This window comes from Triturus cristatus, chromosome 10 (assembly GCF_964204655.1).
Source record: "Triturus cristatus chromosome 10, aTriCri1.1, whole genome shotgun sequence".
Lineage (NCBI taxonomy): Eukaryota > Metazoa > Chordata > Amphibia > Caudata > Salamandridae > Triturus > Triturus cristatus.
This window is the reverse complement of record NC_140593.1, coordinates 41,204,646-41,276,734: the sequence shown is the minus strand read 5'-3', so window position 1 is coordinate 41,276,734 and position 72,089 is coordinate 41,204,646. Positions and strand designations below refer to the sequence as shown.

At 47.1% G+C, this 72,089-nt stretch overlaps 2 protein-coding genes across 18 annotated transcripts; one reads left to right on the top strand and one right to left on the bottom strand.

Annotated features, from left to right (window-relative positions):
- Positions 1-15,798: 15,798 nt before the first annotated feature.
- On the bottom strand, positions 15,799-38,220 carry CMC4 (C-X9-C motif containing 4). 17 transcript variants are annotated; one of them, XM_085630347.1, is made up of 7 exons: positions 37,864-38,218; positions 30,120-30,195; positions 29,694-29,767; positions 29,090-29,173; positions 28,703-28,857; positions 27,362-27,429; positions 15,799-16,355 (listed from the first exon to the last, which is right to left on the bottom strand). In XM_085630347.1, the coding sequence occupies exons 6-7, from the start codon at positions 27,417-27,419 to the stop codon at positions 16,183-16,185; spliced, it is 231 nt and encodes a 76-aa protein (XP_085486473.1). In that variant the 5' UTR covers positions 27,420-27,429; positions 28,703-28,857; positions 29,090-29,173; positions 29,694-29,767; positions 30,120-30,195; positions 37,864-38,218; the 3' UTR covers positions 15,799-16,182. The 17 variants fall into 17 exon arrangements, with proteins under 17 accessions (XP_085486473.1, XP_085486470.1, XP_085486472.1 ...); XM_085630344.1 differs by lacking the exon at positions 37,864-38,218 and adding an exon at positions 34,967-35,095; XM_085630346.1 differs by lacking the exon at positions 37,864-38,218 and adding an exon at positions 34,967-35,095 and having other exon boundaries at positions 29,694-29,747.
- On the top strand, positions 35,068-52,498 carry LOC146788784 (cytochrome c, somatic). The gene is made up of 3 exons (XM_085630343.1): positions 35,068-35,222; positions 41,971-42,147; positions 52,077-52,498. Exons 2-3 carry the CDS (start codon positions 41,979-41,981, stop codon positions 52,223-52,225), a joined length of 318 nt encoding a protein of 105 aa, XP_085486469.1. The 5' UTR covers positions 35,068-35,222; positions 41,971-41,978; the 3' UTR covers positions 52,226-52,498.
- Positions 52,499-72,089: the final 19,591 nt, after the last annotated feature.

Sequence of the window (72,089 nt, the reverse complement as noted above, 5' to 3'; positions counted from 1 at the left end):
GTGATCTCTCGAATTACCTGACCACAGGTCGTTATATTGCTTTCTAACAAGTGGTGTTTAACACTCTAACACCGGATCTTTGACCAAAATGTCATTTCTAGACAATCTTGGGCGGTTAGCTGTCCTGTATTCCTTCCATTCTTGTCTTCTTCTGCCGTTGCTGTGCCTGCATAACCTCTCGGGTGATTAGCGTGCTATACAAATCATACTAAAATACCTGGGACCGTTAGCTATTAGATAAGGGGACAGCAGTGGTACCCATGAGGTATACAAGGAGGGTTTCCTCTACAGGGTGCCAAGGGACCCCATACCAGGGCATCCAGGAGACTGGGGATCCCTCAGCAGTACAGAGTTTCCCCTTAACCTGGCCCATGACATCCCCTTAGATGGGCACCCGGGGCAGACCAAGACCTGGGAGAGGGTGGTCAACCACTTCTATTGGCCGCAGATGCCTGAGGTCAAGGAGTTTTGTCACTCCTGTCTCAGCTGCCAAGCCAGTGGCAAGGCAGGGAGCAAACCAAAGGCTCCCCTGATACCACTACCTGTGGAGCGGACTCCCTCTAAGGTGGTGGGATTGGAAATGCTGGTACCCTAGTGTTGAATCTCTCCTGGGTTTCCACAGGAGCGATAGGAAGGGAGTGAAGCAAGGTCCCAACTTTCACCCACCACCAAGATCGCCCAACATAAGTCAAAGCTAATCAAAGTGGAATGAGTGAAAGGGAGATGTGAAGAGAAAAACACAGGTCCCACTGAGTCAGAGCAGGATGGTACAAGGTGCCCAGATATTCTCTATATGTCTCCTGTATGTAAAGAAGAGAACTGCGGAAACAGTGTCTGTCCCCATATATACCATACAACTGTTCTAATATGAATACGCATCTAGATAAATACCTGTATAAATCCTCTCTCCCGTTTTGATTTTTTTTCGGTGAGTGACTGTATACACGGGAGTGATATACAATCTATGAAAAGAAAGGGAGAGGATAGGTTGAGGAGGAAGACAGGATCTATAGAACCATTGCTCCTATGTACAAGCATGTGTTATATGCACACCTAAAAGCTTTCCTGTAGCAAGTGGCTATTAAGGACCAATTGCAGACTAGAGCTGCAGCAAATGTAAAATATCCAAAGGCTGGAGAGAATACTTTTATACAATGTCCTCTTGTATTTTTAATTCTAGTAAAAATTGTCAAAACCAAAAAATAACACAAAAATGTGTAGAGACTTTTTGTAATTCTAGTACATGTCTTAGCATGGCAGAAACATTGAACTGACGTTTCTTTCTTTTATCGAGTCTTTCAGAATGTGTATCACTGTTGCAAAAGCGGGATCTTTACAAACAAGAAGAGCATGTCGGATAGTATATGCACATATATAGTTGAAATCAATGGCACAGAACACTTTACTGTCATTGTTCTTTGAAGCCTTTTGATCCTTTAAATGTTTTTCCTTGTCATTTTATATGCAGGAATACTTTGTAAATGGAGCTGGAGCAGGTCCCAGGCAGTGGAGGACGCTGAGCAAACCAAAAAGGAAGCAGACGAGCAGAAACACAGCCGTAGGTGTCGGACGCAATGTGGATGTGCCCCCAAAGATGAGTGACCTTACAGCAGAAGATTGCAGATGCGACGACTAGAACGCCAAGCGGTCTTCTGCTTAGGAAGGAATGCTTTATGCCAGATGTGTTCCGCCCCCTGCCGCATCCACGGCCAGGAGCACGTCAGGCATGTCACCTAGACCCCCAAAAGCCTCAGTGACTATATTAATCTTGGTGGTAGTGCACCATGCCACCAGATACCCTGAAGCTATTTCCCGTTTGCGTTGCCCAACGTTTAATTCAAAGCAAAACGAAAAACAAATGAGGCAGAATTTTAAACCCTAGTGTGCTGCCTATTTCCCTGGTGCCCGCCCCCATGTTAGCCAGGCAGGGGGAACTTGCTCACGGGCCGCATAACACCAAACAGGCAGAATTTTAACAAACTCGCAGGTTCTACAGCGCCCTCTTTTACATTTCTTGTTCGCGTTGCCCAACGTTTAATTCAAAGCAAAACGAAACACAAATGAGGCAGAATTTTAAACCCAAGCATGCTGCCTCTTTGCCCGGTGCCCACCCCCACGTTAGCCAGGCAGGGGGCCCTTAATAATGCACGAAAAAGGCAGGGAGTGACTAGAGGCACTGGGTTTAAAGCCATTCAAAATAAACAGAGCACAGCAGACATGCTTCTATATAGCGCTTCACACTACACTCCTGCCACCTCTAAGCATTGCAAAAACCGGTGTCCCATTTCCCCCGTTTTTAAGATACTCGAATGCTGCCTATTTCCCCGGTGCCCACCCCACGTTAGCCAGCCAGGGGGAACTTGCTCACGGGCCGCATAACACCAAACAGACAGAATTTTAAACCCAAGCATTTCAAGCCTCGTTGATCGTAATCGGGTGCGGCCGCATGCAGACAAACTGCAGACCTCAACATCTCGTCTCCCTCACGTTAGCCAGGTGGCGGGCCCTTGCTCACGGGCCGCATTAAGCAATACGTGCCACCTCTTTTCCCGGTGCCCACCCCCACGTTTACCCAGTACAACACTTACAACATTTACCTTGGATGGTTCAACTAAGCCTTGGAACACTGGCGGGCGTCGTCGGGTCGTCGTCTCGTCGTCGTGGTTGCCTGAAGTGTGATGAGGTGTATGGGGCCAGACAAACTCCGGGCAGTATTTTTAATGGGACCTGGCCACACCCACCAACCTTGCCAACCAATGTGTCTCCCCAAATTTAATGGGGGTGACGCACGTTGAGAGCTGCTTCCTTCTCAGGCAGTTTGGTCTGCAATGCTTTGGCTCCATCAAGTGGCCAAGTGGTGCAACAACAATGAAAATCAGCGACACTCGGTTTAAACCGGGTCAGCTGATTTTCATCCGGTAGGATACTGTCGGTCAGAGTCGGTTTAAACCGAATTCTGGACAGCCTACTCATATCATTTGTGCGTTGAGGGTGCCCAAGACTGTGACAGGAAAAACATTGCTTCTTGCGAACCTCCTGGCATTTGGCAACGTCTCCTAAAAGTCTCCACGCCATGAGGGACAACTGCTCTTGTATCACTAGTGGATGAGGTTGGCCCAGAGGGTCCAAGAGTATCTCTGGGAATTAGATCAGACGTATTGGAGGAGCACACCTCAAGGTTAACGCCATTGGGAACCATGCTTGTGCCTACCAACACGGGGAGATCAATATCAATTCCACCTTCTGTCTGCGGACCTCTGCCAATACGCTCTGGATCATGGCGAACGGGGGAAAGGCATAAAGCGTACCCGTCATCCATGTTTGAAGGAATGCGTCCGAGGTGATTGCTTGAGGATCCGGATGCCAACTGTAAAATTGTCGAAGTTGGGTGTTTAGTCTGGACGTAAATAGGTCTATCAAGCATGGACCCCACTTTTTCCAATAGTTGGAATATTCTGGGATGTAATCTCCAATCGCTGGAGTCGCATAGGAACCGTGAGTTCAAGTCTGCCACCACATAGGAGCTGCCCGGAATGTACTCCGCCGTCACTGAAATGTGGTGTAGCAGATAATAATGCCAGAAATCCTTGGCTATTTCCACCAACATTCGAGACCTCGTGCCACCCAGACGATTGAATACAACAACTCGCCTTGTGTGGAGACAGTGTGCATATCGCAAAAGAACCCGCTAGCAGTTCTAGGCCATTTATGTGTAGTTTCAATTCCTCTGGAGACCATCTGCCCTCGTCTACACTGAACCGCACTGGGCTCCCCAACCCCATCGACTGGTGTCGGATTCTATCACTACCTCCGGGACTGACGCAAATGAGGCCCTGCCATTCCATGCGTCCATGTGATCCAACCACCAGGATATTTCTGTCCTGGCCTCAGTGGATAGCGGAATTTGTTCCGCGTAGTTCAACCCTTTGCGCAAGAGCTAGATCTTCAGCCTCTGAAGCTCTCTGTAGTGGAGGGGACCCGGAAAAATCACTTGAATTGATGAGGCTAAAAGTCCTACTAACGACGCCATAGTCCTCAAGGATATAGGGGCATATCAGCAACATATCAGCAACAACCGGCGATAATTATCACTAAGCGCACTTAGCGCTAGGATAATTATTGCCGGATCATGTGGATTTTTATCACTGAGATAGCGTGCTATTAGCAATGCTTATCTCAAAAGCGATAAAAATCCTAGCGCTAACTGCCTAACGTGAGATTATCGCTGGAAACCCAGTGATAATCTCACATAGTGTGGCGTTAGCTTACTGATAGGACCTCACAAACTTAGCCATGATATCCACCTGCCATAGGATATCATGGCTAAGTCAGTCCTGAAGCAGGCGTAAGGAAAGTAGTGATAACAGGGGTTATCGCTACTTTTCTTGTCGCTATGCTTCATAGCGTGGGGCTTGATGATAGGAGAAATGTCGCTTAGCGACATTTCTCCTGTCATGTCAGGTCAGGGACACCCACTTTACATCTCATTAGAGATGCAAAGCTGGCCGGTAAGAATACGTGCGCTAATGCAAGGTTTCACGCGATAGCGTGACCTTGCTAATTAGGCGATAAAATTATCGCCGCTTTTCGGCTGAAAACGGCCGCTAAAGCGGTGATAATTTTCTATCGCCGCCTTGGAAATATGCCCCATAGTCAGAGAGACAAGTGCTCTTTCTTGATTGAGAGTCTCTTTTTCAATAGCAGTAACAACTGCGCTATTATCGAATTCACCTGAAATCCCCAAAACTCCATCGATTGGGCTGGAGTCAGGATGGATTTGTCTGCATTGATGACGAAACCCAAGTCTTGTATGAGTTGGGTCGTCCAGGCTAGATGAAGTAGTACTGTATCCGCACTCTGTGCCATAATCAGTATGTTGTATAGATAAATGATAAGTCGGACCTCTGTCTCCCTCCGGTATTGGACCACTGGCTTGAGGAGTTAGGTGAAACACGGGGCGGAAGAAAGTCCGGATGGCGTGATGGAAAATTCCATCCATCGGGTTCCCTATTGGAATTGTAAGAACCTCCGAAGTGGAGGGAATATGGGGACTGCCAGGTAAGCATCTTTTAGATCGAGACGCACCATCCAATCCTTCTCCAAGAGAAGATCCTTCAGTAAGTGTATGCCCTTCATTTTGAAGTGGCGATACACTACCCAAGAACTGAATTCCTTGAGGTTCAAAACTGGTCTGAAACCCTGATCTTTCTTTGGAACCAAAAATATTGTGATGGTGAAACCATTAGGATAGGGAGTTGTCTTACCACTGCCCCTTTTCTCATCAGAGAAGTCACTTCTTCATCTATGAAAGACCTCTCTATTCTGGAACAATGTAGAAAATGAGGTCTGTATATCTGCTCAGGGGAGGAATAAAACTCTATCTGAAAATCCTGTACTGTCTGAAGTACCCAAGGGTCATTTGTCAAACTCTCCCACTTGTGAAGAAACAAAGCAATTCGGCCTGCCACCATTATGTCCCCAGTTTAACCAGATTTACCTGAATAGGAGGCGTCTCCGGCATTGTTCTGCCCTCTATAAACTCCTTGGTTTTTCTTGCCTCTGCACCCGCGGTTACGGGTAGGGTACACATTTGAGCGGTGGACTCCACCACGTCCTCGCTGATCAAAGCCTCTAGAGGTCTGGCTCAAACCTCGGCTGGTCGCTCGACCCCTGAAGCGTCCGGCCCTGGTAAAAAGGCCAGTGTGGAACACCTTTTTAATGTTAGCCTGGACCTTGTCCAGGGCGAAAAGGTTGTCACGTATTTTCCCATTTCTTTTACAAATTTGTCTCCGAACAACAGTCCATTCGCCAAGTTTCCTGACTCAGTAGTGGCCATGTCGGATAGTTGTGGGTCTATTCTCATCAGAAAGGATCTTCTTCTTACCGTCGAAAGGGCGCAATGTGCATTGCCCAAGAAACATAATGCTCTCTGTACCCATTCCAATATTTCAATAGGGTCAAGGGGATATTGGAGTCCTTAGCTCTAACAGCCGAATCAAGAATCTTTGTGAGGGGTCCGGATATGTCTAAAAGCTTATCTTTACAGCCTCTCCATGCCCTATCTAAACCCTTCTTGGGGTCTTTGACAAATATCTTCATGAAGGTAGCCTTATTGGGATCTAGTTCTGGGGTGACCGCTACTTTTCCTAAAAGAAAGGGTCTACATTCTGATTTGAGAGTAGTGCGCACTTCGCGCTCAAAACCCTGTCTGAGGTTTTCATGAACGTAGTGCGCCAACTCTTCGCACGGCACCCATTCCATTGACCTTGGGTGGAGGATGTTCTTAGGATCAAATAATAGGTTCTTATAAGGGGTTTTAGAGCTCACGTTGTGAGATTTGTATTTACGCTTTGTTGCTCTACTAGGCAATTCAGTGTCCTGATCGAAATCAGATGTGTCCGGTGCAGCCGGAGCAGACCCCTCTGCCTCCTCTAGGTGTAAGAGTGATGAATTACCAGAAAGCCCAGAAGGGAGGGAGCCCCCATAGCCGTGGTCTTTAATGAAAGTAGATGCCACTTGGGATAAGAGTTCTGCCGAGGGGTGGCAGGAGGGTTCACCCAAAGAGGAGTTAAGAGCATGTCTCCCATAACTCTTTAGGGGTTTTGTGAAGGGTTGCAAAGCTTTCATTAACGCTCTGTTCACAGTTCCCTGTACATGGGTATCCAGGGCTTCTACCAAGTGCTCCTCCATTTAGTGCTCATAAGGCACCCCTTAAACTCAGCGTAGTCATCATAATCTGCCCATTGATCAACCTCCTCGGCGTAGTACGCCATCGTGCTAATGGAGGTGTGGAGGAGGTTCAGGGGGGAAAGAACCCAGGGGTGATAGGCTTCTGATAACTGAACTTTAGCTTACTTACACAAAATGTGCCTGCTCTAAATTGTTTTCCTTAATTAGAGTGTGGAGGGAGCCAGCCCATGCACTTCCCCTGAGGCAGAGCCTGAAATACGCTTATTCGCCCCAACGGGCGTTCAATAAGAATGAGGATTGAGGCAGAGGATCCACGCGTATGCGGAGAGCCGATCGGAAGATAAGAACCCTGTGGCAACTGAAAGAGGAATGCCTCCTCGAGTGCAGCAAAGAAAGAGGGCGAGCGATGGCTTCCACGGGGGGGTAATGTGATTGGTGCATATATGGGGGAGCAGTCATCCCGGGGTTATGCTGTTTAAAGTTTCAATTGGCGGCTGTATTTTGCTTCAGTAAAGAAAGAGAAGCATAATCAGAAGCCTCCGTGGACTGACAGAATTGCTCACCGGCAGTGACATGCGCAAAGCCCTCACTCATGGCCACGCCCCCTCTCATGACCACGCCCCCTCTGAAGCACTTTCATGGCTGAGGAGGTAATGGATACAGGGTACCGTCCCCTCCCCAGGCTCCGCCCATCTTAGATCCCTCCTCTCACAAATTTTGGAGGTTGGCAGGTCTGCAGTTAGTGACTGACAGCTCTGTGGTTTAGTGTTGAACAAGGAAAACTAAAAAGACTAATGCAATGATGTAGCTAAAGTATCGGACATTTCCAGAATGTCAGTTCACACTGATGTTTTAAAATCTTTTTTCAGCAAGGTTCTTTAAAAAGTGTTATCATTTTAGAATGTTTTCCTACTGAAAGAGTGAGCTGTGAATCCATTTATGTGGATGGCGGTCCCTCTAGTGGCCTGTACTTGAAGTTGTTGAAGTAATGCACGTTTCCTTTACATCTTGTTACTCTTTGAAAGGTGACTTTATAAGTAGACTTATTAAGTATACCACAAACTCCAGCGGAGCTGTTCGCTGAGGTTGTACGAGGCAGGGCACTGTCCCAGGAGTCATAGCCTATCAGGCACTCCCTCCACCCGTTCAAAGGCTCATGGTGCATTAACCTTACAAAACTTCAAGTTAACGACTACAAAGACCCATTGAGGCTTCATAACTACATGCAGTAATTTTTCCGGCAGTATTTTTCTTACACCTTACGTTTATGACTATATAACACATCACTGTGAGCATGGGAAGGGATCCTTAAGGTTCGAAACATGTCGGCAGATATAGGAGGCATAGTTCATTGAGGCATACACACCTCCTCCCCCACCTTTTATTGATACCAGCTCTAAGGTATATTAAAGTTTTTAGACCATCGAGCCAGGTATTTTTTAATTCACTCTCCCATCCACTCCTGACCCTTCCTCTCACACCCCTACACAACACATAGTTGTCTCACAACAACAGTGCTCCCACGCAAACGTAGGTCGCAGCACGCCCCGTCCCATAGAGGGGCGGGAAGACCCCTATGATGAAGCATGACACCAAGGGCCCTTTTGGTGTGTGAGGGGTATTTAAACAACTAGTGTGTACTTTCCACCACTGTGGGGATACATACTTAATCTGGGAAGGACCTGACGTACATACACACCTGTGGGTGGATCACTATATGTTTATAGACTTATTAAGTATAGTCAGAACCACTGGAATTATCCGATTCAGTGGCTGCAATTCTTTTGCATAGTTACGGATCTGCCACATAATTCATCACCTACTGAAAAGTCTGCAGATTTAAACAAAAAAATGTTTGTTTCTACCTCAAACGGATCAAAAGTTACTAAAAACGTGACGACGTGGATTCGCGTGCAGTGTAAGGCTCTTTGCGAAAGTTAACTGGTCATCTTTCAATTACTTTTTTCTGTATTTGGTTCTTAAACGGGTACTAATGAGGTGAAATCTTTACCCAGACATTATTACCATGTGAAAAAACAACAAACTAATGAATACTATCAAAAAATGTGCTGCATTGGGCCACATAATTTGCCTTTTCATACCGCATCATTTAGTCAACCCTCCCTCATAATTCCAGTGGCCCTGAGTATGGCTGAAAATGCGACTGCTGACATAACTGCCAGTTGCTGTCCTGTTTTACTTACTGACCCCTTGGATCCGTTAGTAAAAATATATATATATATTTTAGAGCAAAAGCACAACCACAAAAAACACAGAGGAAGGCAGGGTGATGGGAACAGCACTCCAGGGGAGATAGCAACATAGGAGGTGGGGGAAAGAAGGACATGATGGTGAAGAAGGCAAATAATAAAATGGAGGCCAACCAAGAGCTTGTGAAGATCTGGTGTGACCAGAAGTCATTTAGGGTTGAGTACCAACCAGGACAGTTGGTGTGGATTTTGGAGCCCATAGCACCCAGGGTACTGCAGCACTAGTGGGCTGGGCCATACCCTATTATAAAGAAAAAGGGGGTAAGTCACCCACCTGGTGGACTTGGGTACCCACAGGAACCTACACGGTGTCATTCATGTGAGCAAACTCAACTTGCATCATGACAGCGCAGCCCTCACCAGGTAGATGGTAACAGATGGTGGGGAGGAAGAAGAGAGTGATCCTCCCCCTAACCTCTTATCGTCTAATGCCCAAGATGGAAGCGGAGGAGTGAGGAAGAGAATCCCAGCCCGCCATTTGCAGGCCTGAAGAGCAGTTTTAGCTGCTGGCCCCACTTTTGACATTTAAAGCAATGGCAAAGCAAGACTTCTCCCAGGTATATGTGGAAGTCACCCCCATAGCAGGCCTGTATGGGTGACAAATCCTAAGGCAGGGACAACATATTTCACAGGCAGAACATGTAATTTTACACGTTCTGCTAGCAAGAACGCAGAACATACGTTTTTATTGTGGAATAGCTTGGTCACCCCACTGACGAGTGCAGAGTTACACACTGGCCTGCTTTGCTGTGCTAATTCTGGAACGGTGCGACCACAGTGAGTCATCCAAGGTACCAAACAACTCATTACATTAAACCTGACTTGATTCTCAGTTTGAAATTAATGTAACAAGCTGCGGTGAGCAACTTTAGCAAAGTTGACACTTTGTTCTCTCTGGTTGCACACATGGGCCTGTCGCAGAGACAGCTTTCTGGCCTCCTGTGGAGATGTGCTAACGACTCTCAGGAAAGGATGCAATAGGGGCCTGCTCAGGAAGGAGGTGTTACCTCCCTTTTGCAATAAGCCACACAGGTGTTGCTCCAAATGGTGAGCTTCAAAAGAGATGTCGACTTTAAAGGGCAAATGGGTAAAACTTGAGAGCAGGGCTGCTCCACTGTTCAGACAGACAGGCTTGCACTAGGGACAGGAAAGGGGAAACCAGTTGTCAAACTGATTTTCCAGGGGTGTGTAGCCTTCTTCATAACCACACCTTTAGGTTGGCTAAGGAGCTCCACACTCCAGGTGAGGGGACCTGCTATACTGGAAGTGGCCAGAATGGTGCATACTGGGGTGCCCATAAGCCACACTTCACACGAAGTGGTCATCAAGTGGGAGGGAACCTCGTAGTTCATTGGCTACCAACCACATCCTTCCTTGAGGGCATTTTCTGACCTTAAGTAGGGAACCACGAACTCAGATCTTAACTGAGCTGGAAGAAGGACTACCCTGCTGCACTGTGGAACCAGAAAAGATAGGCTGCACCGGCATGGACAGCACCGGCTGAACATGGTGGCTAGCACAAGAAAGGGACTGTGCCTGCTGTGTCTGGCTTGAGAAGAAGTTATCTCCCGAGCCTAGCCAAAGCTAAGAGATTCCAAAGGTCAGTGAGCTGGGTTCCTATTCCCAGCACAGGGACACAGCGGCAAGTTGATAGGCCACAATCTTCAAGCCACAATGGAGTACCAGAGACTAAGACCCGAAGCACAAAGTTGCAACCGAGTTCGCTGAGCTCCGGAGAGCCATCGAAGTGCAGCTGGTATCCCCAGAGCACGAGTTATCAACCCAAGAAGGATTCACCTGTACCCGCGATACTGGGCGACCAGTAGTTCCATGGGGACTGGACTGCAATGAGAGGACTTTGAGGGACATTGACCCTGCTACCAAGACCGGCTCACCCCCTTTGTGGACAGAGAAGTGCTTGCAGCAAGACCCCTGTCGACCGCGTCCTTTCTACTGCATCCTTTGAACATTTTCAGCATCCTTCATCATTACATCAGGACCACTTTGATAGGTAGGAAAGCCTTGCAAAGGATAAAAGTGCCTGGATCTGACTAAAGACCTCTTCACCTGTTGTGGTAACTGTCTCGGAGTACCTTGCTGGTCCCCCTGACTGGCTCCCCACTGGAGTTGGTTGCCTAAAGTGACTCCAAGTGACTGCATTACACCTAGTCCAAACTTTAGTCCAAAAATGTTTAGTGAAAAAGTTTCTGAGTGTCAAATTTGTTGAATTTGCCAATCCTTGTTCGGGGTTGAGCGAAATGCTTTGATCTACTATATCTTGTAGTTTCTATATCTCCGGAACCCTCTGGTGAATCTTTTTTGTTGTGGTGTCTAAAAATACATAAAAACAGAAGTCTATTTTGATAAACTGGTGTTGGATTTCTTTGGTGTCTTGTTGAATTCTTCTTCAATTGATTTGGTGCTGTTGAAATGCTTTACACTTGCTCCTCTATGTGAGCCTTGCTGCTCGAAGCCTCAGCTACACAGGAATGAGCGGAAGGCTTGACCCATATCATATAATGCACACCATTTCCTTGCACTTGAAAATCGAGAAAAGTCTGCAAGTAGCAGGGCTTTGGCTCCAGAATTCCACAGCTACGAGTGCATGTTTTTGATTGAGGATTTTTGGACAGTTATTAGTGTGAGATGCTGTATTTGTAGTCGGTGTCCCAGGAAGGTCAGTGTAGACAAACCTGCCTAAACCTGCTAGTGCCTTGGCAGGATCTCAATGATGTAATTCTTCTGGTCTTCTCAAAGCCCTGAAAAGGACTCCACATATCAGCTCCTGTTGCAAAATATGCCTTCACAGAACTCTGCATCATTTTCAAAGGGACGGGATGGTCTCTTTGGAAAGCCTCCCAGACATAGGAGGCAGGAACCCCAAGTATTATGTTCTGAGAAGAAGACATGCTCTGCCTTGTTCACCAAAGCAAAACACAGGCATACTTGTGTGCACGCAAGAAATTACCACCATAGACATACATTCAAACCTATTTTTATTTGTAAAGAGATGAGTCGAGAGGTGTTGTCCTTGATTAGTACTGTTCTTTATTTGAATTTCATTATGTAGACAAGGGAAAATATTACTATACACGTGGGACGCCAAACTGCACGCTTCGATTTCCTTGTACCGAACACGGTGAAAGATTACATAGCATTCTAAAAACAGTAAGAAACTGGAAAATACCATAGCAAAACAAAAATCGTGTTACGTGATAACATACCACAAAGAATCGATAAATGAGGACTATGCCCATACAACGGATAATTCCTTTTGGGAGTAGTTATGTCAAAGATAGACGCTAATCATACTCTGTTTAGATGCCCTGAAGAAGCTTGTAACTGGGCGAAACGTGTTGGCTAAGCAGTCTTTTTCCCTTGTCTACATAATGAAACTCAAATAAAGAATAGTACTATTCAAGGACAACACCTCTCGACTCATCTCTTTACAAATACAATTAGTGTTGGACTTGGCTCTTCTGGCAAGTTCACCCCTAAAACTTTTTGCATTTATCCTAGCCTTTTCCTAAGTTGTATTAGTTGTTTTAGGCCTCTAGGCGCTTTTACACTGTGTCCCAGTGGGAAGTGCGTGTGCTCTGTGTATGTTTTAGTGAGACTGACCTGCCCTCCCATAGGAATGCATGGGGGATCTGAGTGACCGTGTTAAGTCCTGATGTGAGAGGAGTGCAGGGTCGAGTTTGGTATGTGCGAACTCGTGAGATTGAATGCTGCGCGATGATGTGTGCGGCGTTACTGTGTCTAGTGTAGAAGTGCCACTTCTAGAAGCTGGCATGTCTGTGTAATAAATGTGAAGGGACTGTCTGGCTTGTGATTGGCTGGTGTGCCTGGCTCCAGGAGTCAGGATGGGTCTGCCCCGGTGGTGAATGGAAAGATCTGCATGTTGATGGCAGGGAGGAGTACACCTGGGACCTGAATAGGGCTGGGCTTTCCCGCCACAATGCTGGCTCCACCCCCTGGGGTGCGTCTGATGTCCCTGGCCTGTTCTGTGAATAGGGAGAGGGGCTGAGCAAAACAAAGTGCTCAGGAACCAGTTGCATCTGGTTCGCCCCTTCCCTGCACCTTTGGAGACAAAGGAGTCTGTGTATAAAAGAGGGGCTGTGACCCCATGAAAATGTTCTTGTTCTTGTGTTCTGACTTGAATCTACCAGGGGCGTGCTGCTGCTGGGGCCCAGTGGAAGGCTTGCCTCCCTGGGCCCTGCCCAGCCCCTGGATGCCCTGGATGCTGGAGGACTTCTTTTGGACCCTCCTGCCTGGCCTGAGGATGGTTGGGAGACTGTCATTGCCCCTTACTTCCTAAAGGACTTGTTCTGTTTACTCCTGGACTTTTGCATTCTCCTAGCGCCTGGTGAGCGCTTTGTTTCACTCTCTGCTGGGCGCTGTGTTTCCTCCTGGCAGCGCTGGGCTGCGATCTCCTTGGAGGGAATCCCCAGCATAGGGATTCCCCTGCATCGTGTCCTTTTGCGGGTGCCCACCCTGCATGGCCGCCTATTGTTGTATTTTAATCGCGAGAGCCCACCCCGCTTATTTTTAGCTTTTGGTGTGCAGGTGCCCACCCTGCATCTTCGTTTTACTGGTTGGATGCGGGTGCCCACCCCGCGTTGTCCGCTCTAGCGGGTGCCCACCCCGCTTTATATCGTTTTCACCGGAGGGAGCCTACCCCTCATCTTTGCCAGTCAAAATTGCCGCCACTGCCCAGCCGCGGCCGCCCGGAAGTCAGGCAAGTCCGCCTGTGACGTGGGCGGGGCCTGCGGCTGGGACGGAAGCGGCGTGAGAGTTGCCGGGCTCCCATGAGCTAGGGGGATCCCCGGAAGAGGAATCAGCCCGGAGCCTCGAGGGCTCCACATCCAAAGTCCCGGTCCCGAGACGGGGGACCGGGTGAAGCATGGCCCGGGTAAGGAGCGGTGCAGCGGATCACCAGCGGGGCTCTCAGGAGCAAGAGAGCCCCGCCCGCTGCCACCGCCGAGAGAGGACTGCTGCCGGCACCAACGAAGAACCCAGGTGAGTGGGGCTCGCAGTGGATGGTGCCTGGCAGAGGCACCCGGTCAGAGCGGCCCCGGTTGTGCAGCAGGCCGCTCCAACATGGCAATACTTGTTTTAAAGGTCCCGAGGTCCCGCGCCGCCCCTGTTGGGCATTCCTCTCCAGCTGCCCCACTTTGCAGGGGTCAGCTCCAATGACGGGCATAATTGTTTCTAGAGCCCCAGATGGCTCCAACGACCGGCATAATTGTTTCTAGAGCCCGAGATGGCTCCAACGATGGGCATAATTGTTTCTAGAGCCCCAGATGGCTCCAACGTTTGGGGGAATGTTATCTTTAGAGCCGGCATGGCTCGCACAAATGCACATTTCATTTATTTAAAACGTCAGTGCGCGCCCCAGTGCTCAGGGCCAGTCCTTCTTTTTCTGTATGGGCGCATATTGATTTCCAGAGCCCGTGCGCTCCAGGGGGACATGTTTGTTTTCTGAGCCAAATGGCTCCAACGTGGGGCACATTGGTTTCCTCATATTTGACTTCCACAGCTGCGCAGCACTTAGTGCCAGCTGCAGCGTTTAGGCCCTGTTCTTGTCCCCAGCTGCCCAGCAAGTAGTGGGCAGCTGCTACGTTTAGGTTCTGGTGCAATCGGACCCTAATGTGATTGAAGTACTATTGTGGTTTAATGCTTTGGGTGTTAGGAAATGTACCGTGTGTAGTATGTTTTGCGCACCCTGTGTTAATGCTTATGGTGTTAGGAAATGTACCGTGTGTAGTATGTTTTGCGCACCCTGCGTTTTATACCTCTAGATATGATTTCTGCATAGGAGGTTGTTTTACCTGTTTAGGTTTATGTTAGGGAGATTATACTTCCCTGTGTGATGTCCGCCCCTAGTGTAATTATACTTAGGAGGTAGGGTCTAATGCGCTAGACTTGTGAGAAATTGCATAATGTGTTTATGCCCCTGTGATGTATACAGGATAGGTTTTATACCTGATTCTATTGTGATAATGCTGAGGTCATTATTGCGCCAGTAGTTACTGGTTGTGCTTTACAGTTATAATTTGTGTTACAGTTGGTATATGTTCTACATTTACAATTGGTGATTTGTGCTAATTCTGACAGTGGTCCATGTGGCCCTGTCTTGTGTAAATAGTCCCCTGTAAAATTCTGCCCAGTGCCAGTTGGCACAGTGTAAATTATGTGATTATCATCTAATGTGTTTATTGTAATACAAAGGCTATTTTTTATATATAACCTTGTGTGGAGTTTCCTTTGTGGTGGGCCTAGGGTGTTGTTGCTGTGTACGCACGCAAACGCTTGAGACATTGCCTCCGGGATAAGCCTGACTGCTCGAGCCAAGCTACCAAGGGGGTGAGCATGGGTTATCTTTGGCGTGTAACTCCCCAGCCCTGACTTAGAGTGGTGGTCTCTGCCTGGCTTTGGCTCAAGCCTTAGCCAACCAGAGATCCAATTTCTAACATGTAGCATTTGGTAAATATTGTTTTGTCTTAGGGTTGCCTCTCAATTGTGCGTTTTAAAAACTTTATATAATTTATGGTTCAAATTGGTGGGGAACCATTTTTGACGTGGGCAACACCTGATCAGTGCATTGTAGACCAAGTTAACACACTTGGCTTGTGAGATAAACGGGCCCCGTAGCTACCATTATATTTGCATTAATTCAAACCTAATTAATGCAAATAACCTTTGGTAGGAATGGAAGTGCTTGTTTCAAGAAGCTGTGTTTGTCTTTCCTTATGACCTGCAGCTGACTGGGCTAGAGTACACTGCATTGCAGTAGATAGAGAACAAGATGCATAACTCCATAAAAGACCTGAGAAAGCAAAACAGAAACACAATGTTTAATTTTACACAGTGCATCAGAGATGCTTGTGTTATAATCCCCCATGCTGTTTCATAGGCTCAGTGCACAGCCCATCTGCAGGAGAGGCACAGCAATCAGTCCTTGGCCCTACTAGACACAAGTGTGGGAAGGGGGTCTCTGGTGGTTCCTGCAGAAGTCCCCTCGTTCCACAACCAATGTTTAGGTGTTGACACCTCCCTGGACGGGTGACATCTAGTCCAGCATTGTTGGTTACTTCTAAGGAGTAAACATTGTCCAGGTTTACCGTTTGGTTCTTAGAATCACCCATGACAAGCAATGCTTGTTCAGTTATTTGCCTCTTCTTTGATAGGCGATCTCTGGTGCACACATACAGTTGGCTTCTTAGCACCTCCCAGGAGAAGTGACGTCTGGCACAGGCTTCCTGGCTGCTCTTTTTGCTTCCGCCTCTTTTTGAAATCCAGAGCAGCAGATGGACCGCCCGGGTGGGTAGAGAGCACAACACCGCAGCATCTCCTGGATAACTGCTTCACACTTGCTCTCTACATACTTGTTGGCTAAAGTTTGGAGAAAAGCAAAAATAAATAAAACTTGATAAAAGGAGAAAGCTACTGCATTCCTTCAGTAAAATACAGTTCCACCACTCTGACCAGACATATGATGTAACAAGTAATGAACCAATTACTAGGCACTGACAGAAGTTACCAGCTTACCCATCAGTCACAGAGCACACACATAGCAGTTCTCAACATACTATAACCACTTTCTGAGGCATGTGGTACAATCTGCAGCTGTAGAAGAACCACACACACAGCTGGCAGATCGTTATATTACTGCTACTTGCATAGCACACGGTGTGCCGCTAGTGGAGCCTTGTAGCGCTGTTTGCGGAAATCTTCCATGCATTCTGAGGCTTCCATTGCAAACTAGGGTCCGAGCCGTCCTTACATTATATGTATTGGGTGTTGCATTTTGCCTTGATTTTGGGCTCAGAGAGGCATGGCCATAGGACTGTACTAAACAATTAGCCATCTCCAGTGGGCAGAGTCATGTTGAATGAGCTGTAGCTGTGGCCTATTTCTGCTATGGTACATGTGTGTTGTGGTCAGTCTAATGTGTTCTTTGTGCTTGTGATACAGTTACCTAAGTAGTTCAGACAGCTAGTTTTCTTTTTTTTCCCCCCACTTGTTTGGAGGGCACAGAAATTGCAATTTGCTACCTAGTCACTCATTTTTTTTACTGATGCTTTCGTGCATCATTTGTGGTTTAAAACTAACTAGACAGTGTGGCCATCAACACACTTTGAATAATCAATTAAAAAGGCAAAATGGCCACTGTATCATCTTGACATATGTCTGTGCATACCTACTACAGCAACATTTTGCCACTTTTTGGCAATGCTAGTCAGCCTCAGCATAGCCAAGAGGTCAGCTAACACTTTTGAATGGTGAAATCTATTGGCTTATTTTTACATTGGAGCACATGAAATGAAGGATGTATATGGATGTCAGTACTTAGGTGCAAACTTGACCTTAACATGGCAAGTTTATTGGCTTTTCTATTTTTGTAGACCAGACATGTTAACCCCACTTGCCAGCTCAGACATCTTGCAAAATAAACAAAACATGGCCCAACATTGCAAGGTTTCAGGCGACCACCTTGGACTCAGGCTATACCAGAGTCACAGAGAAAACCCACCAGAAACGAGGCCTCGTCGCTCTTCCACACAGTGCTACAATGCAAACATTAGCGCAGAGTGACCGCCTGAGTACATAGTTCTGATCTACTGAAAGTACAAGAATGAAAAAATGTAATGGCATAAAAAGTGAGTAGCAAGTTAACCTGCAGTAACAAATACAGAAGGGTAAAAGGCTGCTGAAAGTTGAATGAAATATGCTATCAAAATACTGCCCTCTGTGATTTTTAGTGCAATGACAACCTAACACATCTAAACATGCAGAGCAAGAGATTACTAGGTGAATCTGACTAACTTTTATTTTTATCTTAACCTAGTATACCTAATGTAAGCAAACCCAACGAGGACATTTTTACATATATGCCAAGAAATGACGCAGTAATTTTCACTTAAAATTGTTGACAGAAAACCACTAGACTCAGTAAATAGGTAGCGACAGATTCAAATCTCTTGGGGAAAGGATGTGGCCTAACGGGCTAGTACGGTCGATCTCAAATCTGGAGAACAGGGTTCGAGTCTCTGCAATGACGCCAAACATCCTGTGATTCTGGGCAAATCACAAAAATTGAAGTTTCCTTGTATAACGTCACTGGTTCTCATGTAACGCGCTCTGATACCTGTTACCTTTGGGTCAAATTCGCTCTACATAAAACTCTGGGGGGAAAAACAGATAGCACCCTCCCGAACAGCAGCTACGAAGCTGCCTTATCTTTCCTGTGTTACATGTATACAGTAAACCATACGTACATGTGAGATATAGAACATGTGTTAGTAAATCATATGGATCTGGCTTTAATGTGCATACACCAACACATTAAAGTCAGACCTATTGTCTCTGCCAATTCTTGTTGATATTTGTATGTGGTCTATGCTGACGGCAAATGTTAGGAGCACTACAATAGCCAAATATCTGAATATCCATGCTATGATGGATGCATGATAGTGTCACAACGTACCTTTTCGGGTCGAGGGGGAGGAGGAGAGCGAGGATACCTTTCCCCCTTAGTCTCTCCTTTACTCTGTTTCCAGCCTCCCATAGACTCGACCGTGGATGAAATAGACAATGTCTTTCCTCAACTCGCCTTCCTGGAATCCGGGCCGTCCCACGTGACAGGGTCACATGGACCTATCAGAAGCTCTGACGACCCAGCGAGAGACTTCATATCTGGCCTCCAGTAAGTAAGTAAGTAAGTAAGTAAAAGTTTATTGTTTCTGATTAATTAAAACCATTACAATAGTTCATATTAAATACACATTTCATCAATTAAAAAAGTTAAGAAAATGCAATAATTATCAAATAAGAGTTTAAGAAAAGTCCATAATTCCTTATTTTTCTGAGCCACCATCGTCTGGATTTGGATTGTTGAGTTTCATAAATTTTACCAACAATCCATTCAGTTGCGGGAGTCTTGGGTCAAAGCTTGCGATGACTGCTTGTCTCCGTGTACGTATACTATGTTCGTTAAAGGTGGTTTTCGGGAGAGCTACTCTTTCCTCTTTTAGCTTCTTGCAGGAGCATAGCAAATGTTCAATGTCTTCTTTCCCTGCGCCTCACAGCCTACATATAGTCCCGCAGTTCCTTCTCAGCCATGGTTGTATGTGGGGTATGGCTGGTAAAATCCCTAGCCTGTGTTTTAAAATGACTTATTTTGATTTCCTGCAATACCCCAGTCCGAAGTAAGCCTGTAACCCAGGTGATTTGTAGGTGCTCAAAATCATCCATGCGTGGCGCCTATGGGCAAAGGTAGCTTTGTCCTCTATAAAGGAAAGTCTCTTTATGCTCTTGTTGACTACTCGCTTGAATTGTGCATGCGGTAGAGAGATTTCCCATAGTTCTTTTAAACCTGTGATAGCTAGTGACTCCTCTAAATATTTTTTTGCAGGTGCGGTGAAGCTGCTACGCAGATCATTCCAAAGCTGGTGGTTCAGTGTGTTTTCAGGTGAATACTTTATTTTGTACCAGCACTTGATATATGATCCTCGCCTTGCGAGCAGTTGTTTTTTTAGTCCAAGTTCTAACCGGATCTGAGCCTGTGAGGTATATGATGGTAAGTTTAAAAGGACTCTATACGCTTTTGAAATAGTAATGCCCAGCAATTTTGCGTCTGTGCCTCTTAAAGCTTCACTGCCATAAGTAATTGATGACTGAATTTTAACTTGAGCAACACGCAGCAATGGCAGAAGGGTAGGCTCGGTCAGTTTAGTTTTAAGTTGTCTAAGTGTTGTTGCAATCAGCATACCTTTCCTCTGGGTGGCCTCAAGGTGGTATGAAAAATGGCCTCCCCTGTCAACTATGACGCCAAGATATTTATATTCAGAGCAGTTCGCGATTGCCCTTGTTCCAAGGAACCAAGAGTGGGACTTTTTTTTCCCGATTATTGTCAGTATTTTGGTTTTATCAATGTTGACTTCGAGCAGGTTATCCTCAGCATATCCATGCAGTGTCTTGATGAGATGTTGTAGTCTTACTTTGGTGTGACTGATCAGGACCACGTCATCTGCATAGGATATGCTGGACAGGGTTCGACCCCCCAGGCGAGGGGCGTGTGCATTACAGGCTTCTAGAGCTGGTGGCAAGTCAGCTGTGTATAAGTTGAAAAGGGTCGGTGCTAAAACACAACCCTGCTTGAGGCCTTTTGTTGTTGATATACACCTCGAGAGGTGGGTGCCATTCCCGAGCTTCACTTGGACCCACGTGTTGGAGTGCAGTTCAATCAGGAGGTTTAGAAGAGGTGCAGGGATCCCCCAAAGAGCTAGTTTCCTCCAAAGATTTGCTCGATTGACATTATCAAAAGCCGCTTTGAAGTCCACAAAGCAAAGGTGAAGAGTTTGTTTAGTCTGTTTTGCTTTATCAATAAGTAGTGATATTGCTAAGAGGTTTGTTGTGGTTCTGGCGTCTCTGCAAAATCCTGTTTGGCTTGGCGGAATTATATTGTTCTTGGTAGCCCATTCGCATAGCTGTATCAATAGAAGCCCTGCAAAGTATTTCGCCTCGATATCCAGTACGGCAATCAGGCGGTAATTTTTCGGTAGGGTTCCATCCCCTGCTTTGTATATTGGTGAAATGATAGAACCCTTCCATGAAGCTGGAAGGCACCCAGACAGACTGGCCGAGGTAAAAAGGGGGGTCAGGGATTCTGACCAGTATTCCGGGTCGTTTTTAAAAAGAGCTGGTGGAATTCCGTTTGGCCCTGGCGCTCCATCTTTCCTCCCTTTAGAAATGAGTTCCCTGATCGTTGCAGCGCTGATTTCTATTACCGCGTCTTCATATGGTGTTGTTGTTTGCAACGAATTGGCCGCCTGGACATCCTGAAGCCTGTCCGTTCCCACAACCCGCTGGTTGAAGTGAGTATCTAGAAAGAATTCCCAGGAGTTGTCTGTTACGTGTGATATTAGACCTCCATGTTTAGGATTTAGAAATTTATTCAGAGTGGACCAGAATCGGGCACTGTTGTTTCCTTTAGTATCGTGGTGAAGTTTGGCCCAAAAATCGTCTCCAGTAGAATACGTCATCTCCGGTACGGAGGAGCACTCCAGGACGCAAGACAGGAAGAGTGTGGAGCTCCAGGACGTGACATAGCCTGAGATCGGTAACAGGAGGATACCAAGAAACGCGGACCCGGCAAGGAAGATCCCAGAGAGGGATGTCCAACTGCGGGGTCATCCTGAAACACCAAGAAGGGAGCAAGACCCGTTCCAGCAACACGAGAAATCCAGCCGAGTTCCCGGAGGAGCGTGGCTTCTGAAGGTACGTGACCACTTCAGCGGGCTGTTTATTAAAGAGTCGCAAAAACACTAGGACGTCTGAAGTAGAGAGGGGAGGAGGTTAACGAGGTTTTTCCTAAACCGCAGTAGCCTGCAAGCAAGCGACACTGGTGGCAACCCTCTCACTCCCTAGACCCTTCAAAGCTCATACAGGTGGGTGGCTGTCCTAAAAGGCTTTCTCTTTCTTTCCCCCCGAGGACCTATCCACCTTGACGTGGACCGAAAGTACCCAAGTACCAACCTCAGAGGACCCAAGACCCAGAAATAGAGACAGTTTGCGGTGGATAAAGGAACAATAACGATTTCTGTTTTGGCTTTATACCTCTCCTTTTCATCCTTGTTGTCCTTCTAGTGCCACACGTGGTGGAGAATGCGGGCAACTGCTCTATAGGGAAACATTATGGAGACCTTAATCCAGCAGTTGATCAGAGGACAGGAGAAATTAGAATGGGCGCTAGAAAGGCATATGACATCCGGCCAAGAGGACCGGGACCTGTTTAGAGACACTATACCCCAGCAAGTAGAGTGTCTCCACAAAGTTGCTGAAGACCAGCTCCGGGTGGCTTCACGTACATCAACATGACAAGGAAACCAGACAAGTTACCCCAATATAGTAATACAGAGGTATGCTCCAGGAGACGACCCAGACACCTTCCTATTTAACTTTGAGAGGGCAGCAAAGGCCTCGGGCGGCAGAGCAGAAAAGGCCATTCTTTTTGGCTTCCCTGTTAACCGGGGAAGCCCAAGCTGCCTATCAATTTGCCATCCCTTCAGGAAATACCCCTTACAAAGCAATCAAGGACATAATACTGGACCATTTGGGTATGGATCCCGAAGCCTATTGAGTAAGATTTAGGAAGGCAAGGGGGATCACCGGGGACAACCCGAAAACCTTGTTTTTTAAGTTGAAGACAGCTGCTGATAAATAGCTAAAACCACAGGAGAATGCCAAAGAGGAAATCATGTCCCTAATTTATCTAGAACAATACATGGAAGCTCTACCCATCTGAACCCAACACTGGCTAAGACAGCATACTCGGCTCACAGTGGAGCAGGCCATAGTAAAGGCCAACACATACTCGACGGCACAACCCAGATCCCTTCCCTGGGAGAACGACAGACCTTCTCGATCCGCCGCAGGGGTAACAAAACCAGAGAAAAAGATTGTCCAATCCACACCCGACCCGGCAAAATCCTGTGTACCTAGACCGGACCCCGTCCCAACATGAGGACCCCAGTGTTTCGACTACAGAGATTGGGGACACATTGCTCGGTACTTCCCTAATAGGAAAACCAGTGAACAACCAATTGACATCAGCTATGACCCTAAAGCCACCCTCTACACAGAAGAACGAGGATCCTGTTTTTACGCAAGTCTAGTGGTAAATGGGATCAGGTAAAAACACTATTAGACTCAGGCTGCCCGAAGTCGGTTATGCAGAGGGCCCTAGTGAAACAAGGACATGTCCTAGAAAACAAACAGGTACTTATTTGGTGTGTACATGGTGACGTCAAGACCTACCTGTAGCCTTAATACCCGTGCATTTACTTGATGGGAAGAACATACGAGTTAGAGTAGGAGTGTTGCCTGCCCTACCTGAGAAATTGATACTGGGGCTAGACAACCCAGAGTTCTTAGGAGAATAGCTGTACCACAAGGACAACCTCCTGAATCTTCCATCCTCCTTACGCAGGCTCTTCGACTTAGTGACAAAATTTTACAAATGCTCAGGCCCACGATCCCACTCTTCAAGGGGCTTTGCAGCAAATAGCGATCCTGATTCTCCCAGCAGCTCTTACCCTTCCTTTATCGTGAAGAATGGCCTCTTGTATAGAATGGGGAAACCCTCTAGCCCACCTCAGTTACTGGTACCAGAGAGTTTCAGGGATCAGGTGTTGTTCTTTGCACACTCCCATTTACTCGCAGGACACAGCGGGCCCAGAAGACTAGCCAAACCATTCTAGAACACTTTTATTGGCCCAGTATATTTGCTTACATAACTAAATATTGCCAGGAGTGTGAGATATGCCAGACAAAGAACCCTTACAGACCCCCAGTAGTTCCACTACAACCCCTTCCAATAGTTGGGAAACCCTTTGAAAGGGTAGGGATGGACCTTATTGGACCACTCCCGAAGTCCAAAAGAGGAAACCAGTATGCCTTAGTCATAATAGATTATGCCACTCAGTACCCAGAAGCCTTTCCCCTAAGGGCCCCTACCTCCACAAACATCAGTGACAAGTTGGTAGAACTGTTCTCGCATGTAGGGATCCCACAGGAGATCTTGACGGATCAAGGCACCCTGTTTGTCTCTCGTCCGATGCCACAGGTCTGTAAGCCCCTGAATATCTAGCACATTAAGACCTCGGTGTATCATCACGAGACGGACGACTTGTGTGAGAGGTACAATGCCACACTCAAGTTAACTTTGAAAAAGATGATGACGGTAGAGGGTAGGGACTGGGATATGCTTCTCCCCTTGGCCCTCTTTGTTGTCAGGGGACAAAAACAGAGCAGTCTTGGTGCGAGGCGGTTCCCAACAATGACAGCACGTTACCTCTTCATCACAAACACTCCGATCACAATAGTCCGAAATCCCCACAAAGCCTTGAGGACTACCGTCTGACACGGTCGAGAATAACCATGCCCCCTTGTCACGTGCCCTTACAGGAGCCAGTATCAAGGTGGGAAGCGGCGGAACTGGAAACCCGTGGCCGGTAAACAGAACCCGAAGGCGGACGGAAGAGATCGAGGAGGACGAGCAGGAGAGCCAGAGCGGAGGGAATCCCGAGAAGAGCACAAGTCGAGCGGAGGAAGCTGACGGCCCAGAAGGAGAAGAAGAGTGGAGCGAAGACTGGTGAAGCCCACAGGAGGACGCTGGAGAGCGGCCACAAATCTGGAGAGTTGCGGCGGAGCTGGTGAGTCCTCAAGTAGAAGAGAACGGGGTAGTGAAAACAGGGGAGGCGGGAGGGGAATGCTTACCAGGGGTGGGTTAGGAAGCGTCGGGGTGTAAAGCACTAAAGACCCGAGCACTGAATTGCCTTAAAAAAACCTGCACATCCCATTCCAAGCAACCGAGACCAACCCACCTTATATTCCTCAAACTCTGCCTCTAGGATACCGTATATTTCCCTATCACACCTCCTCTCCCCTTTCACTTATTGCACCTCCTTCCCTTGTCCATTGTGTTCAATCTTGTATTACCGACCGGGTGTGGTGACGGTTAGTACTTAATTCTATAGGACACCAGCTGACGGCTCGTTCTTGTTTCTTCTCCCTTGTATGAGCCTCCGCAAGCCCAACGCCTTGTCAAGACTCACCCCGGGAGAAGACGAATGACCGAGACGACAATAGGAGGCCCACAAGATGGAGAGGGAACATCAAAAGGAGAAAGAAGACCTTGCTTTTCGTATAAATCTCCAAGACTGTCTGTTGCTATCAATAAATCCACTAAAAATTGCACACTATATCCAGCCTCCGCGTCTGTGTATCCAGCCCGCACTCCCCACACGCTCACAGTTGGTGTCAGAAGTGGGATTAGCCGGAGACATGGAGGCTGCGATTAAAAAGATGGCAGAGAGCCTAGGAAAGGCCATGGAAAGATTCCTTACGGTCGTGGAAGAAGATCGTGACAAATTGCAACAAACACTTACTGGACAGAGTCAAACCCAGGAAGCGGCCCTAGGAAAACTCACCGAGGCACTCAGCCAACAGAGAGGGACCACCACCCTACCGTCCCTTGTATTGCAGAAATACGTGAGTGGAGAAGATCCGGATTACTTCTTCAGTAATTTTGAAAGGATGGCCCTGGCAGCTGTGTGGCCTGCTGAGAAATGGGGACAGTACCTAGGACCCTTACTCTCAGGCGACCTTCAAGGCGCATACCAAGCAGCCAACCTACAAGGCCTCACCCCTTATGCGGACATAAAACAGTGTATCCTTGAACGACTAGGGGTAGACGATGAAACCTATCGCATACGGCTGCGTCAGTTAAAAGAGGGACCTCAGGAGACGCTAAGAGCGCTATATTTCCGCGTGAAAGACTTAGCCGACCGATGGTTAAAGCCCTCCACGTCAACTAGAGAAGAAATCATGTCCAAAGTCTACCTGGAACAATATCTGTCCTTGCTACACCCGCCCATTCAGAGATGGGTACGTCAACACACCCATCTTACTCTGGAAACCGCGGTTGAAATCGCCAGTGCTTTCAGTCGTGCACATGAGATCCAGAAGGGACGTGAAGAGACTCCCTGGAGAGGCGGAACCAGCGGATCACACCGCCCACCCCGAACCCCGGTACCTAAGAAGCCTGATCCTATTACCATAGTGCCCGGAACACCCCTCTTTAGAGCACCACCACCCGGACCGCAATGTTACAACTGTGGGGGGTCTAGGACATATAGCACGGTTTTGTCCTCAAAAGGAGGAACCCATGGAGGTCGGAATAGCCCGCAATTATTAACGTTCCCAACATGGGAGAACATTGCCTCCTTATCGGTGTAAGGTGCTGGTGAATGGACAACCCATAACCGCCCTAGCAGACACGGGGTGTCTCCAAAGCGTTTTAAGACCCCAAGACCTCGACCAAGTACCAGGAATGGTTGATGGGACCGTGGCTATACAGGGTGTTCATGGTGATACGAAACAATACCCCATAACGCATGTTCGTATACAATACCCAATCGACCCGGGTTTCTCCCTGAAAATTGGTACCATTCCTCGATTTCCTGAACAAATCATCCTTGGGAACGATTATTCACAGCTGACCGATCTGATAAAAGGGACCGCTCCGGAATCAAAAGACTGGTGGAGGTAAGCCCCTTTTTCCCAAGAAGAGGACCCTGAATGGCGCCCGTCTAAAATAAGGAAGAGTCGTAAACAGAGACAAAAAGAAAAGGGGAAAAGCCATGCGGTATACCCTGTCCGGGTAGAGGAGCACCCCTGGGAGACCGATAGGGATTTCCATGCTACATAGAGAGAGGACCCCGTCCTACAGGAAGCCTGGAACAAAGCCCTAGAGAACGAGGACCCCCTTCAAATAGGTCCCTATTTTTAAAAAAAGAACGGACTGTTGTATAGAAAAGGTAGTCCTACCCACCCCGCACAACTCCTCATCCCCGGCCTTTTTCATGAGAAGGTATTATACCTTGCCCACAGTCATCTATTGGGGGTACATTTCAGCGATGAGAAAACCGAACAGGCTATTCTCGAGAACTTTTACTGACCAGACATCCATCAACAAGTCCGTACATTTTGTCGGAGTTGTCCGATATGTCAGAAGAACAGTAGACATAAACCCTCCCGTGTTCCCCTACAACCTCTTCCCGTTATTGATGAACTCTTACAAACAATAGGGATGGACATAATAGGACCCCTGTTACCCTCCAGAAGCGGCTGCCGCTATGTCCTCGTCCTAGTGGACTACGCAACCCGTTTTCCTGAGACGATACCCCTAAGACACCCTGACGCCTCAAACATAGTGAAAACCATAATAATGGTGTTTTCCCGCGTAGGCTTTCCCAAGGAGATCCTCGCGGATCAAGGGACACCCTTTATCTCAAAATTCCTTTAATCGCTTGTGAGCGGACAACAATTATACTGCTGATCATGAAGTTGTGACTCCCTAATTTTTACTCAGCCCTTCTCGATACATATAGGCTTCGTTGCTTACACAGCACTTGTGAATCTGTGTTTTGATGGAGGTAGTGAGGCTGCACCTATGTAGGTGCTGTTAACTGTTCCAATGAGCATGACACTATCTGCGATCCTATAGTTTTTGTGATAGAAATGCCACCCTAGGATGGGCTCTACCGGTATCGTGCAGTGGTTGAATAGCCTTTTATATGACAATGGTTTCAAGTGCCACTGCCATTAAAATTGCAGCCCCCACTTGGATCCCATCAACCCTGTGTAAACATTAACATAATAAAGAAGCTACCTAGATAGAAGTGGGTATGCAGACCCATATATGTGCCTGTATATCTAACATACACCATGTACTTCCCCTGGACAATGACATATGAACTTCAGATTTCTTTATCATGCATGCTGTCCATATTTCATTAACAGTTGAATTGGGAATAAATTGATAACACACATACCTTGTAAACATTTCTGTATGTCACACGCTTGCTTCTGACAGGGATCCTTCTGAGACATAGCCAGGAGCCTGCAATGTGAACATCATGAATTATTTTGTTAGCCCCATGCTGCAAACATGAATGGTAAAAAATAATGGTATTTCTAGTGAGTGGCCATCTATGCAGTCCGAGAGGCATATGAGGGCTTGAGGCATCTAGAAAAAGCTCAATGACAGAAGCCTGATGTTGAGCTGAGCTTGTGGCATGCTGCAGTATATACGGGACTGTAGAGGCTGCGGAGGATTCAACAGCGGGTGAGGCACCTTAATGAAAATGTGACTACAGGGCCAACCCCCACACAGTATCCCAAGGAGCAAGAAGCCAACTAACAATAAGACAAGATGCAAGAGGTAGTCTTCATAAACTTGGGCGTTTGTAAGTAACTACTGCAGACACCCCACACTAGCATGCCTTAGTACACATGCTAGTTTTCAGAATTTAATCCTGATGAAAGCCACACTGACCCTGAGAGGCACAAGAAGATGGCTGAAACATGTAGACCATATCTAGGATAAGTTGCAGCAATTTACTATCCCACAGTAATCCGACAGTTTATAACACTGAGAATCTCACAAATAAAATAACGACTAGTGAGAGCGAATCTCAAGCCAATTTTAAAATCATCACCTCACTCTGACACACACAGTCACAAGATCACTTCCCCAGAAAAAAACGAGCTCCATTGGAATACGGCATCACAGCACACCCTGGAAACACTCAGCAAACAGGGTGGGAACCCAATGATGAAGCATGCCACCTAGCATGTAGGTGAGTGAGGGTTCTTTTAAAACACCCTGTGGGTTCCCAGTCACTGACACTTTGGACGATAGATAAAAAGTGGTGTTTCGAGACACATAGGTAAAATAAGTAGGTGACTTGTTTTATTGTTGTTGAATAAATTGAATGGCTGGGAAGGCGAACAGGTCTACGCTTCTCTCTCTCATTTTGTTTCGCTATGCCGCAGCAATGACCAGGGATAAAATGGAGACACTACCGCTCACACTACTGTAGTGACTATTGGTAGAAGTAACTAGATTGGAACATATTAACCCACTTTATGCCGTACTGATCAGTGTAATGAAGGAACATTTTGAAACTCATAATTTCAGTGACTAGGACTATAACAGAACACTTGGGCTCGTGAGCAGGTGAGGGTTCACAGGTCATGAATGTTTCTCAACTATTTTCTTCCCACAGGGCTAAAGCTACCTTAATGAACCTGGTGCCTATCGAAAGGCGTACAGTTAGGAAGGTACATCAAAAAATAGAGTCCATTAAATCTTTCCTTCAGGTTTCAGTAACCTTTTATTTTTTAATTTTTTTCAAATTTGCTGATTCTTCAACTAGTTGCTTCAATCAGCAATACAAAATCGATTTGTAGATCACAGTTGCATTTTCTATAGAGCAACAGCCTTTCTGCCAACGCGTTTCGTCTTTCCCTTAGGACTTCATCAGGGCTGTAATAATAAACAAATAAACATACAATTTACACCCGATTTTCACAATATACCAAAACCATGTGATACAACAAACATTTAGTTTAAATGACCTGATTCTAATACAGACACTTCCTATACTAATGATATATAGCACCCCTCACCAAATGAAAAAGGCAACAGTGACTTCTATAAACTTAATAAATTAACAGTTTCCAATAAACTATAGTAATGATTGTTAAACTTCACACACCTTGTTTTTTAGAGAGAAGAATTCTCTTCTTTTTCTAAACATCGAATACTTTGTGTCATAAATTTGCGGTGCACAACCAGATATCTGTAGTTAATAGGAAATAATGAAACATGTATTGAAAATTCTCTTCTCCATTTAGTTTAAAAGAATTCATCCATCTCCCTTTCTTACATATTAGAAAATCACATTCCCTAACATTACTAATTGAACAGTGTAACCTGATATATTAACTAATTTCTGCATAAATACATACATAATTATTATGTTCTTATAATAAAGATCCCTCTTCTTGTTCTGAAAATTAAATATTACTAGTCCCTAATTAACAACGTGCCCCCAAATATCTGTGATGGATGAGGAATAATACCTATCTTAAACATTAATATCATAGATAGTTTCCAATTAAGGCAACTCAAGAACTCCTTACTTTTATATTAACAAAGGTCGCACTAACCTAAATTGATCTTTAATATAGAAACGTCTCACACCTAATTCCTTATTAAGTCTCTAAAAAATAATAAGAAAACAAAAGGTCCCCATTGAATTAGTACCTAGCAGTATTTACTAAAGTCGGGAGGTGAACACTTAGAAAGCTCAAACCTACCTTGAATTCCATCAATTCTTATTTCTCATAATTTCTTCAATACTCCTCTTTTCACTATGTTCAAAAGATAATCACTGTGTAAAAAATCAAAATCCAAGAACCAAACAATTAATCACAATACTGCCACCCAAAAATATTATTCAACTAGACTGTTTTTAGCTAAAGTCATCCATTACCTCAACTACTGTCATTCGAGATTACAAAACATATCTTAAAAATAATCAATTATTATTTCTCTGAAATGGAATTATCCCCAACTCGGTCTCGAACACCCAAACTTCCAAATTTTTACAAGGTGTAAGACAAATTTTTTTTCCACACCTACCAATTACGCCACTAATCAGACTTATCCACTAGTCAGTTCACGGTTGAAATATCCTATCAACATTTTATCTGTTAACTGACAGTTAAGAGTTCGAAACATACCTTAAAAATAATCAATTATTATTTTTCTGAAATCCTTCCGTCCTCCTCCTTTTACTAAGTTCAAAAATCTTACACTCTGTAACAAAAAAAGGCACAAATTACCAAAGAAATACTATTAGTCCCTCCACTTTTAATAAAGATAATGTTATATTTTACTGTTATGAGTTCAAGATATCCCCTAACAAAAACTACTAGCCGTCGACCTTCCCATAATCTTACTCACCTATCAATCTTATTTCACAGCGATCCTCTCTCCTGCCGCGGGCCCGATAAATCCCAAGCGGTAATCGTCTCTGGATGCTACTCCCTATTTGAACCTGTTTACTGACTAATCACATTAAAGCAATGAAATTTGAGCCAATCACACTTTAAAAATACTATCCCACTAATTACCATACTACTGCTTCCATTCTGGTCCGCCATCGTGAACCAGCCTAATAGATGCCATTTGCAAACTACATCATTAATATCAATCTACAATATTAAAAAACCTTTAATATATGATGATTTAAACTGAAAAACACCTAAAATGTTAAATCTACATTACTTGAACAAAAATCACAAAGATGAAATTATCCCCAACTCGGTCTTGAACTCACGAATTTCCAAGTTTTCACAATGTGTAAAACAAAGTGTTCCGCATCTACCATTAGTGCCACTAGTCCAACTTATCTGATTCTCAACAACATGCTAAATCTATTAGCTAAACTTAACTTATGTACTCAATCATTTAAAATATATATATCCACTGTCCAGTAGCGCCCTAATTACTCTACCAGTCTAGAACTCACGACCTCCAAATTTGTATTGACACCATATTATCTCAAGGAGCTAACCCGCACCACACGATCTCAGCCTGCTCTTAAACAATCTAATATAACAAATGCCCGACAACAATATTCCAATAGGCTTCTAATTCTCATGAATGAGATCTAACACATATCTTAACTACATTTTTATCATTAATTACTTTATAAAAAATATATATAACAACTGAAATAGCACACTGGAAATAATTACTATTAGCATCTCGCGTTATATATCGACTGCCCAGTAGCGCCATCATTACTATGCCGGTCTAGAACTCACGACCTCCAAATTTGTATTGGCACCATATTATCACAAGGAGCCAACACTCACCACACGATCCAAGACTGCTCCTAAACAGTCTATTATAACAAATGTCCGACAACAATATTCCATTCAGCTTTTGATATCACATAGGTTTCTAATTTTTAATTGGGTGGTACTGTATGTGTTAGTTGCGCACATTGTGTTCCCTTACTGTCATTGCACTCAGAGTCGCCTATCGAAATGCTTCTAGGTCTCTTTACAGATGGAAGCGCTATGACATTACGCAACTCCTGTGCCCAAGTTGGAAATAAATATCTGGCACTGACTGAGTATACAAAGACATGCTAGGCAATCTGATGGCATTCACGCAAAGAACAGCCATCAAGCAATATCAGGCTAAAGACGATAAATTCTATGATAACTTCCAGGTTCTTGCAGGGTCCTCCTGAAGCCATTTTACAATCATAAACAGAGAGGCAACAATCTTTAAAAAAAAGTTTAGACAAAGACGATTCTTGGACCTTCAATGTTAAAGTCGAATCTTTATTTATTGTGTCAGTTCATGTCAGTTCATGCAAGCGCAGCCAACGCGTTTCTCACCTTCAAAAAGGCTTCATCAGGGCCCTGAGAGACTTCATGGTTTTACCGCCGAAGTCTTATTATTTTCTTTATGTAATGCAGTCACAGATAAGAGAACCTTTTAATTCGCAAAGCCACACCTACTGTCCCGGTGTTAGGCTAAAATGCTGAGTGGACATATTCCAGATTTGCACGGTTATCTCAGGAGGCGATGGTAGGTGCACCACAAAGAATCGCCTCTATTATCCCTCTATTCAGAGAGAGTTGTGCGCATAGAAGAGCTGTGTAATGACCCGGATACTCGTCGCGTCTCCTCTACATCCGGCATGCCGCCCGGACCTGTTTGCTGTATCTAGCAACACCTCTTGAAGCCATTTTATGTTGTTATATCCCTCTCACAGGTGGACACACCTTTATTATTTGCCGACTGTTCCAAGGTTTGAAAGTGCCTTTGCTTCTTAAGCTAGTTCTGCCAAGATGCCACTACATTTGATTTTCTGAGGGATCCATCAACTTCACTTTTAGGACACTGCGAGGTTAGTTAAAGCATGGAATGAAACGAAATTAAGAGCAGGTTGGCGGTGCCATTCAGCCAAAGTCAACCACTGTGAAGGAAGTGCAGTCTGAGTATGGAACATGATGAATATCTAAAACTATGTTTACTGAGAGTTTATGACTCAAGTGCTTCAAAGGAACCGTGTTTGTATTAAAATGTATATGCAGCAATAAGGCGCAGTACTTCTAAGGGAGTACTGAGGATTAGAAGCCCTCCTAAAATTGCCTACACTATTTACCTCAAAGGAGAAACTGTACGCAAAATACCTCATTTGTCATCGTAAGAACTACTCAGCTAAGATTTACATTTATTGCCTTTAGTAAAAACTATTGGGATGAAAGTCTCTGAAAATTGTAGTCAGCAATAACAGGCGTTCTATTAATTTCTGTGCCATTCCGTGTTTTTCTCCAGTGGCAGACCAGCTCTATATCATTGTCACTAAGTGTCTGCTAATTGTTACCAGTCGAAGGGACAGTCCAAAGTCTACCACAACCCATAGTCAAGGAAGGTATGCCGCCTCATGAGGCAAGGGAAGACTGGTGATTGACAGCAGAGATTATATTCTAGAGTACAGATGTTTTTACCTGCACTCCTTGGAAAGAATGTACTGCCCCTCTTGGGGAAATCCTTGAAGTCCGTCATAATTAGGATCCTTCATTCCCCGGGAGTAAGTGGTGTGTGTCTGTGTGTTCATGTGGAACATGACTGTGAGCAAAAAATGGTGGTTACGTTCCAGAATTGGTCCCTGAGAAGTGATCCTCATCAGGTCGCTGCCCAGGTCACGTCCCTGTGAGACCCCCTTGTTCTTTACTAATTGCAATGAGTTATGAAATACACACTTGGGCAAATCTGACCAGTTCTATCTTGAGTGGAAATTCTGAGAACAAACATGCACATTTCACCCTTTCCTCTAGTTGGCTGATGGCTTCCAACTCCAAGGAAGTATGTCACCTAATTAGAGAAAGACCTTTGTCAAGAAAATCCAATGACTACAAGGAATATGAATCAACATTCTGGGAGTTTGGAAGAATAAATCTTCATAGTTAATCTGATACAGGGTGTCTACCATCAACAAAAGTCTGTTACTGTTCTCCCTTAGAAAGGGACCTCACCTGATGTTACTGTGGAAAGTCTGAACCTGCAGTACCCTGCTGCACGAGGAGATCATGGCAAGAGCATAGGTGTTGTCTGTGCATAAAAAGGTCACAGCCGAGTAAATTAAGGCCCCATAGACTACGCCTTGGAACAGCCTCAACTGCAGTCAGTGAAAAAGCCAAGAAGTTAACAAGGGCAAAGATGTGAAGAAAATCAAAAATCCAAGATCACAGGATTACTTCTGATTATGCAGTGGCACACTGTACTGCCTGGCATCAAGCTTAAAGACTTATGAGACCTGGTCATGCCAGACATGTGGTATCTGGTATTACGCACATTTTTTCTTTAGGAAAAATCCCGATGATGATACTTTACTTGAAGTCTAGTACCTGACTGATACAAGAGAAACTCATAGTTCTTTCCCAGCCCGTTTGGTGCGGCATCTGTTAGTTCACCCTTTAAGTCCTGATTTGAGCCATATCAAGTCTCCCTATCCTTATGCTCTTGAAATATAGCGCTCAAAGCGATTGTGCCCCACTAAAATTAAACCGATTATCTCTAAATTCTTAGAGTCTTTCCAGCCATTCGCTCGATAATAGAACATCTTGACCAACGGGGGTAAGTATCTGTGAAGTTAACCAGCACTCCAGGATACCAAACGCAAGGTACCTTGCTTTACTGATTCCCTGAACACTCAGCAGTGACCTGCTGTATCTAGCCACTTATCCTTAGTCACGCTTTTAGTGGGAGGGGAGACACAGATTTCCTGTCCCAGTGCAGCTATTGATACTACTTTAAATATGATGCATTTTTCGTGTGTGTTGGGGATGATTGCCACAGTATTAACATAACTCATCAAGTTATCGCCGTAGGTTCCCGATTCAATGAATCAGTAGATTTGTAGAGCGCTACTTGTCACCTGTGAAAGTATCCATTCCGTTGTCGTGTATTCCGACCCAGGTGCCTCACTATCAGTTATAAACTGTGTAAACTATTCCCTGGCCGGAGCTTGGGCACGATATTTGTAAAACTGCTTGAAGGCAGAGTCGTGTCTTCAGCAATCTTATGAGAAGAGTTGTTTTCCAAGGTATGGAGGTCACCCTCACAGAAAAACAGTGGCTCCAAAGACTGGATAGGCAGTTCTATATTGCACCATGTTATTTCTGCATTAGCTTTGATTAACTTGTAGCATCCCATGTAAGGATCTGCAACCCTAGGGCCGTCTGTGTGGTATACTAAAACCAAAAGTAAATACATGTGAATTATTTCAAAGAAAGAGCAACCGTCTTTGGGATAAAAGAAATAGTTGATTTTACTAGATCAATTGAAAACTTGTGTTTTCTTACTCGCTGGAGTTTGTACAAAATAGTTAGGGTGGCTTGTTGAAGTGCTCTGATTTCATTTAAAGGGGGCGATTGTGAATTAAGCCTGTTATGCTGACAGCGGGGGGCGCTATGCTGGGGTCACGTTGGATTGTCACGCATTGTAAGGCGCCTCTCTACGGGACCACGGAGAGGCGGGGGTGACCCGATTGAGAGCCCACCTCTTTCTCTCACCCTGGCCTCGGTGCCGGTCCAGCCCTTTGGAGGACAGAGGGGGTGACCCTGACTCTGCTTCTCAGGCCTCCATCTTAGGTCAGAGCAGGAGGCGTCACCGGCAGTACGTCCCCAGCGTCACCGGAAGTAGGCGTAAGACGTCACCGGATGCGGAAGTGTCGTGAGCGCGAGCCGGCCGGCGCAAGAGCAGAACGTGTCCTTGAGAGCGAGAGAGCAGTTGTGAGCGGACGGCCGGACCGTGAGGTAGGATCCGGGGCCTTCCAATGGGGCACCGCCGCCTGGGGCCAGCCCTGCCGGGGGTGGGGAGGACATGGGGACTGGCGCGACACCGGGGCCTGCAGCTGATCCTCCCGGGGGGAGACGGGGCCCCGTGGAGGATTCCGCGGGGCACCGTGGAGGATTCCGCGGGGCCCCGGCGGAGGGAGGTCCTTCCCTGAGGCCTCTGGATGTAGGGAGCTGCTGCCCTCGGGGTACACTCACCCGGGGAAGTGCGGTAGCCCGAAGTGCACGCACCTCTGGCTGTCTGTCCCCTGATCAACGATAGGGCCTCGGCTCCCGGTGTATGTGACCCCCTCCGGGGCAGCTGCCTCCCCCCGGCTCACCTCAGTGCCCGACCCTCTTCCCCCCCGCCCCCTCAGGTTAGGTCGGGGACTGACCACCTGGAGTTCGGCACTAGGAGACACATGACTTCCACAAGGTCATCTCATTGACCGCCCCCCGTGTTTGACCCCGGGGGAGGGGGGCAGGTGACTTCCACAGGATCATCTGGCAGGACTGGAGCGTCGGCTCTCACTGCTCCTCGGCCGCCTTGACTCGGATAAGGAAGGGGCCACTGATGGAACCCCCCCCAATAGAGGCACGGCAGCGCAGCGGTCATCCCTCGGTGGCCGTAGCGCGGGCCCCCGAGTCATCGCAGTAACGGGGCCCTCCGGGGTTGACTCATAGTCCGCAGCCCCCGGGACCCCGTGTAATAAAGGTAAGGGCTGACGTGCACCGGCCATCCTTTCCGGCCGGGCAGAGAAGGCACCAGCTGATATACTCGGGGGAATAACCGCTGGAGCCGTAAGTACCCTGTGCCCTGAAGGGGAGAACTGATATACACAAGGTCACCTCCGATGGAGCTTTCACACACTGACCTACAGTGCTGCCACCCCCAAGGAACCTGCCTTATTAAGGGATCAGTGGATGTACACAAGGTCACCTCTGATGGGAGCGTTCACACTGACCTACAGCGCACCCTAATGAAGAGGTCAGTGTATGTAGACATGGTCACCTCTGATGGAGCGCTCACAGACTGACCTACAGCACTGCCACCCCAAGGAACCTGCCTTATGAAAGGATCAATGGATGTACACAAGGTCATCTGATGGAGCGCTCACAGACTGACCTATAGGACTGCCACCCCCCAAGGAACCTGCCTTATGAAAGGATCAATGGATGTACACAAGGTCATCTGATGGAGCGCTCACAGACTGACCTATAGGACTGCCACCCCCCAAGGAACCTGCCTTATGAAGGGATCAATGGATGTAGGCATGGTCACCTCTGATGGAGCGCTCACACTGACCTATAGCACTGCCACCCCCAAGGTACCTGCCTTATGAAGGGATCAATGGATGTAGGCATGGTCACCTCTGATGGAGCGCTCGCAGACTGACCTATAGCACTGCCACCCCCAAGGTACCTGTCTTATGAAGAGATCAATGGATTTACACAAGGTCCCCTCTGGTGGAGCGCTCGCAGACTGACCTACAACACTGCCTTATGCAGGGATACGTGCATGTACACTAGGTCACCTCTGATGGAGCACTCACACTGACCTACGGTGCTGCCTTATGAAGAGCTCAGTGGATATACAAAAGGTCACATCTGATGGAGCGCTCACAGACTGACCTACAACACTGCCTTAAGAACGGATCAGACTGACCTACAACTGTCACCCATAGGGAACCTGCCTTATGAAGGGATCGGTGGATGTACACAAGGTCACCTCTGATGGAGCGCTCACACTGACCTACAGCACACCCTAATGAAGAGGTCAGTGTATGTAGACATGGTCACCTCTGATGGAGCGCTCACAGACTGACCTATAGCACTGCCACCCCCAAGGAACCTGCCTTATGAAGGCATCAGTGGATGTAGGCATGGATCCTATGATGGAGCGCTCACAGACTGACCTACAACACTGCCACCCCAAGGAACCTGCCTTATGAAGAGATCAATGGATGTAGGCATGGTCACCTCTGATGGAGCGCTCACAGACTGACCTATAGCACTGCCACCCCCAAGGTACCTGCCTTATGAAGAGATCAATGGATGTAGGCATGGTCACCTCTGATGGAGCGCTCGCAGACTGACCTACGGCGCTGCCACCCCCAAGGAACCTGCCTTATGAAGGGATCAATGGATGTAGGCATGGTCACCGCTGATGGAGCGCTCACAGACTGACCTATAGCACTGCCACCCCCAAGGTACCTGCCTTATGAAGAGATCAATGGATGTACACAAGGTCCCCTCTGGTGGAGCGCTCGCAGACTGACCTGCGGCGCTGTCTAATGAAGAGGTCAGTGTATGTAGACATGGTCACCTCTGATGGAGCGCTCACAGACTGACCTACAACACTGCCTTATGCAGGGATACGTGCATGTACGCTAGGTCACCTCTGATGGAGCGCTCACACTGACCTACGGTGCTGCCTTATCAAGAGCTCAGTGGATATACACAAGGTCACATCTGATGGAGCGCTCACAGACTGACCTACAACACTGCCTTAAGAACGGATCAGACTGACCTACAACTGTCACCCATAGGGAACCTGCCTTATGAAGGCATCAGTGGATGTATTCAAGGCCACCTACGATAGATCGCTCACAGACTGACTTACCGCGGTGCCTTATGAAGGCATCATTTGATGTACTCGAGGTCATCAGTTTGATCTGTTGCATTCGCACACTTCTCGTAGTGTCACCCCGGGAGCCCTGGCAGTGGGGGAACAGCCGACATACACAAGCTCATTGATGGAGCGCTCACACTGACCTACTGCAGCACCCGTAGGGAACCGGCCATATGGAGGGTTCCGCTGCCCCACACGGGCTCCTCTCCTTAATCTGACACGTTCAGGGACTCCTGGAGTTACCGACACCCCTGGCAGTGGCCTGCGTGCATATCTGCCCGAGTAGCGCGCAGGGACTCACCCCCTCCCACGGGTGCACTCCCTCTCCCTGGAGGGACGGGCTTTGAAAGGCACAGCTGACGTGCAGTCAGTCACCTCCGATGCCTGGCTAGGAGGCTCCGGTAGTCTCAGCCCCTCCCCGACAATCATCGACAGCTGTCGGACCTTCACCTGGAGACAGCCGAGGTCACTGGGCGGCGTGACCTGTTCTCATTCCACCCTCGCCTTACATACGGCGATGCGGGGCTCCTTTTCATGGAGTTCTGGCTGAGGAAGGGATTCCTTTCTCGTGAGATTAAACACGGATTTTTTTGATCCCATCTTTTTTTTTTTTTTTTCTTTTCTCTAAGCGAAATGTTTTTAATAAACCTAGAGCCCAGTATAAAGAGTCTTGGCACAGATCTTTATTATACGTTGGTGACTTGCATGTTGGAGGCAGGTGAGCGGCTGCCATGTGAGATGTGCCCGACAGTAGCGAAGGGGCTTCTGGGCACCTGCTCCGGTGTGAGCAAATTGGACGTGCAGGAAGGGCCTCGGCTGGTAGGGGCGTCGAGCTGCCAATAAAAAGGGGGATTTGTGTGTTAATCCTTTTTGTAAGATTCCGTGAGGCAGTCCTGCAAACTCTGAAAGACCAAGCTTAGCCGAATGTCTGACATTGCCCTTCTAATGCAGAACTCTGTGGCTGCGGTACCCACAAGGCCCACTTTTTTGTGCCTCTCCTTCGTGGTTTTAGTTAAAGTACTTCCCTTATTCTGAGCACTCCCAACCCCTCCTCATCACAGTGGTGAATACAGAACACGACTATCTCCAGTCTTGAAACTTCCGACCACACGCAGCCTGCCAGGCCAGCATTACCCTGCCTTCCTGTCAGAAGAGTGCCTTCAGACTTCTCACTCTAGGCCATCCCGCCAGTGTCCCTTCGAGCACAGACTGGCCCGGTGTTTCCACCACGGTGCCTCAATGTTCACCCTACGCCAAGAAGCAGGAATCCGTTGGGTGTTGTACCTCCGTTCAAGGCCTCAGACTGGAGCGCTCCCACCACACTTCACCGCTGTCCCCCACACCGGTTTCTTGCAAGTCCCAGCCAGGGTCTCCTGCACACACTGGCTATTTCCAGGTTGGAATTAGATGTTTCGATCCAGCATATGTGTTGCTCCGCTCCCACAAGGGCAGAGATTATAGACTATGAGCAGCAGAGAGAAACTGTTAAACCTAAGGGGTGCCTGCTGACCACGCAGTGATGCAAGGCCCCAGGGGTGAGCTTGCATGGTTGGATAATTTTCTTCCCCGCCTTCTGTAATGGTCTCCCAGGGTGACCTCCCATTTAGTTCTCAACTAAACCATTTTCTCAGCGGTTCTACTTGATAGGGAGGGCATGTGGCTTGTGCTGCTGCCTCATGGGCCCCCCCATCCCAGTTCTAATTTCATCTCCCTGTGCTTGCATGTCTGTAACATTTGGGTAATCTGCGTTTGATGTACACTTAAGGTTTCCCAACCCTTCACACCATAATACATTACATTCATACGCAGTTTACCTGAAGACCACACGTGAGCCTTTTGCATGCTTTGTTTGTTCAGAACAAGCCCGTTAAGTTCATCTGCCATTTAGAGAAATCCGGGCCACCTGCCCACAATGGTGTAAACATTTGCACTGGCAACACTTAATGTGCTTTACAATGCCACATTAACGAGAAATGTGTTTTGTAAGTTTATCGAGTGTTCTTTGTAGTCTAAATTTGCTAACATCTTGGGGACATTCAGAAAGCTGCCCTGGGAATGCATTCCTACCATTGGCTTTACAGATTGTAACTCACTTTTGGTTGCTTTCTATTTGCTGGTTCAATTTGTTTTAGGCTGTCTAGCTTGAGTTTGTCCCTTCCCTCGCCCAGTATTCTTCCAACAGTATGATCTTCTTGTCTTATTTGCTGGGCATTCAAAGATAGGTCATCTGTCAGGCTCTATCTTCCAGGGAGCTTGGTGTTTACTTTTCTTTCTCTGACTGCAAAGTGAGAGGATTTATGACAATCCTGCTGGGTACCCATGTGCGAAAGAGAGGCTGTAGGATGTTGTTTTTTTTCTAGCTAGCTACTCGGGGTGTGCTGTGCGATGTTTTGGTTTCTAGCAAAAATCACAATTTAAATGTCTGAATGAAATGTACAGATATTTCATAATATGGAAAGCACAAATTAAGCACATTATTTGATCATTTCGAAGTGTGGTGGAAACAAATTTCAATACAGCTGAAGCGAATCAAAGCTCAAGGTGATGACATATCCACACATTGTGCGCTGTATACTTTTATCAGTAAAACTGTCTGCAAATGTAAGTCATTCCAGCTGAGGAAGTGTTGTCTGTAATGGGAGTAAACTACCACATCATACATACTCCAGTTTACCCCACCCTACTCTGCACCACTCAACGACACTGCACTCTACATTGCAACACTCCACACTATGCCACTCCACTATGCGTCCCTGCACTCTACTCTGCTCCACTTTACACTGACAGTGCACTCTACCTCACACTGCTTTTATAAACTGCTGCACCCTTCGTCACTATGCTCAACGGCAATATACTCTGCTGTACTGTATGCCACTATACTCTGCAACACTGAATACCTCTGTGCCACTCTATTGCACTCTATGCCAACCCACTCTACGCCACTCTGATCTACTGTGTACCACTACACTCCATGCCACTTCACTCTCCGCCTCTCTACTCTACACCACTATACTCTGCCAGTGCACTCTACCGCACTCTTCTGTGCACCACTGCTCTCTACTCTGCGTCTCTACGCCACTCTACTATTGTACTCTGCGCCACTTCACTATAGTCCGCTCTGACGATACACTCCATTCTGACTCTCTACTCCATTAAATTACTCCTCTATGGCACTCTTCTCCACCCTATGCCATGCCATGTCAGTCACCTCTGACACTACTACACGACGCTCTATGCAATTCAGTCTTCTGCTCTATGCCACCAGACTCCACTCTATTATAGGACACACTACTCCGCTGTATGCGTCGCTACTCTTTGCCACTTAACTCTGCAACACCCTCTACGCCACTTCACTAGGCTCTACACCACTTAACGCTCTTTACCACTCCACTTCCCTCTATGCCTTTTGGCCTCCCTAAAAATCCAAGCAGTATTCTTCTGTAGACCCCTAGTCTTGCTACACCTGTAGCATTATTCTGTTGTAAATCCCTGCCTTTACTACACGTGTGGTATTATGTTTTACACCCATGGTAACCTACACCTGCATGCTGTAGTCTGTTGTAGACATCCGGTCTTCGTACTTGAGTGAGCCTTATTCCATAGAGCCCTGGTCCGCCTGCACCCATGAGTACTATTCTGTTGTAGACACCTTTCTTCCTACACTTGTGTACCCCATAGCTATTCTAGCCACACTTTGATTCCACATCACCATGTCAAGTGCTCTGTACTCCGACCTATCCACACTTCTCTCGGTGCTGCTTGAAAAGGAAGTTATCCTTTCTGGTTCTGGTATATGCAGTTCCTAGCGATGCCAGAGTAGATAAGCAGGGCGCTATCGCCTGATTAAATAGCAGTAGGTAGACTCAGTTTATCAACGTACAGACTAAACCTGAGCGTAGTCCAGTGTAGGCCTCGGGGAGGATCTTTTGATATTAGTATGTAATCGTGGTCTTTCTACTTCACCAATGAAAGTTTTGTGCCTTTCACATGAGTGTTTCCACCTTGTGTGTAGCTCTGTCTTGTGAACTGGCGCCCTTTTTAAACTGTTTTGCAGACGTAGAACATTAAAAAAGTTGACTTTTACGATTGTTTTTACAGGCTTCAAAATGGGAGATGCCGAAAAGGGAAAGAAGGTCTTTGTTCTGAAGTGTGCGCAGTGCCACACCGTTGACAAGGGGGATAAGCACAAGGTTGGCCCCAACCTCCACGGCCTGTTTGGGCGCAAGACTGGGCAGGCTGCTGGCTTCTCGTATACAGAGGCCAACAAAAACAAAGGTAAATGTTCAGTGTAAAGCGCGTCTTCTGCATGAACCTGTTCTAACCGAGACCGGTATGTCACTATTCTGCAAAAACCCCAGTGTCCTCAAGACCGTCTCGAAATGGCCAAAATTCCCTTTAAAATGAATGTCCAAGACGGTCAAATCCTTGTTTGGAGGATGACGCAGGAAGGGACTGGACTCTGCAGTTAAACCGCAAACTAATGTTATGAAAGATCTTGTGCAGGAGTGTCGCCAACGTGCCTTGCTGGCCATAGATTGTTCTTGGCAGAACTGTGTGGTTTGTATCATATATGTAACCGTTATACTTTCTGAACGCACACATTCACCCAGTAGGAGTATTTTGGAGCAGTAGCATAGTGAAGAATTTGGTGGATGTGGCAAACCAGGTAAATGCTAGATTGCCTTTGTGAGGTGTTAGTTTTCTTGCGTTTCTTACATTTCACAGCTCTCAGCACAGTTCCCGCACTCCAGGTTTATAATTGCCCATTAGAGAAGATCCTTGTGGTGTCTTAGTGATTGCTCCAGGAAGCCGGGTTGGAATCTTTTTTTTCTTCTTGCTTTTGAAAACCTTTATTAAAGATTAAACCACATGTTGCGTTACAAACTATTGGTGAGGCACTTGCATAGTCACATTTGACCACCCGTTAAAATACATATCGGGCGTGGTCATGATGATATAACTCAGTGCACAACACAGCATGAAGAGACTTAGCGCTTAGATGAAACATCCTACGGAGCCAAAGTGTGTGTGGGAGTTATGCATAGTGTCGTGGGGACAACAATGACGTTTGTGGCTGAGTAGCCGCACTGTCTGTCGGGCAAGGCTGTTCTGTTGGGCGAGTTTGTCAATGGACTAGAATGGGCATCTTGACGTTATAGATGGGAAATGAGGGGGGCCCAGATATCTGGCGGTTGGCTGGTAGCCGGCATCAGATCCCAAAATTCCCCCAGTAGCATCTGACAGTGTGCGGAATCCTCCATCCAGGCCCGGACCTTGGGTGCCGGTCTCAGACCCCAGTGCATGGGCACCCTGTGCCTGGCCAGAACCAGTAGCATGGCGATGAGCTTGCGACTGGGAACTGTTTCACATAGCCCGGGAGGAACACCAGAGGGTCGGGAGCGATGAGCGTGGAGGTGATCTCGGTGATGACAGCGCACACGTCCTGCCAATAAGCAGAAACCTTAGGGCACAGCCAGGCCAGGTGAGTAAAGTCGGCTGCCGGGGCGGAGCACCGCATGCATCCGTCACTAGCGATGAGACCCATTCTTTGCAGTGTTACAGGTGTGCTGTATAATCTGTGCAAGTATTTGAAGTGGATGAGCCGCAAACGATAGTTGGGGGACAAGAGTTTAATCTGGTTGCAGCAGTACAGCCAGACCTCGTGGGGGGAGGTCCTTGCCCCAGGCAGTTCGGTCGCGGTCAATTGTGACGGGATGCAGCGAGCGTGAGACCATAAATTCTGGTGGCCGTTTTGCGTGGGGACCTCTAAGCATAGACCAAGTTAAGGGCAGCCAGCCCAGGAGGGGTTTGAAGGAATGTGGGGTGGGTTTCTTGACAGGGCGCTCTAATTTGATAATATAGCAGCGTGTCCATTGGGCCTACCGCGCCATTGATGGTGAGAAAGGTATTATCGGGATAGATGTCCGCCAAAGTGGTGCGCCCCATACGCGCAGCGTGCTTGGCCATGCCAGCAGTCTGCAAGGGAGGGGAGCTGGGTTATTGGTGAGGGGCATGGCGTGAGCAGCTGCCACGGCTGGTGGTGAGGGATTGATCTGATGGAGAACGGCAAATATGGTCTGACGGTTATGCGATGTGGCGCGTCCGGGAATGAAACCGGACTGATCCGGGCGAGCTATCGGAGGTAAGTGAGGCAGAAGGCGCAAGGCCAACAATTTAGCGAAAATTTTGTTGTCAGTATTGAGGGATAAAGGGCGATAGGAGTCGCAAAGTTAAGGGGATTTGTCGGGCTTTAAAAGGAGTGTGTGTGAGCAGAGCCTCGCGGAGAGGGAGGAAAACGGCCATGTTCAAAAGAATCATTGTACATGGTGGCTAGATGTGGAACAAGAAGGGGCGCAAATTGCTTCTAGAAGGATGCAGGCAGGCCATCCAAGCCAGGAGTTTTGTCCCCGGGGAGACCACTAAGGACAGCCATTATCTTATTTAGTGAAGGGCTCGTCCAGGTATTCCCGGTGCTTATTGCCCAGCCAGAGGAGTTCGATTGTTTCAAAATATTGATCTGGCATTTCACGAGAAGGCACCTCTCCAGTAGCGTATAGCTGAGAGTAGAAGGTGGAGAATCACCTCACTGGGTGAGGTCGTCCTGTCCAGACCCCTGTCTTGGAGTGCAGTGACATATGAGGTGGCGTGTGGTTGACGCAGGAGGTTGGCATGGGTTTTTCCAGGGCGGTTGCCCTCACCGTAACGGCAGGCTCTAGCCTCCCTGCCCAAGAAGGAAATCTCCCTGTTAGCTTCGTCGTGAAATTCAGTAATTTTGTCCCTGATCCGCACCGAGGTGTCTGGATTGGGGTTTTGGGACTGTTGGGAGTCAAGGGCCCTGAACTACCCCCTCCCAGACGCTCTAAGACACCCCGGATGGAGCGCAGAACTACAGATTGTTTGGAAATACTCTCCCCGGATCACAGCCATGATACCATCCCAAAGTGTCGAGGGGGAATTGAGCTAACGGGAGTTGAGTTCGAAATAATTGACATTTGCCGTTTGTATCTCCCTGCGCAAGACAGTCGCGGAGTGCGTTGGGAGGCAGCCGCCAAGTGAACATGCGCCACTGGGTATGCGGGGCTTGCAGGCATAAGCGCACGGGAGCATGGTCGGAGAGGGTGCAGGCCATGTGTTCCACAGAGGTGACCCATGTGAAGGCATCGCGGGTAGTGTCCCAAAGGTCCAGCTGGGACCCACAACCCTGCGACCCCGTCACTCAGGTGCCCTCGCGTACATCTGGGTGGACGTGCCGCCAGGCATCAAGCAGGGAGTTGTCGGACAGGATGGATTGTAGAAGTAAGGTAGAGCGGGGATGCTGTGCATGCGGCCTGTATCGGTCAAGCGAAGGTATGGATGCAATGTTAGTCTCCTCCCATAAAGGAGAGCGACGGGTCCCAAGGAAGAAATGTGCTTCCAAAGTTGAGTGAGAAACTCCGGACTGTGAGTTGGGCCCATATATTGCTGCTAGGATAAAGGGCTGAGCAAGGAGAGTTCTGTGTAGGCAATGGTCTGGGAGGTGTGCCAGGGAATAGAAGGAAGAGTGAATTTCACCCCAGTGTTTGGAAAGGAGCCATCAGGAGGTGGCAGGTAGGTGGTGGGTTTCCTGAAGGAAGCATGTCTACTGTGTGCCGTGCGAGATGGGCGTGCAGAAGACCGGCCTTGCGGTGGCCATTAAGGCCCCTTAATTTCCAAGTCCAGAACGTGGGGTCTGTCATGTTGGGGTGCACTGACGCTGGATGGCGGATAGAGGCCAATACGAAGGGTGAGTGACAGGTGCTAGTGACATGTCATGCGGTATCGATTCTAGTATAGCACGCAACATGATGTAGAAAACAAAATTAAATAAAGGAAGTAACAAGCCTCTGAAGAGAGGCAACCAATCCAGCAACATGTAGCGAATCAGAGCGCAAAATGACATTGACAAGGTTAAAACAAGCAAAAATAACAGCCCTCGGTAGGAAGGCAACAGTCCCATCAAAAACTATTTCCCCCCCCCCCCCCCAATTAGGTTGAGAATCCAGCCCTCCCGAGGAACCCCAACTAGGAACGGGAGGATATCGAGGGAATCATCCCGAAGGGGGCATGGTTCTATCTGGCATACACCCCTGTCGCACGGAACAGGGTGGCCAAGCCAGAATGGAGAGCGGACTACTCTATGGCAGGGCGGGTGAAAACAAAAAGGTCCCAGGCATTCGGGAGAAAATGCAAGGAATGTAGGACTAGAATAGGCCGTTGGACCCAGGGGTTGTCAATCAAAACATGGCATAACCAGTACACGGTGAATTCAAAAAGTACCCCAGAGTGGCCTATAGAATACAGTGACCAGCCAAGGTGCGGGGTTGCATAAACAGCCAGGCATTGATGAATACAGGGGACCGTGTGAGACAGATGATAATAACAGGATCAGGTGACTGGACAGTGGACCTGGAGGGTGGCAATATCGGGAGCATGAGTCAGTCATTGTCACTCGAGCCACCCCCAATCTCCCGCTGCGAATTGGGTGCTGTTTGGCCCTGCTGCTTGTCCAGTTTCCTTGCAAAGGCCATTGCAGCTTTCGGGTCGCTGAAGCCTGCATTTGTGTCGCAGTCTTGACCCTAAGTTTGACCGGGTAGACCAGAGAGTAGGAGACGTCAAGTTTTTGGAGCAGGCTCTTTACTGGAAGGAATACCCCTGAGCAGTCTGCACTGCCAGTGTAAAGTCCGGGTAGAAGGCAAGGGAATTACCTTGGTGGCGCACTTCACCCCGCTCCTGGACGGCCCACAAAATCTAAACTCGATCCTGGAAATTCAACAGTTTGGCGATGATCGGACGGGCCGGAGCCCCTGGAGGGGGGCCTGGGCCCCAGGGAACGATGCGCCCTCTCCACGATTAAGACCGGGGAAAGGACCTCTCAAAGATCAGAAAGAAGCTGCTCAACAAAGTCCTCCATTTTCGTGATGTTGGATGATTCCGGCACCCCTGTAATATGGAGGTTGCTTCTGCAGGCGCACGCCTCCAAATCCTCATTGTTCTTTGAGTTCCAGATTCTGTCCATTTGGAGTAACTTTTTTTTTTTCCTCCGTTCGTTGAGTCCTCTACATCGAAGACCCTGGTTCCTAAGTGTGTGATCTGCGTATCGTGCAAGGCCACCCTGGTTCTCACAACAGCAAGGCTAGCGGACAGCTGCTCCAGTTGGGTTGCAACCCGCTGATGCTAGCCTGAACGTCCAGCATGATAGCTTTCAGATCGTCTTCACGAGTGGCGCCAGAGTCTGCCTGAGCAGCAGTTTCTTCTGTCCCCGGCAGCGGCCCCTCCTGTCTAGTCTGCCTACGCTGGTCGAAGGCAATTTTGGGCTGCTTGGCGTCTACTTGGCCCAGGATGAAACCACCACTGTTCGGTGGGTCAGTCACTCAGCACACGGGCACCCAAATGAGGGAATGTGTGGGGCCCAGAGCGGGAGGGCGCAAAGTGTCCAGAGTCAACAAGCCGAAAAGCGCGCCGGGAGCAGCAAAGGAGATGAAGCCGTGAGACACAAAGGCAGCAGAAACTGTAGGGCAAGCGAGGGAGCAGGACTCCCTCCAGCAGGAGTAATGAGTCGCCTGGAGCCGCGACCACGGGTAGCAGCGATGGTGTGGGCGCCTAGACAGCGTTGTTGGATTGCGCAGATATGACCGTGCAAATTACAGGTGATAGACCGGGTGGTGAGCTTGCCCCAGAGACCCCGGAGTGTGAACCTGCGAGGGCGCCTCACCCACAGGGCAGCACACCGCCGGTAATGAGGGGAGACCAGACCACTGAGCAGACGGAGGTGCGGTGGGTCCAGCACAGCCCAGGCAGATGGATGGTGCTCCTCGGCGGTACCAGAAAGGGAAGGCAACAAGAAGGGCACGCCAGGCGGTGGGGGGCAGCAGACAGAAAGCAAGGGGAACGCTTTGCTCACTTCTCAAGGTGCAGGACTCGCGGCGCAGGGCCCTACTCACGAGCAGGCCAAAGGGGAGAGTGCCCAGAGTAGGCCGTGGCATCCCGAACCCCGCGGTCTGTTGAGCGTGCTCCCTCCCAGCCACGTACCCCCCCCCCCCCCCCCCCCCAACACCACATCGCAGCACCACCGTGGCTGTAGAGGCAGTCGGCAGCAGCTCTGGTCCTGGCCAGAGATTGGAGGTTGCAGATGCGGTCCGCTGAGCCAGGCACCACCTCCCCGCTGCGTCCCAGAACAGGACCCCCAGGTGCGTGCAGCACCAGAACAGTCACTCGTCGAAGGTAGCCGCCACTCAGCAGCCGGGCTGCTGAACAACCCAACTGAGCCTCCCAAGTGCAGTGCGAGCACAGGGGATATCACACAGGTCAGCAGGGGTTTGCCGGCAGTGGAGTGGACGATAGGCCCAGCTCCGCCCAGGAAGGCGAGAGATGTGCTGCGGTGGGATGCCGGAGCAGGTGAAGTCCGTGCGCCTGTGTCGGGAGGGATGGAGAGCCGCCGGAGGGGCAAGCCAGGCGGGGGCAGCTAGCAGCAGGGAAGCGAGGGGAGAGCGCCGTCCACTTCGCAGTGCGCGCGGGCCCCAACCACAGGCTGGCAAAGGGAGCAGCGCCCATGGAGGCTGCGCAGCCCCGAGCCCTCTGGTCCAACAATCGTACTCCCTCCCAGCCACGGACCCCCCACACCGAAGCGCCGCACTCACTTGGTTGTAGGGCTGGCAGCAGCGGCTTGGGCGTTGAAGGCTGCAGGCGCTATCTGCTTCGCCGGGCGCAGCCCACTCTGCTGCCGCTCAGTACAGGCGCGTGTAGGCCTGGAGCGCCTCGGGTGCTGTTGACCTTCGCCGCAGCACGGCATCAGCAAGCAGACCAACCACTTTGTGCCCCCAAGCGCCGGTTACCAGGATCGCTGTGCATGGAGCTGGAAATCCACGCAGGTCCGCAGGATTTTGACAGATTTTGAGCTTGGCCAGCAGAGCCCACTTAAAGTGCGGCCATCTTGCAGCTGGCTAAGCCACCACCCCACGGGTTGGCAACTCTTATCGTTCACAGGCTAGAAGAGCATCCAAGAGAGCTCATGCACCAAACAAAATGTTAGGCTTCAAACGAAATTGACACAAAAGCACCACTCCCAATAAATGGGGTGTTGAGCCCCCATCAAATCTGGACCCCAGTGCAACTTCACCTGCTGCACTAATGACAGTTGAGGCCCTATGTATGTCTCTCTTCCACCACTTCCCCACCATGCCTAAGCACCACTCCAACCATGAAACATGCCCTGTCCCTCTTTTGAAAAAATGTACTCCCACGCGTTGTCTTCCTTTTTGCAGCAATGGTGCCCTCAGCCCCAACGAACAGAAAATGTGCCCCATTCCCCCTTTCTAAAGTAAGACTCAATTGTGATGCACTTAGCCCCTCCAACAAAGGGTCTCAGTGCCGCTGTGCCTGCTTCACTAATGATAGCTTCTGTCTTGTGAAGCAGGCTTTCTCCTCTGGCTCCCATCTCACCCGTCACCTTTCTGACGCCCAAACTAAACACTGTCTCCCCTGCTTCAGTATTCACCTCCCGGGGTCCATTGCTTTAAGGGCCAAAGCAACACTGGCACAGGGAGTGGGCACTGGTCCTTGCAGGTTTAAAGCCTTGTGCCTTGTCTATAAAGCATTGCACTACCAGGGACCTTTACGCTTTAAGGAGAAGCTCAGTTGGTATTTTCTTCGCTCTGGCTCTGCCATAAACTTGACAGTCCCCTCCATATAGGAGGACTTCTTGGGGTGGCAAGAGCTTTTCAGGACCACCGTAGTGCTCTGGAACAGCCTACCTTTCACACTAAAAGCTGCTCCCTCCCTACTGTCCTTAAAGGCTTTAAACACTTGACTCATTTCCAACAGATCTACACCCAGACCCGCCTCCGACATCTCCAAGACTCCTTTGGGCATAAGTTTGCGCTCAACACAGCACATTACGCTGAGGACTACCAGGAGTCCGTTGTATCACAGCTGTGCATCTGAATACAATCCTGCCTGCCGCACCCTTGACTCGCCTAGCTAAAGAAACTGGCTTTCTTACCAGGTTGGCAGCTCTGTGATGTTGAATTTCACTGATAATGGTGCATGGTGGTGTATTGTACAATAAAGAAAACATGTGCTGCAACAGAGGGTGGGTGTGCCCCTTGCAGCTCTGTTGCCATTGCTTTGGAAGTGTTCAGCTAGTCCCCCTGACTAGTGAATTGTGAAAGTGGCACCCCCTCTCCAGCTCCTCAGACCACATCTGGATGTGCGGAAGAACAAAGATCGAATATTGCAGTCTGTGCTGACCTGGATATGCTGCCGTTTGGACCTAGGACTAAGAACTGGACACAATTGAATCTGTGCTTTTAACCTGACACTTTTGTGGACTTATTCCGTGAGGTAGACTTGTAGCCACTCTAGTTAACCTACTTTTATTACACATTCACTGTTACGTGCAGTGTGAGAAGAACATTTGGACACATTAGAATGTGTAGGAGTGTAAAAAGTCTGTTTTATGAACAGATTTGCCTCATGGGTGGGCAAATATTTATTTTTAACTCCTGCATTTAAATGTAGCAGTGTGCACATTGTGTTTTTAGGTCGAGCATTCGAGACCTCTTGTCAATACTTTAGTATATACTTATGTGTATGTACTTTGTGGGCTCTGGCGATCAGCCCTACGACTAGTCTGCTTCCGTCTAGGTACTTTTTTCTGGTCTCTGCCTCTATTTAACTTTCTTGATAGAAACGACCAATAGAGGTCAGTAAAATACCAGAATCACTTTGGAGTTCTCTAGATTCCAGTCCATAGAAATTGTCTTCCATGAGCACCCATACAGTATTTTTTCAAATCTTATATTTTCAGTGATATGAGCACCGATGGACCTGATTTTATATTAAATCAGAGCATTGCACTATACTGTTTCCCACTAAAAGGCAATATTTCTCTCCATGTGTTCCCATGCCTGGCGTGTCACGTATTTTGGTGCTTACTTTCCCTCCTTGTTAAAGAACAGTAGATGTTTCAGCACCCAGGCTAATGTCCTGCATAGCTAAATACATATAAGGTCCCAAAGGCGACACCAATTGCATTGCAAATGCTTCGTTTAATGTGTGAGCATATATGTTTAAAGTGGGTGAGTTAATGGCCCTTGGTTTTTAATGTTGTGCACATACTCAATAAATTCCTCTTACCAAACTGATAAAGCTTATTTAGTACTTAAGTAACATGTTCAATTCTAGTGGATTAAAGCTGTATCGCCTGAACAGGTAATAAATGGAGGTATCTGTGTCCGTAAAAGGATAGACTCTAGCGCCTATGTACACAGGGGGACATTTTTGAAGAGCATGTTGTAGAAATAGCTCCAGGGGTTACTACTTGTGAATACTTGAAGGCCAGATACCAATTGGGAAGATACACGTTCAAGGACAGTTCCCTTCATGGCTGAAGTGTATAAACACAAGATGCCTTTTTACTCGCACTTGCATACACTTGGTACACAGTTAGGGCTCATTAAAGCGAGGACTCAAACTTTGAAAATGCTTAAGAATTAACTTGGGGAAAACTGGATATTAAAATACCTTGTTTCATATCCTTTCCGGATTGGAAAGCATTAGTTCCCCCATATATATTATGCTTTCAGCTTACTAAGGAGAAGCTTGGTAAAGCATCTCTCCCTTCCAAAATTGTAGGTTTGATATTTGGTCTGGAGAAACTTGAATCCTATTCCGCCTCCCCGCTCCATAACACACACAAATATGTTGCTTGGCAAAAGATCTTACTCCTGCACAGAAGACCTATAGCTTAAAAAAACACCCCCCTAGGCGTGCACGCCCTACTGAGCTTCTCTTCATGAAGCTACATGCAAAGTATTTTAATTCACCTTTTCTCCCTATAGAAAGTGCAACTGCGCCTTTATAAATAGAAGTTTAGTGAACAGTTTGCTACTTTGTTAGAAATTAACTTTTTGAAAAGTTCCTGTATCTTCCTTTTGCATACCTTCTCTTAGCACATTTCTTTTCCACTCTCTGGGTTTTGTTATAGTTTGAATCTTTCTAATTGTTGTTTGGCCTCTCTTGGGAAGTGCCTTATACGAGATGTTATATTATGCTGATTTGCATAGCGCACTAATCACCTGAGAAGGTTTCCAGGCCCTTGGGCAGGTGTGTGGTCCTCATGTGTGATGTTGGGTCCCGCTTTGTAATGTGCATGCGTTTCTTAATGTGCCTACTTTTTCTCTTTCTAGGCATTACCTGGAATGAAGATACGCTGATGGAATACTTGGAAAATCCCAAGAAGTACATCCCAGGAACTAAGATGATCTTCGCTGGCATTAGGAGTGACAAGGAGAGGCGTAATTTGATAGCTTACCTGAAGCAGGCGACCTCCAGCTAAGATCGGGTTCTTTGTCAGAGTGGACTGTCCGGCAGAGGCACTTTTTAAACTGTACATTTTTGTCCTTTGTAATGCATCATTTCACCACTGATCCATGTATTGTTCGTACACTGAATTTCCGTTGGGTATTTTGAGTTTAGATGTGTCCATTATTCATTGACTCTGCCAGTTGAACACAACGCCGGCACTTTGTGGGCTCCATATCATTGCTGCAGGTGCTTTTGTGTAAAGAATGCTTAAATTAAATATTACCTGCCTATGAGGAGAGCACAATTCTGTCTGTTCTTTGTATATTTGTAAAGTGCTTGTGTTGACATTGGCATACTTGACGAGAAAGCTTGTGGCTATGTGAATCGGGGGCTTTTTATAGCACCACACAAGGTGATGGAAGGGATGTTCTCAAATGAACCAAACCACTGGCACTCACTCTGGGTAGCAACCTATTGATTGTCTCTGGAACCAAGCCTCACCCTACTGATGATGCCCCAAAAATGCCAGAACCAGTGTGGGGTTGCTTGGGTTTCTATTAGGAATGGACATGTCCTGGCAGTTTTTGCTGGGCTGTTAGGTTCGGAGCCTGCTCCCACCCAAACGCAGCCCCACTGCTGTTACCTGGACGGACCGCAGCTGTGTTACACGAAAGGGAAGAAAGCTCACAGTCTTCAACTTAACTTGAAACATGAACCGCCAGCTATGCTGCTAGTGTGCAAACTAGAACTAACAAGGTAAATGCCCAGGTTACAGGTGGGGCTAATAGAAAAGCTCAGTTTTAGTAGCATTCAAATTCATGGAGGTTTTTGACATCCACCAATGTGTTATAGGTAGGCTTTTTGCCACAGTGGAAGAAGTCTGCATGGTGTGGGACATCTTTAAAAATCGATTTGGTGATGTCTGCATACCTGAAAAACCAGGCTCCACCGTGACTCGTGAAATGGGCCCGAGGCTGCATGTGGTGGTTACATAAAAGGACAGTATCAACCACATGGAAACACTGCCGTTAAGAGGTTTGGGTTTAGGCGTGAATGGGTGCAGTGTCATTGATACAATTTAGTCAAGCATGACATCAGCCAGATGAGCTTAGTCCCTTTGATCCCTGCACTTGCAAGCATGGCATGATTATGTCAAAGGCAGCAGATCAGTCGAACTGCTATGTCCGCAGCATGTGTTGGCTGTAGATGTGTGTGTGTGTGTGTGTGTATATGTATATATATATATTCATATTCGAGGCATGTGGGCTGCTGAATTCATCTGTGCATAGATCGCCGCCTAGTGTTGGGTCCGGATGTTTGCACGTTGTTGTCCTGGAAGAGTCTTCGAAGTATCCTGAGATAGGTGACTCCTCCCCTGGACTACAGTGCGCATGGGCATCCTCCATCCTCAGATTGTTTTTTTCCGCCATTGGGTTCGGATGATTGGGTTCGGATGTGCTTATCTTGACTCAAGTTAGGAAAATCTAGTTTCAGGCCAAAAGGCCTTTAGTTTTCAACGGTACTGTTCCTGATCGGTATGGACAGTTTACAGGCTAGTTTACTAATTTAAACAACTTTCCGGATCCATTAAATCCGACCATCGACCGAACTTCGACGATGGAATCGAGGACCCCATTCAAGCGGTGTCCTGTTTGCCACGCCAAATACCCCCATATCGACGTCCACCCGGTGTGCAACAAATGCCTCTCACCGGATCATGACGAATCAAAATGCATGGCCTGTGCCCGATTCCGATCCAAGAAGACTCTACGGAATCGACGAGCCGCGAGACTTGAAGCGCAGCAAGCGGCACCGGCCCCAACCAACATCTTCAGCACCGAAGACGTCGAATGCGTGGAAAATATGCCCTCCAGCCCTACTTCCGAACACTGTTCCCGAACGGAAGATGTCGATGAAGAGCTTTTTCACAGGGAAGAAGCAGACAATGAGGTAGGAGACTACGACGAGGCCTTAGGGGCCGAAGAAGGTAGCTCCGGCGAGGAGCAAGGCCTACCCGTCCAAATAGAGGATATCCCAGTGAATACGACAACGGCTCAGGTCGAGGGATCGCCTTCGGGCCTTACCCAAGACCAATCCCGCAGTTCCTCGGCCCCGCCCTCTGGCCCGGCCACGGACATTCAGCGAGAGCCATTGTTACCAAAGAAGACTGGTTTCCCTACCACAAAACCGAAACCAATCATCACTCCGGTTCAACAGAAACCGAAAGTGAAACTGACACTGGTCGGCTCGAGGACCTCCACACCTTCGACGCCAGCCAAACCCGTCGGCTCCGACCGCACCAAAAGGGACTTCGGTGCCGCACTCGCTGAAGCAGATGTCGGCGCCGATCCGAAAATATAAATCCATCGGTGCCGTCAAAGCGCCAAGGCCCCCGGCACAGAAGCAATCTGCACCAGCCATCACGGTGAAAATGGCCACTGCATCGCTATCCACCTCGAATACAGCGACTAAGGTACACCCATCGACGGCTCCTACCCCTCCTCGGCTCGATGACCCGGTGTCTCCGAAGACGTCCACACCTGCCTCTACGGAACCTCTCGGCGCCAAAGAACCGTCGGCGTTCCAGGTGCAACAGGTGGCAGCATCCTTGCAACGGATCAGGGAAAAGGCAGCCCTCTAGACCTCGTCGGGCTCAGAACCGAAACGGGCACAGAAGGCACCTTCGGCACCGGCCAATATCACCTTTGGTTTGCCGCCACCCACGGCGCCAAAGATGTTCGAAATCAGAACCCGCGTTACCCAGACAAGGTCCCCCCCCATGTACCGAACACTCTACTACTGGGACATCACCGTCCCACTTCATCGACGCAGACACCGGCAGGCTTATGCTCCGAAAGCGAAAGATCACTTCGGGGCACGCTCTGGACTCTTATAGGATTCCACTAAAACAAAAAATGCCAGCGGAATCGGAACCAGTTCTTTATGAACGCATCCACACTCCTTACACAGATCCATCATTCTCTCCAACGCACTCCGATCCGGATGCGCTGGAGGACTACATGGGTGACAACACCACCTACCCTGAAGACATGGACCCTGAGGGCCAGCAAGACCCTGATCAGGTCTGGGATGACCCAGTGGAGCCAGGTGCCGCTCTGGATACACAGGACACAAAACTTTATGGCGCAAAAACGTCCCCCACAGAGGACACTGCTGCATTCAATGCCCTCATCGAACGGGCCGCAGCCAATCATGGAGTGCAACTCCACTCAGACACTATCGAGGATGATTTCTTGGTGGACACCTTCGCATCCTCAGAGGACTGTAAAAACTCTTCCCATGTTAAAAGGTGTCCTCAAGCCAGCAAAGGACATTTTCAAAGAGACCACAAGGGCACGAGTGATAAACCCCAGGATCGAGAGAAAATACAAACCCGCACCTGGGGACCCCACGTACATTAGGAGCCAATTGCCTCTGGACTCCATTGTGGTTGCCAATGCTCGCAAACGGGCGCACTCTGTCAACTGGTGATGCTCCTCCCCCGGACAAAGAGTCCAAGGTTCTAGAGACCTCCGGAAAACGAATTGCAGCCCAGGCAGCAAACATATGGCGCATCGCCAATACACAGGCCCTCCTAGCTCGCTACGACCGCTCACACTATGACACGTTAGAGACCCTACTCCAACACCTGCCAGACGAATACAAAGAGGCAGCGGAGCTCCTCATCAGGGAGGGACAACTGCTCACAAACGCATCCATCAAGTGTGCACTAGATGCTGCAGACACTGCTGCTCGGGCACTAAACACCCGCGTCATGCTACGCAGACACGCCTGGTTACGAATCTCCGGATTCAAACCTGAAGTCCAAAATAACATCCTCAATCAACCGGTCAACCCCGACTACTTATTTGGACTGGAGGTTGACGCCACCTTAGAAAAGATGAAAAAAAAGACAGACACTGCGAAGTCAATTGGGGCTCTTCAAACGCAGACAATTTCGTAGTGGCTCCTTTCGTCGCCCCGGAAACAGAGGTGCAGGGAGAGGACAGGGGGCACAGCAAACCTACAATAAAGGGGGCACACAGAGTTCCTACGATAAAAACACCCGAGGGGGATATCGTGGTTCCAGCACCAAGGGCAGAGGACGTGGTTACGGCAATACCAGGTCCTCCCCTAAGAACAAACAGTGACGCCCTCTCCCTTCCCCCCGACCACATAACACCTGTCGGGGGGAGACTCCAGCGGTTCCTGTCCACGTGGAATTCCATCACCACAGACAGGTGGGTGAAAGATGTTATCCAACACGGTTACTGTCTCGAGCTAACCTCCTCTCCACCCACCATACCGCCAAGGCACCGTCCTATGTCCTCAGAGCACTTAGCGTTATTACAGCAGGAAGTGCTAAGTATGCTGCAAAAAGGCGCAATAGAGGTCGTGCCCGTACACCAGCAGGGGACAGGGGTGTACTCTCTGTACTTCTTGATACCAAAAAAGGACGGGTCACTCAGACCTATCCTAGACCATAGACCCCTCAACCAATACATTCTCTCGGAACATTTTCACATGCTCACCCTGCAGCAGGTTCTCCCGCTACTCAGACAGGGAGATTTCCTAGCCACGCTAGACCTCAAAGATGCGTATTTCCACATACCCATACATCCATCACACAGAAAATATCTCCGGTTCACCATTCAGGGTCAGCACTATCCATTCAAAGTCCTCCCCTTCGGAGTCACAACAGCACCCAGAGTTTTCACAAAGTGCCTAGCTACCGTGGCTGCACATCTACGGAGGCAACACGTTCACGTCTACCCTTACCTGGACGACTGGCTTGTTCAGGCAAAGTCAGCCCATCAATGTGCCAGCCACATGTCCCGCACCATTCACCTTCTTCACAGTCTGGGATTCTCACTAAATTACCCAAAATCACATCTCCAGCCCGCACACGTACAACAGTACCTCGGTGCGATCATAGACACTCTGGCAGCCACAGCTCAGCCAAATTTAGTGAGGATCAACAGCATGCAAATGGTGATTTCCAAGTTCAAACCCCAACACTCCCTTCCTGCGAGAGTGTTCATGCAGTTGATAGGCATGATGGCCTCCTGCATTTTCATAGTCCCACACGCGAGACTACATATGCGCCCGCTTCAGGAGTGCTTAGCACGTCAATGGAATCAGGCTCACGGGCAATTAAAAGACCTAGTGTTGGTGAGCGGTCGGGCATACAACTCTCTGCATTGGTGGAATCCACAAAACCTTTGCAAGGGCCGACCGTTCCACGAGCCTGTTCCACAAATACTGACAGCGGACGCCTCTCTCCAGGGATGGGGAGCTAATGTACTCCATTACACAGTGCAGGGACTATGGACGACACAACAAAAGAAGATGCACATCAACCTTCTGGAACTGATGGCAATCTTCCTAGCCATGAAGGCATTCAAAGTACACTTGTGCAACAAAGTCGTGTTGATCCGGACGGACAACATGACTGCCATGTACTACATACAGAAACAGGGAGGAACACACTCTCCACAGTTGTCTCATCTGGCTCAGAGCATGTGGAAGTGGGCCATTCAGAGGAACATATTCCTCATGACGGAACACCTCCCGGGCAAAGACAACCAGATGGCGGATCTGCTCAGCAGACACAGCCACCAGATGCACGAGTGGGAGTTACACCCATCAGTACTCCAACCATACTTCCAGCAGTGGGGTCATCCAGAGATAGACCTATTCGCGACAAGCGAAAACGCAAAATGCCAAAGCTTTGCCGCCAGGTTCCCACAGTCGCAGGGCAATGCGATATGGATGAACTGGTCCGGCAGATTTGCGTACGCTTTTCCCCCAGCGCCATTGATACCACTGGTGGCACGCAAACTGCGACAGCACTCAATGACACTCATCCTGGTTGCTCCAACATGGGCACGCCAGCCATGGTACACAACCTTTCTGGAATTCTCCGTGGTGCCGCACCAAAGGCTGCGGATCAAACCCGCGCTTTTAACGCAGAACCATGGAGAAATTCAGCACCCAGATCCGCAACAGCTGAACCTGGCAATCTGGCTCCTGAAGTCCTAGAGTTTGGCTACCTAAACCTGCAACCGGACTGTATGGAGATCATTAAGGAGGCCAGGAGACCCACTACCAGAGCTTGCTATGCAGCTAAATGAAAGAGGTTTGTCATTTATTGTAATAACAATGACATTAACCCGGTAGACGCATCCATTCAAAATATAATCTGTTACCTCTTACACCTATACCGATGCAATCTGGCATACACCTCAATACGTATCCATTTGACCGTAATAGCAGCCTATCTCCAGAACAGGCAACACCTCTCTTTATTCAGAGTGCCTGCCATCAAAGCTTTCTTGGAGGGACTCAAACGAGTAATTCCCCCAAGACACCCACCAGCACCGGTGTGGAACCTCAACTTGGTCCTCACCCGACTGATGGGTCCACCCGTCGAACCTCTCCACTCATGTGAGATTCAATTCCTCACCTGGAAAGTAGCCTTTCTAGTGGCAATCACTTCGTTAAGAAGAGTTAGTGAACTCCAGGCACTAACCATTCAAGAGCCATTCATACAGGTTCACGCAAACAGGGTCGTACTACGTACCAACCCCAGATTCATGCCTAAAGTAATCTTGCAGTTCCACATGAATCAAACTATTGAACTGCCTGTCTTCTTTCAAAACCCACAGAATGTAGCTGAGAGAATGCTCCATACACTAGATGTAAAAAGAGCCCTCATGTACTATATAGACAGAACTAAGGTCTTCAGGAAGACAAAGCAACTTTTCGTTGCCTTTTCACCACAGCACAAGGGCAACGCCATTTCCAAAGCAGGTATAGCCAGATGGATCGTTAAATGTATTCAAATTTGCTATCAGAAGGCTAAAAGCACATTAACGATTCCCCCACGAGCCCACTCAACACGTAAGTTAGGGGCGTCCATGGCTTTCCTGGGAAACATTCCTTTACAGGAAATATGTAGAGCAGCCACATGGTCCACTATACATACATTTACCAAACACTACTGTGTAGATGTACACTCAAAACAGCAGGCAGCTGTAGGACAGGCTGTTCTCAAAACTCTTTTTCAGACCGCTGCAGCTGGCACTGGTAGCCGCCGCTAATAGGAGGTACTGCTATATATTCTATGCACAGATATGAATTCAGCAGCCCACATGCCTCGAACTGAATATGCTACTTACCAGTATGCATCTGTTCTTGGCATGTAGGGCTGCTGACATTCATATCGCCCACCCTCCTCCCCGGCGCCTGTAGCAGCTGCAGCTCTCAAAATTACTGTATAGCATGGTCATCACTTTCTGTATCTACTCAATCACTGCCACAATGGCGAAAAACAATCTGAGGATGGAGAGGATGCCCATGCGCACTGTAGTCCAGGGGAGGAGTCACCTATCTCAGGATACTTCGAAGACTCTTCCAGGACAACAACGTGCAAACATCCGGACCCAACACTAGGCGGCGATCTATGCACAGATATGAATGTCAGCAGCCCTACATGCCAAGAACAGATGCATACTGGTAAGTAGCATATTCAATATATTCACTGAAAAAACCATAGGTTTCACACACGTTATAGTTAGGAATTATCATTTACAAAACCTTGCAAATTCACTTAAAAAACCATAGGTTTCACACATGTTATAGTTAGCTGTACATTTCACTCGTAAAAAACCAATGATATTCCACGTTATAGTTAGATCAGGTAACTATAACTTGCGCGCCCACAATAAACTGCTGATGACGTCCCATAGTACATCACTCATGACATCAATGATGACATCTGAAATTACACATTGTGGATTGCGGTCGCGCAAGTTATAGTTACCTGATCTAACTATAACGTGGAATTTCATTGGTTTTTTACGAGTGAAATGTACAGCTAACTATAACATGTGTGAAACCTATGGTTTTTTAAGTGAATTTGTACGGTTTTTTAAATGCTAAGTTATGTATTTTTTATCTTTTTTTTCTGTTTTTTCACTATGCGCACACCCTGCGCGCACGGTGCTCTTCGCGCACCGTGCGCGCGCTGTGGGCGCTCGGGAACACGTTGCGCGGTCCATGCCGTGCGCGCCTCGCTTTTTTTTACGCAGTAACATTTGTTTTTTTCTCCCTTGTGGGTCCTTTAATTTATTTAATAAATGTGATTGTTACTTCTTTATTTTTTTTTTATTTTTTTGCCGTGCGCGTACGGTAAGCTTACCGTACACGTACCCCGCGATTTTTTTTTTAAAATTATTACTTTTATTTTTTGTACTTTTGGGTCCTTCTTGGACCCCCTGACAAACACTAGGGGGTCTGCAACTCTCTTCGTTGCCCCCGTTTCACGTTCCCCACCTTTGTTTCTCAGTGCGAGAGACAGAAAATGGCGGCCGACACTTCCTGATTTCGACCAATTCGAATGTTTACAGTCATGTAACCACCAATCAGAATTGAGCTCGCGCACGGCACCGTACGCGTACGGTAAGCTTACGGTAAGCGCATGGAGCGCGCTTGCAGATATATATATTGATTTAAATGCTATTTTCTCAGGACCTACTGAACAGATTTACACCAGACCTACAAAAGGCACTTCCTTGACCTGAGGACTACCTCTCTGCCAAATTTCAAGTAATTCTGTTCAGCCGTTCTGGCTGTAGCTGTGTCTAAAGGTCTAAAGGTCCTATGGAAAAATGCATGGGGAAAACGCGTTTTGGGACCCTCCTTTTTTCTCAGCCCCCGCTTGACGAATCCCCCCGAGACTTTCAGGGTAGGAGCGGAGCGCCCCATTAGTTTTCAAAATTTCGCGAGGATTCGGCGACCGGCGCCAAAGTTATTCCAAATAGAATGTTGCGGATTTCCTATGGAAACAGGGTCCTAACTATAACTATCTACTGGCGACCGCCAGTAGATTATATATATATTCACTGAAAAAACCATAGGTTTCACACATGTTATAGTTAGCTGGACATTTTACTGATAAAAAACCAATGAAATTCCCCCGTTATAGTTAGTGCAGGCAACTATAACTCACGCGACCGCAATCCTCTGCTGATGCTAATACTGTATTTAGACACTTATTTGCCCATGTCTTCTTCCATTAATTTTTAGCTATACATATATTACAAATATTTTTTTTTCAAAAAGACACATATGTCATCAGCAGAAGATTGCGGTCGCGTGAGTTATAGTTGCCTGCACTAACTATAACGGGGGAATTTCATTGGTTTTTTATCAGTAAAATGTCCAGCTAACTATAACATGTGTGAAACCTATGGTTTTTTCAGTGAATTTGCAAGGTTTTTTAAATGCTAATTCCTAACTATAACGTGTGTGAAACCTATGGTTTTTTCAGTGAATTTGTACGGTTTTTTAAATGCTAAGTTACTTTACGCCATTCGTGGCGTTGCGCGCCCAGTTAACGCAGTTCGTTCCGTGAGCGCATGGTGCGCTTCGCGCACCGTGCGCGCACAGTGAGCACGCGGTGCGCTTTGCGCACCGCGCGCCCACTTTACGCAGTTAGTGGCGTGCACAAACGGTGGTCACGCGGTGCGCTGCGCGCACCGCGTGCCCACATTATGCGGGATGGGCCATGTAGGCACGATGCGCTTTGCGCACCGTGTGCACATGGGGGACATATTATTTGCATCTTTTTGAAATGTATTCTTTGTTAATTTTATTGTTATATGCCATGCATAAATGGTGCCCTTCGGGCACCATTTGCACACGGGGTGGCACCGTGCGCACATGAGGGACATATTATGCGCATCTTTTTGAAATGTATTCTTTGTTAATTTGATGTGTATTATGCCATGCACAAATGGTGCCCTTCGGGCACCATTTGCACACGGGGTGGGGAGAATGTGGATAATTTTTTTTTTTATATAATTTTTACCGTACGCGTACGGTAAGCGTAATCGGCGAATTTCCGAAAAAAAAAAATTTTTTTTTTTGGGCTTGAGGGTTGTTTGGGGACCCCTATATCAATGCTGGGTGGTTAGGATGTGACGAAACTGCCTCTTTAGCCATTTTTTGGCTTCGTTTTTGCTGCCCAACTCAGAGAGCGAGAGAGAAAATGGCGGCCGCCGCTTCCTGGTTTCGACCGATTCGAATGTTTACTAAGATATAAGAGCCAATCAGAATCGCGCTCGCGCACGCCACCGTACGCGTACGGTAAGCGCACCGTAAGCGCACCGTAAGCTGGCTCAGATATATATATTGATTTAAAGGCTATTTTCTCAGAATCTACTGAACAGATTTACACCAAACCTACAAAAGGCACTTCCTTGACCTGAGGACTAGCTCTCTGCCAAATTTCAAGTAATTCTGTTCAGCCGTTCGGGCTGTAGCTGTGTCTAAAGGTCCTATGGAAAAATGCATGGGAAAAACGCGTTTTGGGACCCCCCTTTTATCTCAGCCCCTGCTTGACGAATCCCCCCGAGACTTTCAGGGTAGGAGCGGAGCGTAGCGCCCCACCTATTTTGAAAAATTCGCGAGGATTCGTCGACCGGCGCCAAAGTTATTCAAAATAGAATGTTGCGGATTTCCTATGGAAACAGGGTCCTAACTATAACTACCTACTGGCGACCGCCAGTAGGTAATATATATATATATATATTCACTGAAAAAACCATAGGTTTCACACACATTATAGTTGGGAATTAGCATTTAAAAAACCTTGCAATTCACTGAAAACCATAGGTTTCACACATCACACATGTTATAGTTAGCTGAACATTTCACTCGTAAAAAAACAATGAATTTCCCCCGTTATAGTTAGTTCAGCTAACTATAACTTGCGCGCTCGCAATCCACTGCTGATGACGTCACATATTACATCACTCATGACATGGTCAGTGACATCACTCATGACATCTCAAATGACATCACTGATGACATCATCCATTGAGTATGTTTCTGAACAATTTTAATATGTTTAATATATATAGGGAAAGGCCTGTTGAAGAATGAGTGGGTGTACAAGTGTGTAAATGGATGATTTTCTGTGTTGCGTAACTGACTCTATAACTGAGTCATTAAATGTATCTTACTGCAGACTAGTGACCAAACTGTGTAAATGTATGTGTCTGTATGTTGGCGTATAAGTGGCGGCATGGTTTTGTGAATACCTATATGAGTTATTGATTGCTTGTCTCAGTATCTGTATGGGTTCCTGAGTGTTTGTGTGGGTAGGGTGTGTGTGACTCTGCATATATGTGTGAGTGGGTGATTCTATGGGTGCATGGTTTTAAGAGTGCATCTGTGATGGATTGTATGGTTGGGTGAGTGTATGTATGGGTGTGTTAGGGATTGAATGTATATCTCAGTGGTACATTTGTGACTAACTACATATGTGAAAGGCAGTATATATGCGTGTAAGAGTATATAAGTGGGTAGATGTGTGTGAGATTGTGAGAGTGACTGTATGGATGAGTGTGTGCTTGTATCAATGATTCTATAAGAGCGTAAGAATGTGATACTATTTTTGAGTAAGTGAACTTGAGTGTGTATAACCGCATAGGTGAGTATATGGGAGTGTGATTATTTGCATGACTGAGTAGGTGTGAGAGTACCTCTATGGATGATTGGTAGTGTGTGAGTGTCTATATAGGTGTATAAATGCATATGATAGTTTTGTATGGAGTGACCTCTGTATGAGTGACTGTACAGGTGAATGAGTGGAGGTGTATGTAGACCTAAGAGTTAATAAGTGGGTATGTAGTTATTGGTATTGCAGTATGTATGGTTTTGAGAATGGAACTCTTAAATTTTAAGTCGGTGTATCAAAGGTTATATTGGGGTGTGAGAAGATGTGGTAATTTATCACATGGATGACGTCATCAGTGATGTCACTGACCATGCCATGAGTGATGTAATATGTGACGTCATCAGCAGTGGATTGCGGGGGCGCGAGTTATAGTTAGCTGAACTAACTATAACGGGGCAATTTCATTGGTTTTTTACGAGTGAAATGTCCAGCTAACTATAACATGTGGTTTTTTCAGTGGATTTGCAAGGTTTTTTAAATGCTAATTTATGTATTATATTTTTTAAATATTTATTTTACAATAAGCTATGTGTGTGTGTATGTATGTGTGTGTGTGTGTGTATATATATATATATATATATATATATCCCACGTTGATGGCTCGCCTCGTCGGAAAGAATGGCGCTACACACCAGTGCGGTATCCTACGGTCGAGCCCAGACCGTTAAATTATATCCAACTCTCTTGTACAAGAGAAAATAGGGTCGCACTCCGCAAAAGATAGGTTCTGTTCTTTTATTTCAGCCCATATAAAGTTTCCAACAAATCCAAAACAAAGCGACGCGTTTCGGTCTTGCCTCAAGACCTTGCTCACGATACTGTGGCTCGGTTTGCACACACATTTCATAGTTTTTTTCAAAAAAACAAGAGCACTTCCTGTCATGTGATTCTAAGTGCATTATGGGAGTTGTAGTTCCCCAAAGTCAAATTAACTTGGATTAGGATTTCCATTTACATTGTTAATAATTTCAACCATGCTGAAAATGGCAAAAGCTGATGTTAATTTGACTTTATATGGGCTGAAATAAAAGAACAGAACCTATCTTTTGCGGAGTGCGACCCTATTTTCTCTTGTACAAGAGAGTTGGATATATATATATATATATTATAGTTAGTTATAGATTAACTTTATCCTGTAATATGGAATGGCTGTTTTAAAAAAATAATTTGGATAGAGTTGAACAGCATAGTTAATATCTTCTATAAATTTATAAACACTTTAAAAAAAAAGCGTGTGTTTTTGACCGTGCGCGCATGCGTACGTGCGCATGCAAACGTCGTGCGTGCTCCGTGCGCGCACGGCAAGTCATGTGATTTAGAAACCACACTTTTCATTGGTTTATAGTAGTTTCAGGTCATGTGATAAAGAAACAACACTTCATTGGTTTATAGTAGTTTCAGGTCATGTGATTAAGAAACAACACTTTTCATTGGTTTATAGTAGTTTCAGTTCCAGAAACTTCCAACACCACACCCACTCCCCTCATTATTACTTCTGATTCCCTGGGAGAAGGAGCTGAGCAGCTTTTCCAGTACTTGAGAATGGCAGAGCAGCAGTCATCTTCTGGGAGTGAGCAGGAGACCCTTGTGCCACAGAGACAGAGGAAACAGAAAAACTCTTTTATATGGCAATTTTTCACTTTTCCAGAGGGGCAGAAGAAGGTGAATGCTCAAAGTCACCTGCACTATTTGTAATAGTGTCTTATCAAGAGGAGATGCTAAAAAGAAATACTCTTTTTAGTATCTTCACTATGATCAGGCATGTTAGAGATGTGCATCCTGTGGCTTATGCTCGAGCTGCTAGAGAAAACCCTCCAGCAGCTTAGCCGGGCACATCCGCAGCAGCTCAGCCGAGCACATCCGCAGCAGCTCAGCCGAGCACATCCGCAGCAGCTCAGCCGAGCACATCCGCAGCAGCTCAGCCGAGCACATCATCTGCGGCGGCAGCTTCATCTGCTTCTGTTCCTCTGGATATACACCCTCTGTTTAAGAGGGTGCATATACGGTGCAATGCTCTTCTCTCTTATGGGGACACCAGCATTCCCCTAATAGAGAGCAAGATACAGCAGCACACGTGCGGCACCCTATAATTTTGTCATTTTTTTGTTCCTCTGTTCATCAATTAACACAATGGCTCTTTTTAGAGCCACCTAACATCTAAACACTCAAATTTGATTTTTAATTCTATTTTGTTTTATTTATTTTTTCTGCCGTGCGCGCACCGTGCTGTTTTTTTTTTTTGAATTTTTTTTTCTCACCCTTAATGGTCCTTCAGGGACCCCCTGACAAAAGCTAGGGGTCAGGAACTCTGTACCCTGCCCCCTTTCACGTTCTCCACCTTTCTTTTTCACTGTCACACACAAAATGGCGGACTACACTGCCTGATTTCGACCGATTCGAATGTTGACTGACATGTAACCACCAATCAGAACTACGCGCTCGCACGGCACCGTGCGCGGCTATAGATATTTATGTGCTTTTAACTGCAATTTTCTCAGGAACTACTGAACAGATTGACACCATATATGCAAAAGGCACATCCCTGACCTGAGGACTACCTCTTTGCTAAATTTCAAGTAATTCTGTTCGGGCTGTACCTTGGACTAAAGGTCCTATGGAAAAATGCATGGGGAAAACGTGTTTTGGGACCCCCCTTTTTTCTCAGCCCCCGCTTGACGAATCACCCCGAGACTTTTAGGGTAGGAGCTGAGCGGAGCGCCCCATTCGTTTTGAAAATTTCGCGAGGATTCATCAACCGGCGCCAAAGTTATTCAAAATAGAATTTTCAGATTTCCTATGGAAACTCGGTCCTAACTATAACTATCTACTGGCGAACGCCAGTAGATTTTATATATATATATATATCTCTCATGTCCTCCCATGTAGTGTTGGGCTCGGTTCTTGCATGTTTTGTCTTCGGAGAAATCTTTGAGTCATGAGGTATTGTGACTCCTCTTAACACATACGGGAGAGGAAGAGGTAAGCCACCATGTGCCCTCCTATGAAGATACAACCAACACAAATGGGTACGGCAGCTATAGGCAGAATACAAGTTACAGTATACTACTCCGAAACAAGACCTGCAGAAGTCCAAATGGGATTTTCACATAATTCCAGTGCCAAGGAAAGGTCCTCCTTATGGAAGAGGAAACCTCGCACACAATTGTCATGCGTTCTCATCAGCAACCTCTCTCCAGGGCGGACTCGACCTCCTGTTGGACATGATGCAGAAGGAAGTTCTTAGATTAAAAACTACTGGATAAAGGTGGGATCCAGATCCGTGAATTAAACATACCTTATGGTTCCCAGGCAGATCACCTTTATTAATGGGAACTATAGGTAAGATTAACAAGCATTGGCATAGCCAATAGGTCTCGCCTTTGGGACCTTGCAAGTAAAAACAAACTGAAGTATAAGACTTCACATTTACATTTACCTCGTATTTAGGATGAAGTAAATGTAAACGTGAAGTCTTATACTTCAGTTTTGGTTTTTTACTTGTAAGTTCCCAAAGGCGAGACCTATTGACTATGTCAATACTTTAAAAAAAAAATTGTTTGGGGGGATTCCATGCAAAGCGAGTTAATGTTTCTTTGTGAGAAAAGGGAGGTAAACTGGTCAGTGTGGAAAGGAACTTCTAAAAGAGGTTCAGACAGTGTGTAGTGCAACTGAAGGGATTAATGGCTGCAAGTGAAGGGAGATGGCACTGTTACTTTTTGTTACGTTTTTGTCCTGGCACTGAACTAAGAATGTTTACGGCTTCCCTTGCAGTGCTCTGTGGATGACTCGTGCTTCCTGCACTCAGCAGTTACTTAGTTAGCAAGTTCCGGAGTCACGGTTATTAGAGCTGCCTTAAAGGTTTCCAGAGGCGTCAGACTGGCTGGCAGAGACACTCTTGGTTTCTCAGTGAGTCTGTTTAATTTTTGCAGAATATTTTACAGAATTAAAAATACACGGAATGTAAAAATGCTTACAATATGAAACATCTCTCTTCTGGTAAAATGCACAAAATACTAAAACAGGCAGTCTTGACAATATCAATTAAAAATTAAGACGTCCTTTTTGGTATTTTTTGCAAGAACGAAGAGTAATCCAAATCATCTACAAATATAAGGAAAATAACTAGGCCCTGCTCCAGACGCGCTCCTTCCAATAAATCTCAGTTGCCACATGATTTTAATGAATTGATCACGGTGGATACCCTCTGGGTCACTAGAAATTCTTGCCATACATGTGATGTTAAGCAGGAGTCGGGGCTCCCTCCAGACCTCCTTCGGCATGTGACTTCCCTATCAAGGGGGGTGCGTTTATTATACACCCGTGTGCAATCAGGTGAGGCTTCTAGGGGCTTTCTAGAGACCTACAGCCTGAAAGACTCCCTGTCCATCCTCAGACTAATGTGCCTTCAAAACTGTGACTGATTGGCTTGACCAAGGCTATTACTGACCACAGATTAAAGCCCAGAGGCCTCTCGGTGCAGTATCCCTACTTTACACCGAAAGTGAAGGATGCCTTCAGATACTTCAAATACTTACTGGTCCCAAGCAATTTAACATTTCTTAAAAGGACATCAATAAGGCAAAGGCATGTGGTACATACCCTGTACAACTGCATGTCACCTCCCAGTGATTGAAGGCCACGCATGCGCAAACTAAGAGTGGCGAGCTAATCTATGCCTGCCTTTCCTTTTTGTCTGAAAAGTGTTATCAGTCGGCTACAAACTAGCAAAGATAACATGCTCTAGAATTCTTTCAAAAGATGGCTATCGGGAGGAAGTGGACAGGGCAGCTGCTCTGAGGTAGCTGGCATGCCTGCAGATATTCACGTGCGTTTACACAGGTTTCAAATGAAAGCATTACCTCTTGGGTGCGCTTCCAGTCTGTAGCATGTCCTTGCCTACACTACAGTCTTCATGAATCTGCTTGAGCAGGGTACGACTATCAACTACCACAAGCCTTCAGAGCGCCTTTGAAAAAACCTTTCCCATTAAACAAACTCAGCAAGCATTCAGTTGAGATGGCTTCTAGCACATCGATCTGAGACAGCATCCAATTAGAGTGAGTTCTCTATCACTAAGTGACAGACAGAAATCTCATTAACTGGTGACCGTGGTATTCAATTACACTTGGATGAGAAAATCAACACAAAACTGTATCAACAGGTGCATGTTGAAGCAGATCAGTGTGATTTTGAGGGTGTGTTTAGATTGTGATTCATGTGTGGGGGCAAGTGTGATTTTTATTTTTTACTATAAACAATTTTATTGATGAACAACAATCTTCCAGGCATTACAGAATCGGCTGTGGCAAAGCAAGAATCCGTTTCAATTGGCAATACATCAATTATACAGAATGAGAGGATACTTAACACCTTACTTAGTGCTATATTGAGTCTTCTTTGGCGGTGAACAACATCTGAAAGGTTACAAAAAAAAACCTGGAAATATGTGTGAACCCTCCACGTCGCAGAGCTCCAACGGCATACACACGGTGGGACAGGTGTTCCTATCCCATCCTGTAGAGCCAGTAGTGTCCGCCTCTCCCTCCTCAACTCCACTGTAGGAGAGATGCATATATCGCCCCTATACTTATTCCACTTCCCCCACTTACCATCCCATTTTTTTGGGGCACCCACGCCCCTTGAACACAGTCTTTTCAGCCACCATAGCGTAGTCCATGTCAGAGGCCCAGTCTCTCACCTGTGGCAGCACCCCTGAACCCCATTTTTGGGCGGTTATAATCCAACCCATTGTTACCCAGGATTGTTCCATCTGGGTGAGGTCTGTTGCGTCCCATATGTTAAGGAGGCATGTCTTGGGGGAGGGATGAACGGGTTTACCACAAGCCCTGGACATTTGTCGGGTAAGGTCTATCCAATACTTTAGTATGTGGGGGCAGTCCCAGAGTATGTGTGTGAATGTGCCAGTCTGGTTGCAGTGTCTAAGGCAGAGAGCGTCCGTCCTCCTACCAACCTAAACAATAATGAGGCATCAAAGTAACGTATGCGATTTTTAACTTCACTCTCTAGCAGTTAGGAATCATTGGAACTCTGTTGATCCAGTCTTCCTGGAATGTCTAGACCCCACCTAAGTCTTGCTACAATAAACACAATATCCCAATGGTATGATCCAATCAACATCCATGTTTCTCCTGATTTAAAGAAATAAGTGCCCGCTCATAAAATCTCATGAGTTGTGGGAACATAATTTTTGGAACAAGGCTCCTAGCATGTATTGCATTTCTTTATTTACATCAAGTCTGATTTGGCTTGAAATCACCTATAATGCATTTCTTCTGTTAATATGTCACACACAAAGAAATTACAAGGCAATGGCAGACCATGGGCTTTACTTAGATACTTTCTACATCTGAACACCGTGTGACAGTTTTCATAATTCTAGTTCAAATATGTTCCCATCATGTTAGTCCAACGGTGACTGAGGGCCATTTGAAAAGTGAAACTGTGATGTAAGGAAACTTGCCTTACATCAAAGGCTCCTGGGTCTCCGGTCTACCCATCACTGGCTTGCAGTCGGTCCCACACTGACACCTGGCGGCAGAGTGCGACACTGTCACTAAGAGGACGGCCTGATTGAAGGCAGACACCTGGAAGTGCATATCTTCATTTGAAGCGGCTGTAACCGGTCCCTCCGGCGCCCTTCCACTGATCCCCCGAAATAGATGAGAACTATTTATTAAAGTGAAGTGATTGCTTCCCACCCTCCTAATGAACACTCCCACGGGGCACTAACCTTTCATTACATATCCCCTACAAGTAGGCTGCCCCTTATCAGAACCTGAACAGATAGTTACCAACGGCAACAAGCTATACACACGGCAATCGGGCGGAGGGGAGCAAGAGACTGCTCCCAATTATAACACACTTGCGCAGCACAAGAGATGGCGGCGTGCAGTGAGACAGTTCCTTATTCTACAGCACCAGGCCTTGCACGGGGCTTCAGCGCCTGCTCGGTCTCCACCCCCATCAGCAAACATCCTTCACACAGTCGACACCGGCCATATGGCCTTAGGTCTTTGTATCGAGCGCTGACAAATCGCGCCATAAAAAGGACGGAATGTCAAAATAACACAAAATACTTTCTCCAAGCTTAGCACAGTGTCTGCCCCTCTTCATCTGAGGGGTGATAATACAGTTTCAGAGAAGCAGCCACGGGTGCATGCTCTGTACTATTTGCAATGCATTTCAATGGATGTCTTTAGCACACAACACAAGAGCATGTTGAAGTTGTATCTAGGAACGCCCACTTCACAAAACGTAACGACTTTCCGGTCCAGATTAAAAACAAGCGCGGCCGTGAAAGGAATGTGCAGTATACAGCTGGCACCTGGCTGTGCTGCTGCTCGCTCCTCAGCTCCCTAGGCCAGGGGAGAGAGAAGGCGGGTAATGCACCCGTCTTTGGCCAATTGCGTGCTGTCTTTCTTAAAAAGACGCACGCGAAGGCCAATAGCGGGTGATGAAAATGAAAAGCACACGCACAAGCGTGTGGTTGGAATTTAAAGTCCTAACTAGAAGCCTCGCAGAGCAGCGCATGCACGCTGGCTCAGGCGAGACCTAAAAACGAATGCTCCGGTTGTTGAGCATAATGTCTCACACCTTCTTAGCAGCTAGGACAACATGTTTCTGTCCATGTTAGAAGCCCAAACTGGTCTGGGGCATTCTTCAGGGCCAGAGTTCACTAACTACCTTGTGAAGGCCACTATGCCCAAGTCTTTTATGAGTTGAATAAAGAAAGGAAACTTGAAGAAAAAACTAATATATTCAGGTGAGTTCTACCTGGGGAACAACAAGATAGCCTATTGAGGAACAAGAAAGAGATTTTTTTTTTTTGCTATCAACTTTCCTAATAAAGGACTTACAATTTTGAAGTGTCGTGGGTATAAAAGTGCCACTGCAGAGCACACCACAGCACTTGTAGCATACATGATGTTATAAAACACATGCAAGGATGATACGCGTGCACAATATTATAATGATGTCGATATTGTGTAATAGGAGCCAAATAAATCTTACCCTAAACTTTAAGGGATAAAGGCTTCCTGGTCAGAAAGCAGGACGATGTCCTTTGTAGTCACACACTGATGGATTCAAGATATAAAGTGAAAAGCATAGTGAACAAACTGGTCCGTGTCAACCAGATACATAGGTTTCCTTATATTCAAGGATTAAATGGCACAGGTACTAGTCCGTGTGTATTGTTCCATATCTTAATTGTATGCAGAGAGATCTTCCTGTGACAACGTGTAGGAGTAGTGACTTTATTTGAATGCCTAGCTTTTATACAAAATTGTGGACAATTGTTGCTCCATTGTCTCATATTGGCTAAAAAGAGACTAAGTCACTTGTGATC

What these genes read in the sequence shown, in the direction of transcription:
- CMC4 (XM_085630362.1), bottom strand. Translation starts at nt 27,419, where the DNA reads ATGTCTCAGAAGGATCCCTGTCAGAAGCAAGCGTGTGACATACAGAAA. An exon ending in CATACAGAAATGTTTACAAG is followed by an intron (nt 16,356 to 27,361) that starts GTATGTGTGTTA and finishes TCCAAACTTTAG; the next exon opens with CCAACAAGTATGTAGAGAGC.
- LOC146788784 (XM_085630343.1), top strand. Translation starts at nt 41,979, where the DNA reads ATGGGAGATGCCGAAAAGGGAAAGAAGGTCTTTGTTCTGAAGTGTGCG. An exon ending in AGAGGCCAACAAAAACAAAG is followed by an intron (nt 42,148 to 52,076) that starts GTAAATGTTCAG and finishes TTCTCTTTCTAG; the next exon opens with GCATTACCTGGAATGAAGAT.